A 72,089-nucleotide genomic window follows, 5' to 3' on the forward strand; every position below is an offset into this window, starting at 1 on the left:
ATTAATGTTATTGTTTATCCTTTTGTGTTCTCACTTGCAAGTGAGTTGGATTTAATTGGATTTTCACTTGCAAGTGAATTGGCAGGGCTGTGCACAGTCACCAGCCTCACTCTTTCCTCTCAAACCTTGTAGGTCCAGTGGCAAAATACAGATCAGGATGTTTGGAGATGCAGTGGGAGACTACACTGGGACATAAAATTGTTTTCAGGACTACTAATTAGCCATTTTAAATTTAGCTTGTCTTGGTATTATCTAATTAAGAAACTAGGTTTGGTCCATCTTCTTTCCAGTGGTCAACTTCTCTTATGCAGCAACCATTCATTGCCTCTCTAGAGACTCTGCAACCCCTACTTCACAGGCCTCTCGCTATCTTTGCAATTTTCAAAACTTATAAGAATAATAATATCTCTGGGTATGTCCAACTTGAAATACTTTTTAAGATCAGGAAAGAAAAAAAATGGCAGTCATGAGCCCCTGGTATAAGACCACAGAGTGAGCCCAGGTGTCAATGGAATTACCTTGATATCAAGATATTTACACCCTCATTGGCATCACATGATGCAATCTGGAGAGGACCCAATAAGAATTTATCTTCCTTTTTTAACAAAAGAAAAATAAGCAAAGTGAAATCATAGGGCGTCTAGGTGGTACAGTGGATTGAGCACTGACCCTGGAGTCAGGAGTACCTGAGTTCAAATCCATAATTACCTAGCTGTGTGACCTTGGACAAACCACTTAACCCCATTGCCTTGCAAAAAATAAAAAAAAAAGCAAAATCATGAGAGGCAAAAAAAAAAAAAAACCCAATTATTAGAACCTACTATATGCCAGCAAAACTAAAAATTTTTAAAAAAGTTCATTTACCTTTTAATGTTTCTTGTTATTCACATAAATAAAAAAGTTTACAAGGACTCAGGAATTAAGAAAGACTATTCTCTTTAATTGGGTCTAATCAATTTAATTTAATTAACTGGTCATATACTATTTATTCACAGTGATTCATTTTCTGTTTTTGCAGTTTTAATCATTTTAAAGTCTCTGTTGACAATATACACAAATTTTGGTCTGACTCTCCATATAAGCTTTTTTTCCTTGAACCTCTGGAGTTTCCTTTTGCTTACTTTTAAGAATCCTCCTCAGTCTTTGGACTTCTACACAGTGTTAGAAGATATGGGATCTGGTTCTCTACCCTTTATAAGCTCTCAGAAAAAGATGAACTGACCTCAATTGGTTTTCCATTTTCCTCTCCCTTCAGCCTAATGCTCGGTTCTTATCATTACCTCCATTCTCTCAACCCCTCCTTCACCCTTGCTCTTGTAAACCTAGTCAACTCTACAATTTCTTTTACTCAAATTCCTTGTGTCTTTATCTTTTTGCTTTGTATTCCTGGCACAATCCAATCATTTAACCCTCCCTACTCTTCGAATGGCAAAAATCATGAAATTGTTCTCATTGAATCTGCTACAAACATTTATCTCTAATGTCAACTGGGCCTTCACTGTAAGAAAGCAAACTTTCTTTATCAATTTGCTATCCCATTCAACAGCAGTTGTTTCACATTTTCTCACCTATTCCCCTGAGTCTTCCATGTACTATCCCTATCCCTTCCACATGCTATAGAAAATGACCAATAAGATAATTTCTGAAAAAAAAACTAGGAAATTTTAAGTGAACTGATACAAAGTAAAGTGAGCAGAATCAGGAGAACACTGTATACAGTAACAGCAATATTATGATAGTCAGTTGTGAAAAACTGATCAATATGATGATCCAAGACAATTCAAGGACTCATGATGAAAAAATATTTCCACTTTCTTTACTTTCTTGGGCTTTTTTTTGTAGTTGTTGCAACATGGCTAATATGGAAATATGTTTTATATGTCTTCACATGTATAATTGATGCTAAACTTGCCTTCTGAATGAGTAGGAAGGAGAGAGAGTATTGGGAATTCAAAATTTTAAAAATTAAAGTGAAAAAAGTAAAAAGTAAAAATTATTAGTCCCATATAGAAAGGTGAAGGTTGAACATTAAAAAATAAGCAACAATCAAAAAAAGGTTATTTTGTATCTGAAAACTATTTCTACCAACTGAAGACCAAATGAAGTCACAAAAAAAATAGTATCCCCTACAGGACTGAACCTCTAAGAAGGCAACGAAAAAGATCTAGAAATCCCTAGAAAAATACAAAAATTTCCCAGTTGAGCAATAATGAATGTTATCACTTATGTTTTTCATCTTCTCTGGTCAATCTTTTCCTGTTGTCTGGTTTTAAAAGAAATCTGAAAAGTTGAAGGTAAAGAGGAAGATTACCAAAGAAATAAGAATAACCATAACATACATTAAATTCCACCATATTTTCATCTACAGTCACTAGCATAAGAGCAAGATTATAAATTATAATTAAATTAGTTTAAAAATTCTAAATTTTTATTGGAGTGTAATAATATTGATATCTTTTGGTTTAAAATTTTATATCTATTATTCCATTTGGGCCTTATAACTCTATAAAGCAAGTACTACTATAATTATTATTCATTTCTATACAAATGAAGACACAGAATCAAAAAGTATAAGTAACTTATTACACATTTAGTAAATACCACAGCACTTTGTCCACCAGTCTGTTCTGTTTCTTAAGTCTGGCATTGTTTCTACTACACTATGCTATCGTTCCAACAGCTAGTAAAGTGTTATATATGTTAAATAATACTGTGTATAATATTATATATTATTTATAGCTGGCATTTGTTAAATATGTATTTAATGCACTAATTCACCAAGTACCCTCTAGGTATCCATCTTTATATTAAACACTGTGAGTGATAGCAAATAACAGTGATTTGCATACTGGGTTGACATAATAAGTTCATTTGGGAAAAGATATTTCTCAATAATAATCTTTATGATTATGATTCTTTTAGCTACCACTCAGAATTTTTCCATAAGAATTTGACCTGTTCCCACCATCCTCCCTCCAGGAAAATCAGTATTTATTTTCCATATAAGGAACCTTACTTCCACTGAAAGCTTTCAAAAATGAAAAATACTAGACAGGCTTTATTTAACCAACAAAAATATAGATTCATAACCAAGAATTTATTATATACCAGTCAATCAGTAAGCTTTTATCAAACACTTTCTATATTCCAGAATCTGTACTAATCACTAGGAATGCAGAAAATCCTAATAAAAATATTTGAGCAGAATTTGAAGTTTAAGCCAGGTAACTATTTACTTTTATGTTTTTCTTTTTTTTTAATGGTTTTTACTGCTTCCTCCTGCACAATTTTACAAACCTCTGTCCATAGTTCTTTACACACTCTACTAAATTTAATTATTTAAATCCATTCAACTCCACTTCATTTTCATAAGGGATGCTATTCAGGTCATATCTATAGATATACAACTTTCTTCAATTAACATCTGAATTTTGCAATAAGAAGCTCATCTGAGTCAAGTCAGTTCCAACTCTTATTCTAATGGACTCTGTAGTGCTTCTCCATCTTTGGCTTCAAAATATATAATCAATCTGATCTCTATATTGACGATCTGATAATGTCCATGTGTAGAGTCACTTTGGGAGTTGTTGAAAAATAGTGTTTGTTATGAGCAGCAAGTTTTCTTGACAAAACTCTAGTAGTCTCTGTCCTGCTTCAGCTGTGGCCAAAATTGCCTGTTATTCTAATTATCTTTTTTTTAAGGTTTTTCCAAGGCAAATGGGGTTTGCCCAAGGCCACACAGCTAGATAATTATTAAGTGTCTGAGGCTGGATTTGAATTCAGGTATACCTGACTCAAGGGCCAGTACTCTATCCACTGTGCCATCTAGCTGCCCCATTCTAATTATCTTTTGATTTCCTACTTTAACATTCCAATTCCCATGATGAATGTAATTTTTTTTCTGTTATTATTTCTAGAAGATGTTGTAGGTCTTCATAGAAAAGATCAACTTTGACCACTTCAATTTCAGTAGTGGGAACATAGACTGTTGTCATTGTGATGCTGAATAGTTTACCTTGTATTTTTTAAAGGCAATGGAGTTAAGTGGCTTGCCCAAGGCCACACAGTTAGGTAATTATTAAGTGTCTAAGGCTGAATTTGAACTTAAGTACTCCTGACTCCAGGGCCATGCTCCATGCCATCTAGCTACCCCACCTGTAGTTGTTTTAATTGAATTTCCTTTTAATATTTGCTCGTAAAATTTGTTATTTCTCTATACAAATGTTATTGATTTTGATAATATATTTCGTATTGTGTTACTTTACTGATGCTATTATCTCAATTAATTGGCTTGCTATTTTTTTAATCTTTCTAAATAAACCATCATGTCATTAGTAAAGAAATATCTTTGCCTTCTCTTTGACAACTCCACAAGTGGGAAGTATATAAGATTTAGAATCAGAAAATATGAGATTTTGTCTGGCATCAGACCTTGAAAATTCTTGTAACTAAGTCAATCACTTAATTATTCTAAACCTTCTTTCCCTTACTTCAAAAGAATTTTTTGTGAGGATATGCCTAAATATTTAACTTTGATTGATTTGACAAAAATTTAATTGATTTCATTCTATTATTGTTGCTGAATAGCAATGCAATAAGTTTTGGAGTGTGTTCAGATTTCATTACATCTTAAATAGATTGTCCAATTGTTTAGAAATTCTTTCCTTTTTTCCACTTTTTTTAAACTCTTTTCTTTTGAGGTTTAGTTCAGGCATAATAGCTAATATTAGCATTAATTAATATTAATATAATTAGTAACAATTTAGACCTAGTATTTATATACTTCTACTATGTTCAAGACATTGTGCTAAATATTTAACAAACTCTGAAGGGTAAATGCTGCTATTATCCCCATGTAACAATTTAGGAAACTGAGGCAACAGAGGTCATGATTTAGATCATGCAGTTAGTTAATGTATTTATCCATGTATTCAACACATTACATACCCACAGAGGAAGCCTAGATTTCTAAGGTTCTCTAAATACATAACATAATCTACAATTTATAATCATCTTTTTCTTTTTTTCCCTATACAAATTTCCTAAATTTTTTTCTCATCTTATTACTGGGGCTAGTATTTATAAAATTATATTAAATAGTAATCTTTAATCTATCCATGATATTATTGGGAATGTGTTTCTCCATTATGATAATGTTAATTCTTAGTTTTTAATACTATTTACCATTTTCAACTGAAAGAAAATTATTTTTTGTCAAATTTTTTCTTCACCTATTAATTGATATAATAATGTGATCCTGTTTATTGTAATATGTATTAGTATAGTTATAATTTTTATAATGTTGAATATTTTTGCATTCCTAATATAAACCCAATGATCATCAGGGGAAAGCTTTTCAATAGGTTTTTATTTTCTAATATTTTAGCATCACCATTCATTTGAGATTCTGGCATATATACCTATCATTTTCAGATGTGGTTTGGAAAAAAAATAAAACACAAGAGGCTATGCCCTATTTTTCAAGTAATTTCAAGAATTTTTGTTCTTTAAATGTATGATAGAATTCATTTATTAACTTAGCTCTGCCTGGGTTATTTTTTTCATTTTTAAGAGTTCATTTATGTTGTTCAAATTCTTATTTTGAAATGAGGTTATTTCTCTTTTTCTTTTTGTGATGTGTGTGTGTGTGTGTGTGTGTGTGTGTGTGTGTGTGTGTGTGTGTACTTGTTGTCTTCCCCATTAGGTCATAAGCTCCTTCAAGGCAGGGGCTGTCTTTTTTCCTCTTTTTGTATTCCCAGTTCTTAACACACAGCAGGCATTTAATAAATATTTATTGATTGATTAATTGGTTGATTCAGATAGCAGATTGGGGAGTGGGGAAAACAATTATCTCATTTGGTTGATTGCTTCTTGTCATTAGTTCTTGATGAGGGCCAAAATGACAATACGATGTTGGAGTCAAAGTACAATGTGTTCAACTGTGATAAGACCAACATGAACTCAGAATAGTTGGGCACAAATAGTCCACATAAACATTTGGAATGAAGCAATTCTGCTTCACTCATAGAGCAGAGCATCTTTTTTGATGCAAGCACATCTTGCTGTAGAGACCTTGCCAGTGTCTTCCATGTCAAGAATAATTCCAAGTTCTTCAGAAACATCTTGAGAGTGTCCTTGCACAGCTTCTTCTGAACTGTATGTAAGTGCTTGCTATGTTTGAGTTCTCTGTGAAATAGTATTTTAGACAAAGATACATTTGAAATTTGAAATTTTGATACCATTTTTATCATCATGGAAGGTGTCTGACAACATTGATGAAAACATCATTCTAAAAAACATGGGAGCAAAGTATTAAGATCTGCTTTAATCCATTGATGATTTAGAAATCATGAGAAATCATTGTCCATTATTCAGAATCTGTGCAAGCATACTGTCATAAAACTAATACTGATTAACTTCTCTCTGCACCCAAATTTTGCCATAATTTTCCACAAACTGTCTTGACTAATGATATCAAAAACTGTGGTCAGATCAAAAATGTTGTGTACAGCCTTCTGTTTTGCTCCTGACATTTCTTTTGGAGTTATCAGATGGAAGTCTCAGCAACTCAGAAAAATGACCCACATTACAATTTCAAAGGATTTATGATAAAAAAAATCTACTTCCAATTAGAGAACTCTAAGTACAATTTGAAACATATTTATTTATTTATTTTACTTTCTTTTCATTTATTTTTCTCTGTCTTGGTCTCAGTCTCTGTTTCTCTTATGAAACATGGTTAAAGCAGAAATATGTTTTGTATGACTTTATATGTATAATGATTTTTGTATTCTTTGCTTTCTTAGTGAAGGAAGTAGGAGGAGAAAATCTGGAGCTGAAAATAGAATAAAATTGAATTTTTTAAAATTATATAAATCTTAATATTCTTATTAGAAATAAAACCAGAAAACTAAGTGCAGCTAAATGGAAGTCTCCTTCAAAAGTACTTCTTTGATAAACAAATTAGCTTTTAGAAAAGGATATTTTAAATGTCCAAAAAGCAGTGATACTGAAAATTATGGAGGTTTGCTGACTTGATCCTTTGAAATTCACAAGATCATATGTGATGAACCTTTTCAACCTAAAATGGAAAAGATCAACTACAGAGTTAAAAAAGAGACCTCTATTTTTACAAGCCTCATGTTAGTTCCCCTTTATTATATTGCTAACTGTGCCAAGATCCAACCCTTGGGTCTTAACCATTTTCTGCTTCCATCCTTGCATGTACTGCTTCATGAAGGTGGAGACAAATCTAACTGTTCTTATTTGTCCACAAATTTATGTCACATTACTTTAATTGGGTCCTCACTGGTTCTTGTCTTTCATTATCAAAGAAGATCAAAAAGAAAGCTCACAAGGTGTCCAACTGTGTCTCATCAGACCAATATGAACTCAGAATGCTCTACCACAGATTAAGCACAAATGGTCCATGTGAACAACTGGGGTGTTTTCTCTAAACTTCTGTATCTCACATTCCCATTGAACTGCTTAAATTCTGCCTTTCTCAGAGAGCATAGCATTCTCTCTGTAGAGGGCATGCCATAGCAGTCCTGTGCCAGTGTCTCCCATGGTACACAATCAATTCCACAGAGAAACCTTCATAGTGTTTTAATATCACTTCTTCTGACCCCATTGTGAGCACTTGCCCTGTATGAGTTCTTCATCAAATAGTCTTTCTGGCGAGCATACATTTGGCTTTCTACCAACATAGCCAGCCCATCGTAGTTGTGCTTTCTGTAGAAATGTTTAATGCTTGGCAGTTTAGCTCAATATAGAACCTCAGTGTCTGGTATCTTCTCCTGCCAAGTGATCTTCAGAATCTTCCTAAGACAATTTAAATGGAAGCAATTCAATTTCCTGGCATGGCACAGGTAGACTATCCAAGTTTCACAGACATACAACAATGAAGTCAACACAATGGCTCTGTAGACCTTCAGTTTGTAGTCAGTCTAGTACTTCTCTCTCACACACTTTCTTCCGGAGTTTCCCAAATAACAAGCTAGCTCTGATATTGCGTGTGTCAACTTCATTTTTAATGTGCAACCTCCCTGGAAAGAACACTGCCAAGGTAAATGAACTTATCCACAGTATTCAAAACTTCTCTATTTGCTGTAATTAATAGATCCACATATCAATGGTGTGGTGCTGGCTAATGTAGCACCTGTGTTTTCTTGGTGTTAATTGTTAGGTCAAAATTAGCACAAGCAGGCAAGAATCAATCCATATTTGTTGCATCTCAGCTTCAGAGAAACAAAATCATCTGCAAGCAGAAAAACCATGCACTAACACTCCTACTTTGGTCTTGGCTTATACCTTTTTCAAGCTAAAGAATTAACCATCAGAGAGGTAGCTGACCTTGACAAGTATTTATCCTTAGTGAAGGCATTTGATAACATAGCTGAAAATATCAAGCATAGGAGCAAGGACAAATCCTTGTTTCACTCCATCAGAGACCAAGAAATCACTAGAGTTTTGTCCACTATCCAGAACCTGGGTATGCATGCCATCAAGAAACTAACATAAAACTCTGAGAAACTTGTCCGAGCAACTAAATTTTGACATAATTTTCCATAAGCTCTCATGAATGACAGTATTAAAGGCCTTGGTCAGATCTACAAACAGTATACTCAGACCTCTGTTCTGCTCCTTACATTTTTCCTGGAGTTTTCAGACAGCAAACACCATATCCACTGTTCTAAAGCCCTTTCTGAAACCACAATGGCTCTCAGGCAGGTGACCATCTTCCAGGTGAAGGATCAACCTTTTGAGAAGGACTCTGGCAAGAATCTTACCAGCAATGAGTAAAAGAGAAATACCCCTGATTGTCACAGGACAATTTATTCCCTTTACTTTTATAGAGATAGACAATGTAGGCATCCTTGAATTCTTGGAGAATAACCTCTTCGTGCCATATTACCTAGAAATTTTCAGTTAGCTTTCAGATGATCAATCAATCTCCCACCTTGTAAATCCCAGCTGGAATAGAATCAGCACCAGGTGCTTTGCTGCATGAAAGGAGTATGTTGGCATTCCAAACCTCTTCTTCAGTTTGGAACTTCATCTAGGGACTGATTGACTTCAGCTTGAGGAAACAATCAATGACTTCTGCATTAATTAATGACAGTCCTTTAAGAATATTATGGAAGTGTTCAGCCCATCTCTCTAGGATCATGTCCCTATCATGTGGCTCCATCAGCACTGAGTAGTTGAGATGCATCAAAGGTTTTTGACCCACAAATAACTTTCAGGGTGTCATAAAAGCACTTTGGATTTTTACTATCTGCATTAAATTGAATTTCATCTACCTTCTTACTGAGCAGAGTCCTGCATCTCTCTAAGCTTTGCTTGTACTTTACTTTTGAAGCAATTAAATGCTACCTTCTTAGAAATGGATGAGATCTTGTTTTTTCATTCAGCAGCTTCCATAATTTTCATTAAACCACTTTTGATATTGGTGAGTATTCTGACCCAGTGGAGCAAACACAATGCTGTATGCCAGAGCTCTGAAATCTGCTCACTCTTTTTCTGCTCCACTGTTGCCAATTGTGTGTTAGTTCAGTTTTCTTTCCAAGTTAACAACAAATGTCCCCTTTCAGAGAGGCTCTCTAATCTTTTTTTTTTTTTGAGGGTAAGAAAAGGCATAGATTTAATTCACAGGTTGCTTCAAAAATTCCCAGGTTACTGCATAAAGTTCACAAGTTACCACAAAAAGCTCACTGGTTAGATTCTTTAGCAAGGTAAAGAAGGTGAGTTTTTTTTTAGTAAGGCAATGGGGTTAAGTGACTTGTCCAAGGTCCCATGGGTAGGTAATTATTAAGTGTCTGAGGTCAGATTTGAACTCAGTATTCCTGACTCCAGGGCTGGTGCTCTATTCACTGCACCACCTAGCTGCCCCAGACAGTGAGTTCTTAAGAAAATAAATTTAAGTAAAAAAGAGACAGCTACAAGCTAGTCTGGGGAGAACAGCACAGACAGTTAAGAAGAGGGTGGAGGAAATGGGAAAGGGAACAGCCAAGAGACAGTGATTGAGCTTTGATTAACATGATCCAGATACATGAAGAAGAAGGTAGTTAAGTTTGGGGATACACTCCCCTGGAGCAGGCTGGCCTCCAAAAGAAAAGGAGCAAACTGTGGATACATAGTAAAGAAGTACATAGGGGAGTGAGAGGATATTTGGGGGAATCACACTCCCCCAGAACAGGCTGACCTCCCAAAGAAGTAAACTGAGTGAGCAAGTTTTTAAGGAGGAAAGGGGATGGGTGTAGCTCAAAGAAAAGAGATGGTAATTAGGTTATTTGTGCAAAAACTAAATCCTTTCAGGTTAAGGCAGAGATTCATTATTTAGTTGATAGAGACTTGTTTTGTACTTGGAGATTTGAATTTACAGGAGTCCTTGTCAGTTTGGGGCAAGGTCCTTTACAAAAAGTTCATTGGAGGTGGCTAGGTGGCATAGTGGATAAAGCACCAGCCCTGGAGTCAGGAGTACCTGGGTTCAAATCCAGTCTCAGACACTTAATAATTACCCAGCTGTGTAGCCTTGGGCAAGCCACTTAACCCAGTTTGCCTTGCAAAAACCTAAAAAAAAAAAAAGTTCATTGATCTCATCTGGTAGCTTGGACAATGACATGGTAATGGGGTCAGTGTTAATGAAATGTATATGGTCAGTGCAGAGGGAACAGATTAATTATAGAACAGATTTTTCTTAACATTTCCTCTGCTTTAATTTCTTCCAGGTACTCTTATATTTCTTGTGATCAGTATATTCTTTTCTCTGAGTCTCTATTTAGATTACTTGTAGTATTATTCTTTTTCTTCTGGGGTTAAAGCTTGGTTTCCTCTTAAGCCATAGTAGTTCTTCATTATGTTCCAGCATTTTCATCTGTTTGCTAATATTCTCAACCTCAATTTCTCTAATAGAACTTTGTTCTTTGGTTATTCTCTATTCCTCTCATTATCTTGTTTTGACAGGTTGACAGGTTATACTTGGTTCTGGATATTGTACCTTACACTAGGCTCATATTTTTCTAAAGGAATTTCTGGTTTTAGCTCTGCTTCTTGGTGACTCAACATTTAGTTCTTTCTTTGTCTCCTATATTCTAGAGTTAACTTCTTACTGGAAATCTGACAAGCTCTAATGACATATTGTTGATTGTACAGATAGTCTAGCCTCTTTTAAGATGCCAGCTATTTCTCTTTCCAGGTGATACCTGGACCCTTTTCTCCTCAGCTTCTACTCTAAGTTGTCAGGTCTGATCCTGTCTCCACTGAAGATACCTAGTGACAATTTCTGTGAGTTTGGCCTACCACATCTATGATACTCTGGGTTGGGAGCCAAACTGAATCCAGGATCCATCAGTCTGAGGAGCCTAGAAGATAAGAGTTCTGTCAACTTGCCTATGCTGCATCAGAACAAATCCAGATGGAAAATCTCTATCAGATATTTTGACCAGGCTATTTGTCCAATAGACATCTTAAAGTCCCATTAACCAGTCATTTTTTTCTGACACTTTGAGACCAAACAGTGTAACAAACTTTTACAAGACTTCTTCTTGAAGTCTTGGAAGACTAAGTTTTTTTCCAATTGCATAAGAGACAACCCAAAGGTCAATTTTCTTGATGATGGGGAAATTGGGGGTACCATCCCAAAGATGAGGGTTCTTTGTGCAAAACTTATGACTGACCCCAGAGGAGTAAAAGCTCAGATTTTTAAAATTCACAGGTCTGCAAATTTCACATTGATTTCAGAACATAAGCAGTTCACAGATTTAATTCTCCTAGAGAGACAAGTTATTTGAGGACATACCATATAACAGAGCTATAGACAACAATGTCTGAGGGAAAGAGAAAAGTAAAGGAATAGAAGACAGTCATAAGAAATGACTGGGCTCAGACCCTCAGGAATCTACTCTAGAGCTGGGCCCATATTGTTAGATATCTGCTGGGCAAGAAGTAGTCTGGGGAAAAAAAGTAGTCTCAGAGAGAGAGAGAGAGAGAGAGAGAGAGGAGAGAGAGAGAGAGAGAGAGAGAGAGTTTAGATCAACATAGGTCCACAGAAGAAACTTAGAGGAAAGAAGGGAGAAGAAATTGGATGGCAGGGAGCCAAAGAAAAAAAGAGAAGAAAAGCTGTGAGATCCAACCACATGGAGCTGGGGCTGATATTTTTCCAGAGTAATGAGTTTCTAGCTTAGATTGCTCAGATATTTAAAAGGGAATATCCCCTCGTCACTTCAAAGATAGGATGACTACCCCATCCTCATAATGAAACTAAGAAATTATTCCCCTGCCCCTTGCTTAAGGGTAAGAGAAGAACCCTCTCTCTTCTTCTAAGGGAATAATACTTTAAGGGAAAAAAAACCTCTCAAATCTCCATTCAGAAGAGTAAGCAATGTTAGTCCTTAGACTGCTTGATTGTTTCCTATTCTTGGCTAATGCCCAGAGATCCACTAGCAATACATTCCTCTATCTTCAAAAAAAAAAAAAAACCACTGGCTTTTTCCATCCTCACTATTGTCCCATACCTTTTTCAGCCTTTTATGGTTAAACTCTTTGAGAAAGCTTTGTATAATTGTCCCTCAACTTCCTCTCCTCTCTTCCTTTCTTCTTATATCTCTGTAATTTGATGAGATTTCTGACCTCATCATTCAAATAAATTTACTATCTTCAATGTTACCAATGATTTCTTAATTCCTAAATGAAATGAAATTTGTCAATTCTCATTCTTCCTGATCTTTCTGTAGCCTTTGACACTATTGATCACTCTTCTCCTTGATATTCTTCAGGCTAGATTTTCATGACACTAGTCTGTACTGGTTCTCCATCTACTTCTGATCCCTCTTTCTCAGTTTTCCTAGCTAGACTTTCACTGAGCATGTCCCAAAGATCTTTATATAAGAATCTCTTTTCTCCTATATTTAACTTGTTGATATCATCCACCTCCATGAATTCAATTATTTATTATATTTATATTTATATTATTTATTCAATTATTTATCTATCATCAACCTCTTTGCTGACCTCCACTATTCTAGCTCGAGCTCTCTATCAGATATTTTGACCAGGGTATTTGTCCAATAGACATCTTAAGCTCATTCAGAATTAAACTCAATATCTTTTCTGCTTATCTCCACACACTCCTTTCCAAAGTTCTCTATTTACTATCAAGGACACCATCATCATCATTCCATTTTCCAGACTTGCAACTAGGTGAAACCCTAAAATCCTATTACTTATTTTCTATATCTAATCCAAGGGCTATCAATTTTATCTTTGAAGCATCTCAAAAATTCTCCTTTTTCTCTGATACTGCCTCTATCCTGGTAGAGACTCATTTCTTCACATTTGAACTATTCCAACAACCTACTGGTAGGTTTTCCTGGAATGAGTCTCTCCCCATTCTAGTTCAAGTTCCATTCAGATACCAAAGTGATTTTCCTAAAGAACATGTCTGATCATGTTATATCCCTATCATCTTGAGGAACAAATATAAAGTTCTTGGTTTGGTGTTCAAATCCCTTTATAAATAAACCCCCCTTCTTCTTATACTTCCTCCTACACACAATCCAGTAACACTGATCTTCTTGATGTTTCTCAAATTAGAAACTCCATATCAGGGCCATGCATTTTTTTAACTGTCCCCTATTACCAAAATCTTTTCCATCTTCTTCTCTACTTCCAGGTTTTCTTGGTTTCCTTCAAATCTCAGAAAAATTCCATTATCAACAAAAAGTCTTTCCCAGTCTCTCAATTTCATTGCCTTGTCTCTGTTCATATTTCCTATGAATCCAATATAAAGCTTTTTTGTACATAGTTGCTTGCATGCTTTCTCTCCCATTAGACTGTGAGCTCAGCAAGAGTGGGGCCTGGTTTTTTTTAACTTTTATTTGCATTTCTATTGCAAAGAATCCCCAAGACAGTGACTGGAACATAGTTGAAGTTTAATACTTAATACTTATCAAATGACTCCTGTTACGTCTTTCTCAGAGCAACCCATGCTTTCAAAGTTTCCAATAACACCTTAACTACTAAGTACAAACAAAATATATGCTGGATAAATGAGAGATAATCAAGATATTGAGGGTACTAGTATTAAAGAGGATCAGAAAAGGTGAAGATGGGCTTTTAGTTAGTGCTTGAAGGAAGCCAGAGAAGTCACAGAGATGGAAGAAAAAAAATCTAGACATGAGAGACAGCCAGTGAAAATGCCTAGAAAAAGGAGGTGGAATATCTAGTGTAAGGAGCAGCAAAGAAGTCAGGGTCTTCAGATCACAGAGTACATAAAGTTAAAAAAAGGATCTGCACATTAGAAAAGTAGGAAGGGGCCTGATTGTACAGGACTTTTAAAGTCAGAGGATTTTTTTATTTTTTCCTAGCAGTTATAGAAAACTCTTTTTGAATTTAAACGTCCCCTTATTTTGATTCCATTCTATCTTTCCAGTTTGATTATATATTAATCCAACTAATTCATGTATCCTCTTTGCTATCTCCTTTACCTTTCGTTTCTTGTGTCTATGTCATCCCTGTGCCAAGAATGCTCTCCTTCCATTCAAGGGTCAGCTCAAGTGCCTCCTCCTTCCAGATATCATTCTCCCCAACAATAATGTGAATATTATCTTCTACTTATTTTATATAAATCCTGGCTAATATATAATTTCCAGTAGAATGCAAGTTCCTTACTCTTGTTTGTAAATCACCAGTGCTTTGTCAAAGTTCTAAGAACATCACATTAATTGCTTAATATATGCTTACTGTTTGATAATAAGAATTCTACATAAGAACATTAATTTCATATTTAGATGATTGATAAATGAAAAGGATAAAGTCAGGGAAGAATATATTACAATAATAGACAATGGAAAATAATGAGGATTTCCCTGAACCAGGGAGGTAATAATAGAAATAGAAAGGATGTAAAAGATAGTACAGAATCAAAATTTAAAAATTATCACAAGGTTACATGAGGGAGAGTAGTTGAGGCTGAGAGGAATAAAACATGATGTAAAGCCCTGTCAGATAGACTTAAAGAATAATGGTGTTGTTAGTCAAATCAGAGAAAGGAAGGGTAAAAGACTATGGAGGATTGGTAGGTAGGAATAGATCCAAGTTAAGAACATGTTGAGTTTGAAGCAAGAGTGGGGCAACTGGTAGGTGAAAAATTATAGGCAGTTAGAATTTAGGTTCCAGAGCACAGAAGTGATGGATGAAGATTTGGGAATAATCAGCACAAAGTTATGGATGAAGAGGCTGATGTTCACCAAGGGAGAGAATATAAAAAGAAAAAAAAAGACTGATGATCCAGTATTTTAAAGCATGGAAATAAGAAGAATTGGGGCTAATGAATATTAAAGAAAGGAAATAGGCTGTTTTTCTTCTGAGAAACCTTCAGATCATCTGAATTACTGAGTTCACTCTTCTGTAAGCTAAAGTTCAGGCTCTATCTTCAATATTGAGAAGGTATGAGTTCTTCCCTGTAGCACTTTTTAATACCATATTCTTGAGAGTTTTCAGCAAGAAATGATTTTCCTCTAGATCATGCATTTTTATAATAAAAATACAAATGAATAGGAATATGATAGATAGAATCAGTGCCAGACACTTGTCAATTAAGAGATCATCTGGTCAAATCCTCTTTTCCTGGGAAAGGATTCCTCTAACCCTTCAAGATATTCTAGTATCTATACCTATATCCTATTCGAATACTGTGCTACAACATGAAATTAGAAATGAAATAAAATGTGGACTAATCATACTATTCCCATTCCTCACATTCCTTTCTCCATTAAAAGAGAAACCCAATAAAGGAAGGTCTTTTACCCTAAATAAATGAATTATTAGGAAAAGGTATGGGTGACCAGTATGGAGAGTTAATTTGAATTACCTGAGTTATTGATTCAAATAGCCATCTCTGTTTGTTTCTGTTAACATATATATGGTCTCGGTATCAATATTACTAAGCTACAAATTTCTGGCAGTGTACTGATTTTTAAGCAATCCCTCATAGCCTCATCTGACACACCAATCTGTTCTGAAAAGTTTTCATACATAACTCTTACCAACTGCAGGGGGTCCATACTACTTTGCTCCTGTGAAATTATCTTCTCTAAATGGTCTCTAAATGAAAGTGTATTTATAACCCCAGAACTACTTAGGAACACTTCATTAGTCTTATAAGTTTGATTAAATATTTCCATATGTGTGCAACTGCAATGTGAGTTTGTATGTACAGTGATTTAACATTGCAAGAGAAGAAAAGACAGGACACAAAAATTATAAACTCTGGTAAATAATCCTAATGGGCAATAAATAGGGTAAAGACCATAGTAAAATAAAGAAAAGAAGAAATGTCTCCATTTTTTTAATGAATGAAATAATAGTTATGAGGAGTTATAATTTACCATGAATTTTCCCCTACATTATTAATAGTTAGGTGGGGGTGGTTGGGAGACAAGGGTATAATGATTTTTATTTGTGTAATATATAAGTCAAAATTGTATGCTCCACATAGAGGTGGATTATATTTAATTCTCCTACCCTGGACCACCATTTTTTCTTCAATAAAATTAACATATCTTTGGTACCCTAGCCATAGCAATTGTACAGGAATGTATCCTTCTTGTTTAGTCCTATGCAGCAAATTCCTTGTTTTTCTTTTATCAAAAGATAGAATTTGTTGACATAATGGACTTATTCTCCAAATGAGTCAAGGAAGATAGAAGTCATTTTACATTCCTCTACAAAGAGCAATAATAATAATAATAATAATAACAAAAAATTCAAAACTCTAAATTATGTCTATAATCTTTGAGTGGAAAAGAAAATATAAATGTTTTATAAAGATTTATTATAACTTGTTATAATAATATGAAACAACAAATGTAGGTAGACATTTCTTTATTTTGTTTTATTATAACATCAAATAAAGTTGTTAGTTACAGAAGAGATAGAACTAGAGCTAAACAAATAGCTTTAATCATTTTAATATCAGTTTTTCATTTTCCTACATGACTATAAATATCAAGAACTTGTGTACATGCACTTCATGTTTTTAATTCAGTTGTTTGAGGTTTTTTGCTGATTATCTTATTTGTTCATTTTTTAAAAACCTGATGACTGCATCCATAATCATTAATGGTGAGGATACTCTTAACACTAAGACTGGGACCCTGCCTTTTTCTTCTGGAATTTTCTGAATTGAGACTGTATTGTCACAGCTGCACGTTCTGTCTCTGGTGCATCCATGTCAATTTGAAATTCCTCTTGAACTTTCTTTTGTCCATCTGTTTCAAGAAAACAAACAAACAAGAACATAATTGCACTAAAAATAAGATGATGACATATCATGAAGTCAAGACTAATTTGAAAAGCAAATGAAATTCAGGAAATTGTTTTGCTCACAATCAGAAGACAGACTCTGTATTATTACTACAAAGGAGAGTTGATACACCCAGGGAGTCGTACTCAGATACATAATTATCACATTGAATATTTTCCTCTTTAAGTGATTTCAAGTATTTCTGTTTTTATAATGGTCTCTGAATGAAAGCATATTTATATTCCCAGAACTACTTAGGAACACTTCATTAGTCTTACAAGTTTGACTAAATGCTTTAATCAAGAAATCTTTATTTTTAAAATACCAAATATCAAGTTTTTAACAATCAAAATGCCTATTATTATTGAAAAATACTAGAAAGCATAGGAATAAATGGAACTTTTCTTAAAATGATAAGTAGTATCTATCAAAAAGCCTCAGCAAGCATTATATGTAATGGGGATAAGCTAGAAGCCTTCTCAGTAAGATCAGGAGTGAAATAATAATATCCATTATCAGCCCTATTATTCAATATTGTACTAGAAATGCTAGCTATAGCAATAAGACTAGACAAAGAAACTGAAAGAATTAGAATAAGCAATAAGGAAACAAAATGATCAGTCTTTGAAGACAATATGATGATATCCTTAAAGAATCCTAGGGAATCAACTGAAAAACTAATTGAAACAATTAACAACTTCATCAGTGTCACAGAATATAAATTATAAATTAAACCTAAATGAATCATCAACATTTTTATATATTACTAACAAAGTTTAGCATAAAGAGATAGAAAAAGAAATTCCATTTATAATAACTATAGACAATTTGAAAAACTTGGGAGTATTCTTGCCAAGGCAAACCTAGGAACTATCTGAACACAGTTGCAAAATGCTTTTTTTTTCATAAATAAAGTCAGATCTGAACAATTGGAAAAATATTAGTTACACATGGTTTGAGTTAATATAAGAAAAATAACAATACTAAAATTAATTTGTATATTGTGTCATGCCAATTAAACTACCAAAAAGTATTAGAAAGAACTAGAAAAAAATAATAAAATTCATCTGTTAAAACAAAAGGTCAAGGGGAAAAATGCAAAACAAGACAGCCTAGCAGTAACCAATTTCAAACTATATATTATAAAATAGAAATCATGAAAACAATTAGATACTGGCCAAGAAATAGAGTGGTGGATCAATGGAACAGATTAGTTACATAATGCACAATAGTAAATGACATTGTTATCTACTGTTTGATTAAACCCAAAGATCCAAACTTGGGGAAGAAGAATTTACTATTTGACAAAAATCCTGGAAAAATTTGAAAGGAGATTGACATAAATTATGAACCAATATCTCACAATGTATACCAAGATAAGGTCAAATGGGTACATGATTTAGTCACAAAAAGCAAATTACGGCAGCATGGAAATTTTACCTGTCACATGAATGGATAAAGGAAGAATTTATGACTAAACAAGATCATGGAAAGTAAAAAGGATAATTTCAATTAAAAGAATTTAAAAGTTTTTGCACAAGCAAAATCAATGCAACCAAAATTAGAAGGAAAATAAATAATGGGACGGGGATATTAAAAAAGTAAATTTCTCTGTTAAAGGCATCATTGTTCAACTATGTAGAAAATTGGTCAAAATTTATAAAATATGAGTCATTCTTCAATTGACAAATGGTCAAAGGATATGAATAGCAGTTTTCAGAAGAAGAAATCAGAGTTATCTCTATTCATTTAAAAATGCTCTAAATCATTAGTGACTAAAGAAATGAAAAGTAAAACAGCTCTGAGGTACCACCTCATACTTAGTTTGGCTAACATGACAGAAAAGGATAATGACAACTATTGAAAGGGATATGGAAAAATTTTGATATTAATACATTGTTGGTGGAGTTATAATCTACTCCAACCATTCTGGGGAACAATTTGAACTATGCCCAAAAGGCTGTAAAATTGCACATACCATTTGATCTAACAATACCACCAGTAGACCTATTTTCCAAAGAGATCAAAGAAAAAGGAAAGAAATCTTTCTGTACAAAAACAAATTGTATTAGCCCTTTTTGTAGTAGAAAAGGATTGGAAATTGAGAGTATGTCAACTGGGGAATGACTGATCAAGTTGTGTTGTAAGATAGTGGTAGAATACTTTTGTGCCCTAAGAAATGATAAGCAATATGGTTTCAGAAAAAACCTGGAAAGTCTTATATAAACTGACACAGAGTAGGATGAACAGAATCAGAAGAATAGTATATACAGTAACAGTCTTATTGTACAATGATCAAGTTGAAAGAGGACTGAAAGAATTCAGCAATGGATATCATTAGAAACTTGGAAGTATGAAGTTTCAGTAGAATGGTATTTTGGAAGCTAGATTGAAACAGACAGAAATGTATGGATATCAGGAAAATTGGGAGAAATTGAAATAAGAAGCTGTGACAACTTTTTCTAGGAATTTGGCCAGGAAAGACAAGATAGCTAAGATAATTGGAAGATTTGGTAGGGAACACTGAAGGTTTTATAAGAACAAAGGAGAACTGGATATATTTGTTGGTACCAAGGAAAGAATCAGTGAATAAGGAAGGGTTAAAGAGACAACAACTGATTTAAGGGGCAAGTTCCCAGAAATGATATTATTGAGTCAAGGGAGTGTCTTGGAAAACAGAGCAAAGTTGATCAAATAGCAGGAAGAAATAGAGGTAAACTCTTTCTATAAAGATTTAAAAGTGCCAGACCAAGTCCTGAGGAGGAAATTCAAAGAAAAAAAATGTCATTTTCCCCCCAATCAGATTAGTATAAGGAGATAAGCAGAGGTCTGAGGTCAGAAGCATACTTCATGAAGCATAGCAATCTGCAAGATCTGAAAAAAGGACTAATGCTGTATTTCAGGAAAAGGAGAAAGCCCAAATCCATAAAAGTAAGTCAAACTTTGGCAAAATCTTTCAAGGATGCTGGAAAGGCCAATTGTCAGCTCTTTTGATCAGTACACAGTTCCAAGTCCTAAGACCTAAAGAAGAATTTCAAGACAGAATTTCAGAGGTAAATCAAAAGGACAGCAATCAGATTTTGCCCCAGATCAGATCACTTTGGGAGCACTGAAAATTTTCAGATTTCCAGACTGAATTGTCCTTGAGATACTGAAATTATGCACAATTAACTTATCCCTAAGAAAACAGTATAAGAACCCAAGAGGACACAATCAATTCATGCATTCATTTCAAAGTGCACAGAGCCTGACATTAACATAAAGCCTGAAAGAATGAGCAAACAAAAAAAAAGAATTCTACCATAAAAAGCTAATATAGTGACAAGACACAATTCCAAAATAAGAGACTGCCTCCAAAATATCCACAAATAATCCTCAAAGAAAAGTTGAGGTACAAGTTTGTCTAGAATTCATGGAAGATGGGGCAGCTAGGTTGCTCAGTGGTTAAAGCACCAGCCCTGGAGTCAGGAGTACCTGGGTTCAAATCCAGTCTCAGACACTTAATAATTACCTAGCTGTGTGGCCTTGGGCAAGCCACTTAACCCCCTTTGCCTTGCAAAAACCTAAAAAAAACAAAAGTAGATGGAAAGTAAGTGAATTCATGGAAGAGACACAGAGTTTGTTTTAAGAGTTAGAATGAACTAAAGTTAAAATAATTAAAATGTTAAAAATTAATTATTAAAAAGAATTATTAAAAATTAAAATCAAATGGGTACATTGAGGGGAATGAGAATGATAAAAGGAACAACTGGAAAAAGAATACCTTGGAATAAGAGTTATAAAACACACACACACACACACACACACACACACACACACACACACACCCCAAAACAAATTAACCTTGAAAATTAGAATGAATCAAATAGAAATTAATGACTCATACAACAATAAATATTTAAATCATAATCAAAGTGCTGACAAAACAGAAAAAGTAAGGTATCATATTAAAAACAAATGACCTTTAAAAAAACAACAAAGAGAGAAAATTTAAGAATCATCAAAATTTAAGAATAATCTTTCAGACCATAACCAAAAAGAGAGAAAATGAAACACACTAGGGGGAGGGAGAGAGTAAGATGAGGAAAAGTCTCCTGAGACTGGAGGGCAAAAGTAGAAACAATGAGGAAGGAGTGGGAGGAATGAGCAATATTGGAACTTCTCTCTCATGTGAACCAGTCAAAGAATGGAAGAAATCTCATATACAAGTTAAGCATAAGAATATTATTTCACTCAACAGGGAAAAACTTCATATTCCAAAGAAACTCATAAGCCTCTTGTTTGATAATAAGACTATTTTACTGATTGGGAGGATACAGACTTTTCTTTTTTTTTTAATATTTATTTATTTTCTTTTTGTACAAATAATGTTTTTTATACATTAATAAAATATTCTTGTTTAAGAGTAAACAGAATACCCCACACACAAAATATAGACTCGTTTGAGTGATAAAATAAAGGGGAGAGAAAAAAAATAAAATTAAAAAAATAATAGTAATAATTGTAGGCATGGCCAGGTGGCGCAATGGATGGAGCCCCAGCCCTGGAGCCAGAACCACCCAAGTCCATATCCGGCCCCATACACCCAACAATCACCCAGCTGTGTGACATGCAAGCCACCCCAACCCCATTGCCCTGCAAAAACCAAAAGAAAAAAGAAAAAAAAGATCCAAAATAAAATAAAATAGTAATAATAGTAGGGGTGGCTGGGTGGCGGACAGAGCATTGGCGCTTGAGCCAGGAGCACCCGGGTCCAAATCTGGCCTCAGACACCCAAAGATCACCCTGCTATGCGCCTCCAGGCAGGCCACCCCACCCTATTTGCCCTGCACCTCCCCCAGAAAATAATAAAAAATGTGCTTCAGTCTTTGTTCCAACACCAACAACTCTGTCACAGGTGGATCACATTCTTTGTGGTAAGTCCATTGCAAAAGTTACTTCCATATTTTTCCAACGTTGCCATTGCTGATCACAACTCCCTCCTTTCGTATTTCTCCACTACCATGTACTATATTTTCTCTCTTCTTTCACTTTGACTCTGCTGTAGGGTAGCTGAGTGGTGCAGCAAACAGATCCCTGGTCCTTGGGCCAAGAGGACCCAAGCCCCTCTACCACCCCTTAGGCCCAGCATCCACCTGGCCCTATGGTCCCAGACAGGCCATCCAATCCCAGCCCCTTGCAAGAAATAAAAAGGAAAATGTGTTATATCTGACCACTCTCCCCCCCATGGTCCATCCTCTCCTCCATCACTCACATCCCCAGCTTCCTCTGTCCCCCCCCTTTTCTTCTTACTCCAGATGTCTAGATCCCATTAAATATATATGCTGTTTCCTCTCCCAGCCACCTCTGATCAGAGTGAAGATTCCCTCATTCCCCCTTGCCTTCCCCCCTTACATATCATTGCAATAGCTCCTTGTAATAAAGAAAAAACTTATATGAGATATCTTGGCCTAATTCCCCCCCTCTCCTTTTTCTTTCTCCCATTACATTTCCCTTTTTTTCTATTGACTCCATTTTTACACCATATTTTATCTTCAAATTCAGCTTTCTCCTGTGCTTCAACAATAAAAGCTCCCTCTACCTGCTCTATTAACTGAGAAGGTTCATATGAGTATTATCAGTGTCATTTTTCTATGCAGGAATACATGCAGTTCATCCTCATCAAGTCCCTCGTATTTTCCCCCTCTCCTTCAATCTCCATGCTTCACCTGAGTTCTGTATCTGTAGATCAAACCTTCTGTTCAGCTCTGGCCATTCCAACAGGAACATTTGAAATTCCCCTGGTTCATTGAAAGTCCATCTTTTTCCCTGGAAGAGGACATTCAGCCTTGCTGGGTAGTTCATTCTTGGTTGCATTCCAAACTCTTTTGCCTTCCGGTATATTATATTCCAAGCTCTACGAGCTTCCAGTGTAGTTGCTGCTAAGTCCTGTGTGATCCTGACTGCCGCTCCATGATATTTGAACTGTGTCCTTCTGGCTGCTTGTAATATTTTCTCTTTGACTTGGGAGTTCTGGAATTTGGCTATAATATTCCTAGGGGTTGGTTTTTTGGGATCTCTTTCTTGGGGGGATCGGTGGATTCTATCCATATCTATTTTGCCCTCTGCTTCTAGAATATCAGGGCAATTTTCCTGTAGTAATTCTTTGAAAATGATGTCAAGGCTCTTCTCCTGATCATGACTTTCAGGTATTCCAATAATTTTTAAATTATCTTTTCTAAGTCTGTTTTCCATATCAGTTGTTTTTTCAATGAGATGTTTCACATTTTCTTCTAATTTTTCATTTTTTTGGTTTTTGAAGTAATGAATCCTAGTTTCTCGTAAATTCATCAATCTCCCTGAGTTCTATTCTTTGTCTGAAGGATTTGTTTTCCTCAGAGAGTTTTCTTATCTCTTTTTCCATCTGGCCAATTTTGCTTTTTAAAGCATTCTTCTCCTCAATAACTTTTTGAACTGTTTTATCCATTTGACCTAAGCTGGTTTTTAGCATGCTATTTTCTTCAGCATTGTTTTGGATTTCCTTGACTAGGCTGCTGACTTCATTTTCATGTTTTTCCTGCATCTCTCTCCTTTCTTTTCCCAGTTTTTCCTCTAACTCCCTCATCTGATTTTCAAAGTCTTTTTTGAGCTCTGTCATAGCCTGAGCCCAATTTCTGTTTTTCTTGAAGTCTTTAGATGCAGGAGCTTGTGCTTCCTCATCTTCAGACTGTTTTGATCCTTCTTGGGCTCATATGCAAAATATTTCTCAATGGTCTTCCTCTTGTTTCTCTGCTTGCTCATTCTCCCAGCCTGAGCCTGGTTTTGAGGTGCTTCCTGAGCTTTTGTGACACTCCCACAAGGGTCTCAGTGTGTAAGGCTCTGTCCTCCCTCCTGGTCTGTGAATGACCATATATGCCCCCTTCTGCCTCGGGGCTGAGGTGGGGGAGACCCTGCTGTTCTATTGGGGGTGGGGCCTAGACTGCAATCAGGATCTGAATGTGGTCAGAGCCCCTGAGTCCTGTTCCTAGGGCAGAGGACAGAGCTCTGCAGTGTCTCTCTCTCTCTCTCCACTCCCCTCCTTAGGTTCAATGGGCTCATGCCCTGGAGGCTCCTGCTTACTGGCTCTGCCTGCTTCTGTTCCTGGATCTGACCACACTGCTCGCTGTGTGCCCTGAGGGCTGGGCTCCAAGTGCTTGCTCTGGCAGAGGTTCCCACCCTCCCCCCCATTCCCCCACTTTGTGCCTGGTGCTCCCTGGGGGCATAGTTCAGGAGACTCCCCCACTGCTGTGAGCCACAGCTCCCAGTGCTCTGGGGCTGCCTCCGAGAGGCTGAAGTCCTTGCACTCTGGCAGGCCACCCCTCTGGCGGGCCACCCCTCCAACCCAGGGAGCAGAGCCTTTCTGCTCTTTTCCAGGTTACCTTGAGTAGGAGAACTGCCTCATTGGGTCCCTCTGTGGGTTCTGTCTCTCAAAAGTTTAGTTAGAGTCCTTAGTTTCAAAGTTGTATGAGAGAGCTTCTAAGAGAGCATCCTCTCTTGTTGCCATCTTGGCTCTGCCTCCCAATATAGACTTTTCTTAGAAGACCTTGCATACTCAGGCATTATTTCATTTAGATAGGCATAGAAGGTCATTAAAAGTGTTTGTGATATTCTCACCATCTGGATGGTGAGGTAATATCGTATGAAAATATTTTCTTCTCTTTGTTACAGGGTAGATTTTTTCATGTAAAGATTGAAACTCTGAAGACCTTAACCAATTGGGTTGGAATAGAGGGGTATTGGGGGGAGAGAATCATGCTAGGTCATATAATCTTGATTGGTTTGAATGTAGGGAACAGCTCTTTGATCTTCACTACCTTTGTGAGACTTGGAGCATACCCTTCTCTGGAGAAAAGCCAAAATAAACTTTTTTTTCTTTTTTTGCTCAGAGGAATCTCTCAATATTTTTTTAAGTGGATTTTTATCCCACACAAGATGATGCCTTCTGAATAATCACTGTTAATCAAGAATCAGAAAAAAATTGCCTCTTAATGTTTCCTGACCCACTAGCAAGGACCTCCCCATCCCTGGGAACCCCATGGAAAGGGAATATAAAATCTTTACCTTATGAAAGGTGTTTAAGGGACAGCCCCTTTTCTTCACTGGGAGTTGGATACACTTTTCTCTATACTTGTTAGAAAACAAGCCACCTCAATAATATCACATTGCAGTTGGAAAACAGCTTCCTGAAGTAGCTCCACTTACCCTGAAAAAGTTTCCTCCCCCAACACAACCCATCTAAAGTCTATGATGCACCTTTCTGGTCTAGAATCAATTAAAAAGCCACATGAGCTTATGCCTCTGAAATATGGTGACTTCCTAATACCATACAAGTTGCTGTATACTAATGACTGTCTGATTGGACACATTTCTAAAAGGAAATCAGCAACCACCTCCAGAGAAGCCATATGCAACTGTTTCCTTGCTATATATCTTTATTGCATATTCTTGTGTTAGAATATTTTGTTAAACATTCAATGACTTATAAATTGCCTCACATTTCCCGACGTTGAACCTGAACAGAGAACACACTGGTTTTAGAGTTGCATCTATAACCTTTGGTAGACAACAATCAGGTCAAAATAATATATTTTCTTTTTTGAATCTTTATTTTGTTCTATTTTTTTGCAGTTGTAATTGTTTTTGTAGGTAAAATTGTTTTGTACATGCTGCATAACATTACACCCTCAAGACAACTCATAGGAGAAAAGGATAATCCCTCCATCTATTGCCTGTCTATACAAAAAACCTATATGGAACATCTATCTAATCAGAACCAATAGGTTCTGTCCCTTAAAATGTTTTCCAAGAAAACTTCTGAACTTCAAATATTGTCTTAGAAAGTCCTCTGAATGCTGCATTAAAGACAATAGGATAAAACCCTCATGGCTCATTTGAATAACAGGGAAGAGAATGAGTGAGAAGCTATTCAAACTTTGTATTCTTTAGTTGAGCTTGTCAAAAATCATCCTGACCTACAAAGTTTCCTTGTCTCTGCCACTACAATCCCTTGGCCTCATCTTCAACTTGCTTAGCTACCAATGCCTTCATGACTACTGTTGCCATGGCCTCCAAGGACACTGGGTTTAGCTGTCTAGATTTTCTTTGTCTCCATCAATCTCTGGTCTTCCATGAAGTCTAACATCTTCTTCTGAGTTGAAGTCCATAAAACTGAACCCTTTAAATAATCCTATCTCCCTTTCTGTGACTATTCTGGAACCAATAGAACTGTGAAAAGAATCTTTCAGTGTTTCTTCTGTCAGGCCTTCAGAAAGACTTTTGATGAATAAAGTTTTGTAGGACTGAATCTTTGGTGCTACATTAATTATTTAATATCCCTTTAACCTCATCACTCTGCCTTCAATTTCTATATTTTTACAAAACTTCAAAGCTTCATTTGCATCTTTTACAGAGGCAAATTAAATGAATGCAAATCCTGGCATTCATTGTTTGGGAGCAAGTTGATTGATTTTGCCTTCTCCAACACTTCCAGGAGACTCTTTGTGGCACTGTAGGCAAGATTATTCAGCAACAGTGTCTTTGAGTCTGCTATTTTGTTGCTATTCCTGTTCAGGATATATTTTTCCCAACTCTTGAATTCTCTTGTCCTTGACATTTCTCTCCTGTGTAGTCCAGAATGACTGCCCAACCATTAGGCTCAGTTCCTTTTTGCTTTTATGCTGTCTTAAATTGTTTGGCTTAAATTCAATGTAGGCAATTCCTTTTCATGTCTTATCTTTGGTGTGGATCAGTCTAAACTCAATATCACCTTCAAACACTTCCCTGATATCCTTCTAAGCTACTTTATAAGGAAGATTCTTGATGAAGACAATGTGAACTATCTCATTAGGAAAAAGTTAACTGGAAAAACAAAGAGATAATTTAAAAATTATTGAACTACCTGAGAGCTGTGACCTAAAAAAGAGCCTAGATATTCTGGAGGACAAAGGAACTAGAATTATTATCAATAATCATGTACTGAGGAAAACTGAGTCTAACTTTCAAGAGGGAAAATGGACATTCAATGAAATAGAGCTTTCTTGATGAAAAGACCAGCCTGAAAAGGAAATCTGCCTTTCAAATACAAGGCTCAATAGAAGCATGAAAAAGGGAAACAGAAAAGGGAAACCATTAGGGACTTAATATGGATAAACTTTTTATATTCCTATACAGAAAGATGATAGGGGTAACTCATAAGAATTTTGTCATTATTAGAGCAGTTAGAAGGAGTTTAAATTGCCAGATGGCACAGGTATGAGTTGAATATTAAAGGATAATAGCTTAAAAATAAAATTAAGGGGTGAGAAAGGAATATATTGGGAGAAAAGGGAGATTTAAAATGGGCATAAAAGAGCAAGAAGAAGCTTGTAGAGTGGAAGGGAAAAGTAGAACATGCAGAGCAATGAGTGAATTTTATTCTCATCAGAACTGACTCAAAGAAGGAATAAAATACACACTTAATTGGGTATAGAAATCTTTGTTAATCTACGGGAAATTTGAAGACAAAGAATAAGAGAAGGGGGAGTAGAGCCAGAAAGGAGGGCAGATTGGAGAAGGGGTTAGTCAGAATCAAAATATTTCTGAAGGACAGGGTAAAAGGAAAGAGAAAATAGAATAAATAGGGAGGTAAATAGGATGGAGAGAAATACAATTAGCAATGATAATTGTGAAAAATGTTGAAGCAAGTTCCTTTGATAAAGGCCTCATCTCTCAATTATATAGAGAAATGATTCAAATGTATAAGAATAAGAGCCATTTCTCAATTGATAAATGATCAAAAGATATAAACAGTTTTAAAATGAAGTAATCAGAATTAAGGCCAAATGACAAAAATATTCTAACACTATTGATTAGTGAAATGCAAATTAAAACAATTCTGAAGTACTACATCATACCTATTAGATTGACTAATAGGACAGAAAAGGAAAATGACAAATGTTGGATGGGATGTGGAAAAAGGAGACATTAATGTACTATTGGTGGAGTTTAAACTAATTCAGTCACTCTTGTAGAACAATTTGCAAATAAATAAGAATTAACAAAATGGAATAATAAAGAATTAAAAAACTGAATATACATTTTAAAAATTAGTCAACAAACCAAAATAAGCACAGAGATATGAAAAACTAGTTAGTCTGGCAGGGAAGCCTACAGAATTCCAAGGTACATGGGACTTGAACTCAACAGTTGTTTCAGATATGGAGTATAGGATTATGTTCTATATGAATTGAACTAAGCTATGAATACAATCCCCTTAACCTTCCCAAAGACTGAGCTGACTAGGTTGCAGGTGAATATCCCAATACTGTCAGTGGGTAGTAGAGCTATTGGCAGGCAATTCCAATGCCCTTAAGGGTACCAAAGAACACTGGGGAAGGGTGAAATATAATAAAAGTAATCTGCAGGCATTGGAGGCTAGTTAATACTCACAAATCATGATCCTCTTTGAGAATGAAGGATAAATAATAACCTGTGTCAGTAGTAGGAGCTGTCCCATTGCTGACCAGTTGGGCAATGCAACTCTTTCTCTGTTTCTTCCTTTTCTTTCTTTCTTTCCATTCTTATCTGCCGTTTCTCTGCCCAAGGAATGCAAATTTGATCGCTGAAACTTGGCAAGATATTTTGGGGATTCCCAGCCACAAATCACTCTGGCTCTCATTAATTGGCCAATAGTAGATCCCAAGCCAAACCTTATGTAGTCATTGTTTGAGCCTTTATTGGCTCTGAGTAAATTCAAATGGTAATTGTTTCTGTTTTGGCAAGAAACCTTGAGGGTCTTCCCTTCCCAGATTACAAAAAAATCTTGACTAGGTAAAAGAGGTCATTCTTTGCTTCATTTCTTTCTTACCTAGCCTAGTCACTGAATGAGCATTGCCTGTGATTTAAGTCATGCTAAAGATCTTAGCTTAAAAAGGTCAATGTCTCCCACTGCATCCAGGGTCATCTGATCTATATCTGGCCACTGAAGCCAGATGATTCCAGAGGAGAAAATGAACCTGGTGACTTTGCACAGCCTTCCCTCACTTAAATTAAGTTTACTTACATGTTATGACATCACCTCCCTGATGTCCTGATCCTTCTCAAGAACAAAGGACAAACAAGTCAGTACTACACAATAGAAAAGAATGGGATGATTTATACACACACACACACACACACACACACACACACACACACAATACTCAGAGAGAAGGGAAAGAAATTTATCAGAGTCCTAGAATAATAGATGGACATTTGAACTATGATTCAGAGATGCTCAGGTTGATTTTCTGCTTACTGGTTCTGTGATTTGGGAAGTGAAAACATTTCAATTCCCCAGGCACTAAAACTATAAGTTTCAGAGAAAATTCTAACCCCAAATCAACATATATCTTAATATATATATATATACAGAGAGAGAGAGAGAGATGTGTATACACATATAATGAACATATACATATAATCATAAATGTATTTTATTGTATCTATATACATATTTATTAAATTATATTGTATTTATACATACACATATATTTATATGTGTGTGTATATATATATAAACATTCTCAAATGCATAAAGGATTCTGTGCTTTTATCGGTTTAGAAAATTCCTTTTATGAAAAATCCTTAAAGCAATACAGATCACAACTCATCTGTGACATAATGAATTATTCATCATGTCCCTAAGACAAGTGTCATAGCCACACAGCTAATAAGGGTCAGAGACAAGATTTAGACCAATATCTTCCTATGTTCACAGTCTATCTAGTTCTCTATGCACTGCCTGTGTTTTTATATTGTCTTACCATTCTCACCAGTAGGTTTCTCCTTTTCATTGGTTGTCTCAGAGCCCTGTTGCTGCAGACATAAAAAGAACAGAAGAAATTGCCATCAGAAATATCTAAAATTGTTATGCATTATTATAAATATATATATATTTATTGCATCATAGGTTCTCAAGGGAAGAAATACAGGTTATTCATCGATATATGAAAAAATATGCCCCTAATCATTACTAATTTAAAAAATGAAAATAAAAGCAATTCTGAGATTCTACCTCACACCTATTTCCCTTAAAAAATGCTACCCTTCATCCTCACCATGATCTGCAAAACTAGACAACTCAGTTCTCTCCAAGGCTATTTCCCCTATATTTTACTCTCTCTCTTTTTTTGACTCTTTGGTGAACAAATTTAATTCATGTGATCTCCTCTCTTGAATTTTTAACTTCTTTATATTATTGATTACTCTCATTCAAGCCTCAGCCTTGACTTTCTTTCCCATCATTCACCACCTTTACTCCTAAACATGTGCTTGCTGAATGAATGTGGAGAAAAATTACATAACTGTTCTGATTGATTCTACCATAAATTTCTGTTACACAACCCCAACAGGACCCTCATAGCAGCTAGGCAATCCTACTATATCTCCTTTATCAGTTCATTATTTCACCATTCATAGTGGCTCTTCCAAAACCTTTCATCCTTTCTCAAACTTCCCGAGGTTCTCCTTTCCCTCACTCTATCAGCAGACATATTTACCTCATATTTTAACCAAAAAAGTTATAATGAACCCCCTTTCTCCCCTCTTCTACCACTCAGGTGCCTTTTGTCTGTTTTCTTCTTTACCCATCTCACAAGATAAAGTGACTTTACTCCTTCCAGAGTTAATCCTTCTACTTGTTCAATCAATCCCATCCCAGTCATCCTCTCTAATAGATTTCCCCCCTTTGTCATCTCCACTTTGTCATCTATTTTCAATCTCTCCCTAACTTTTGATATTATCAGTACCAGTTAGACAAACAGATCCTATATCAGGCATGTTATAATGACATTATATTCAAGCAATACTATTAACCCTTTAATAGTATTTGATTGGTTTGTACTTTAATGTTGATAGGTAGTTTTATTCTTTCCCTCAAACACCTTCCTCATGACTCTATTCTCTGTAACAGAATAAAAAGACTATAGTGATCTCACATCTTGTCATATTTACCTATGAGATAGTAAGAAGTTAAAAGGAAACTTAACTCATCATGATCCCCTTCGAAAATATGATTTGCCATTTCCTTCTCCAGTGGCAGAGGTTAAGTGACTTGCCCAAGGTCACACAACTAGGAATTTTCTGAGGGTAGGTTTGAATTGAGGTCTTCCTGACTCTAAATTCAGTATATTATCCACTTCTCACCTAGATGCCTTGAAAAATAGCAATGGAAATAATAAAAAGAAATACACTTTCATCTTAGAGAAAATAGGACTCTTTCATGTGATGAGAGGCATCCCAGATTATATTCTGTAATGTCCATATTACATTGTGAGGCAGAAACCTTCATCTTTAAGATAATGACTTCTTAAAGACTGCAAACCACCAGAAAAGTTATAAAGACACTCAATGGTACTAAGGTCTATTACTTCATGGTCAGGGAGGTAATTATAGTTTTAAATTATGGAACATTGTTTAGAAGAGACATTCAGGTAGTATAGTGGATAGAGCTCTGGGCTTGGAGTCAGAAAGAACTGAGTTCAAATCCAGTCTCAGTCATTTAGTAGCTGCATGACCCTAGGCAAATCACTTAAATTTTATTTGCCTCAGCTCCACATCTGTAAAATGGGGCACACTGGAGAAGGAAATGGTAAATAATTGCATTATTTTTGCCCAGAAAATCCCATTGACAACATCAATAGGGTCATATAGAGTTGGATACAACTTAAAGACTGAACAACCAATGAAAATTATTTAGAAACGGTTGAAATGTATGTTTTTTCCTGTATAAATGCATTTTATACAAACACAGAAGCACACATATGTATCTTTTACCAGTACAGTATAATAATTTGCATTATGGATATGTTTTACTGGTAAGATACAGCAGAGTAGCATGGAAATGGAAAGGACATAGGGCTGGGGAGGAAGAGATTGGTCCTATATAGTCTCAGTTTCAATGTGACTTTGAGCAATGTAGTCAACCTAAAATTAAAGAGTTGACCTAGATGATCTCTAAAGATAATTCTAGAGAGCTAACATTGTATGATTGTTCCTTAATCCGAGAGTTATAAAGATTGAAATTTTACATTTATATTTTGCTTCTCTGCCTCTCTAAACCTTTAGACTCTATAAAATTTGCAGAGACATGTGGATAGAATAATTCATGTTTATAACATTAGAAAGTTGAGTTTATTTCCCCCTAAATACCCATCCAACCAAACAAATATATAACCAAGTGTCCTGGAGTTAAAATAAACCAGAAAGAAGACCAATTATACAAACACAGAGACTGCTAAAATATTTGACTTTTTCCCTAAATATATACACACTGTATGGTGAAAAGAGGACTGACCTAAGAGCCAGGAAGATCTGGTTTATTAAAGTTTTACTTCTGACACATGCTGGCAGTAAGAACTTGGTCAAATAACTTTCAGTGCTCTAGGCAAGCTTCTAAGACTGTGAAGATGGCACCGGCATGGGTAAAGAGAATTTCCTTATACTATATACTAACAAAATCACATGTCCATTCCCTATTCCAATCTACTCTTAAATAATTTGAGGAAATACCAATTCATTGTGAAAAGTTGTAACTTAGAGTATGAATATATAATAGTTCTTATTAAGAATCATTCTTGGGGCGGCTAGGTGGCACAGTGGATAGAGCACCAGCCCTGGAATCAGGAGTACCTGAGTTCAAATCTGGGCTCAGACACTTAATAATTACCTAGCTGTGTGGCCTTGGGCAAGCCACTTAACCCCATTGCCTTGCAAAATCCTAAAAAAAAAAGAATCATTCTTACAATGATTCTAACTCTCAGACTTGCCATATAGATACCCTTCATATAGGTATGTATATAGACATATATATGTCTGTGTGTATGTAGGTATTAAAGTGAGTGCATGAATATATATGTATATGAATGCATGTATATGGTTTGTGTATATTATAATGTATGTATACATATATCAGTTGGTTGTTGCCTTTCATTCTTGAAGACCAAAATGGTATCACTTTGTGGGATAAGGCGCAATGTATCTGACTGTGGCTGATCAGTCAGTATGAGCTTGGAAGACTCTACCACAGGTTGGGCACAAATAGTCCACATGAAAATTTGAAGTAAGGATGTCTTTAATTTGCACATCTCACATTTCTTTTGAGCCACTGCAATTCTGCTTTTCTCACAGATATACCATTCTAGGCAAGATTTTGCCAGTGTCTCCCATGTCATAAAATTGATTGCAGACTTCTTCAGAGATACCCTAAGAGTGGCTTTGTATCATATCTTCCAGGTGAGCACTTGCCTTGTATAAGTTATCTGGCAATGTGTGTGTGTGTGTCAACTTCATCATCTATGTGTGTATTCCTAGAAAGTATACTGCCAAGGTAAGTGAACTTATCCAAAGCATTCAATAGTTTCCCACTTGTTGTAACTGATGGTTACTGGTAGAGAATGTGTTTTCTTAGTATTGATTGTTAGAACAAAATTAACAGAAATAGAAGAGAATGGATCCATACTTCATTGGATAGAAGTATCAAAGACTGCAATGAGTACACTATTTGCAAACAAAAAGTTTCACATCAATTCTCCCTTCACTTTAGTCTTGGTTTCCCTGTTCAATGTAAATAATTTGCTCTCAATACAGTAGTTCTCCTTCATGCTGTTTATGAGTGTATTGGTCCAGATGGATAAATGTAATACCTCATACCAAATTTCTGATAGCTGCCATTCCTTTTCTACTCAGTATTGCACAGTGGTGTGTTAGTTCAATTTTCCCTCCAAGTCAATAGCAAACTTTTCCAACTAGGAGAAGAGCTCTAATCTATTGATATTAAGTCTTCTGATAGAAGTCTTGCTTGAGACCACCTCTTTTGTTGAATGTGAATATTTAGCTTGGAGAGGATAAGGCTATGACCATCCCAGCACTTTGCAACATACATTAACTTTGTCACTCTCATATCATGTCTGTCTCTTCTTAAAATGACATAATCTATCACATACCAATATTTGCTGCAAGGGTACAATCACAAAGTTTTCTTGCATTTATGTAAATGGAAGACAGTGTTTGTGATGAGGACATGCAAGGCACAAGTTTTCATGTAGCTACTGCTGTTGATGTTTCTGACTTTTTTCTTCCCAAGTATTCTGTCCTGTCTGGCAATCTTTGCCTACTCTGGCATTAAAGTCACTAAGAATTATAAGCTTGTCCTCATTCAGCACATTGAGGATGAGGATCTCCAAGTCTTCATAAAATTTTTCTTTGACCCCATTAGGGTTCTTCATGGTGGAAGCATATGTACTGATAATGGTGGTGTGATGCTTTCCTGAAAATGGCAATCATGTTCTCATGGTCCTATTGTTCATTCCTTTTAGTAGACATATAAACTTGTAGACTAGATTGCAAAATCAATGGCACCTTCACTTGGCCACTCCTACAAAAATGTGTATTCATTTCCAACTTCAGTAAATTGACTTCATTTGCTAATTTTGGCTCACTTAGGGCTGCTACTTAGATATGATATCTGCTAAGTTATCTTACAAGAGTTGTTCATGTATCAGGTCTTTGGGATTTCATGTGGTTCATATGTATGCATACATTCCATGTGCCAATAATGAATGAAATCATCTTTGCAAAAGTTTTTGTACATTTTTTTCTGAATTTTGACTACTCTAGTTGATGTGGTAAGCAGACCAGGATTAGGTAGCAGACAATTTTGAGGACATCTTTTCTTGCTTCTTCCTCAGAAGGTGGGTAATATAATCCTTCAAAAAGGCTGCTCAGATATTCAGGAGGCTGCCAAATCCCACTGTTGCATCAGTTTGGAAAGAAGACAACCCTATGATTTGGATCACGTGTGGGGAAATGTGACTATAATTCCCAGTGTATTCATACCTGCTGCTACATCACTTGCCTGTCAACACAAGACCTTGGGATAGGTAAAACTGGTAAAATGGTATGAGCGATATCTTCTGATTCACACATAAATTGGACTTGAGGCAGTTGTGAAAGTCACTAGCCTCTCTCTCTCTTCCCCAAAGTCATCAAACCCCAGTGACAAGACAAAGTCAAGATGAGTGGTGATTGCTCAGGATGCAGTAGATGACCAACATTTTTGGACATCTTTGATGTTTAACCAAGCTCTAAGCCCTCCATTAGTACCTGCTTCAGCCACGTTAATAGCTGTTGGAACAAATTGTTCTCATCCACAAGTCTGTCTTAACATGCTTAGAATAGATACCTCCATAACTCATCAAAGGTTTTAAGAACCCCTGGATTACCCTCAGCTTGGTTTAGCATGTCTGCCAAAATGGTTTACCAGAGTGGAACCACAAGTATGAGTTGACTGAATCAGGTAATTACCAAAGGTAAAAAAACAGCTCTCACCCTAGAAGTAATAATCTTCCCTGAATATACATTACACCTCTCATATATATCTATAAATGCTAAAATACATATCTATACAAAATTTTATATACATATAAAATTTTGTTTTTAAAATATAGCTATACAAAAATATATTATTTGTTTATATATATAAATATGCACATTTTCATATTCTATTTCAGGTATGTGGAGCTAGATGTACCTGCAGCATGACCTGGCAAATCTGTGACTCAAGCATCTCTCTACTAAAAGTTACATATAAGGTGCTGACTTCCATTGGTAGAAGGAATTTCCTCACTGGTAAGAGTTACCTACACCAATGAAAGTACAGGTCTGAAATGTACATACACATGCTTATAGATGTAAAAACATATTTTGTGGAATCTAGAATTTTTTCATGTTCTCTAGCTTTGCTCAGATACAAAAGTCATTTAGGATAAAAGGTCAGATGTGCCCTAGAATAGCAGCTACTACAATTTAAAAAACAGGGTGTCAGGTAATAAGAACCACAAAATAAATAATTCCACTTGGGATAGGTATAATATACACTTTGAAACAATTAGAGCTTTCAAGAGTGATAAGACACAATAATAATAATTTTCCCACCTATTCTTCCTCCTTCCTTACATGCATTTCTATTTACCTGACTGGCAAAGAGTAAAGAAGGAGGTGGGATTCCTTTCAGAGTTTACTTTTAAATTCAGAAAACAAATAATAGTTGTAAGCATTTAAATGAGAAAAAATTAACCATGTTTGTACTTTGGACATAGTTTCTAACTGAACCATTATGAAAACATTAAGCAAACCTATTTATCATATCATAAATAATGTGGTAATCTACTAATTAATATTTTAAGTATTTATCACATAAACCTATTACTTATCTCTCAGAGTGAGCAAAGTCAACATGTAATGTCTCAAGATGGCAGCAACTGAGTCAGAAAGAGAAAGTGATTAAAACTCAGGATACTTCAATGTTTTAAAGCATATATTATGTAAACTTATTACTTTGGCATGAGGTATATACACCAGGGTGCAGGGAACAACAGAGGAGAGGGACACATGTGAAAAATATCCAAGAATAAAGTTGATAAGTTTTGACAAAAGATTGGATATTGGAAGAAGGTAAAGGAAAGTAAGGACTCAAAAAAAAAAAAAAACCCTAGCTTGTGATTCTGGGGAACTGGGATTATGGTGGTACATTTTAGTTCTCATCAATAATTGCCAGAGCTTTATAATATTTAAATTTTTAAAATTCTATTCAGGTTTTTCTCTTCTCTCCAATTTGTTATTTTTTCATTATATTTGCCTAGATTTGAAAGTGAGTGAAATTAGATCCCCAGCTATTACAGATTCTCAATCTATTTCTTCCAGAAGTTTGTCATATGATATATTAGTATTCATTCCTTGTAATTCATCAATTTAAGAAAAATGTAGTTTTCCTATTTATCTCTTTTAATCAAATCTGTTTGAAATCAGATAAATTAGATGCCCCTTCTTTATTTTTAGTTCATCTGAAATACACTAAAGGAGTGTCGATTTTTGCGTGTGTTTTTGTGAATGTTTGTTGCCTAATTCATATTAAGGTGAAGGTCACGTATAGCCTTCTTTCCTTTTCCCTTTCTATTTCTTGAGCAACACAGATATGTGAGAAAGTAAATTTCACCCTTACACCTCCCTTGTTCTTCCATAATAGGGTGTTCCTTTTTTTTCCTTTTTTGTTTTAATGTTATCAAAACAAAGCAAAATTTATTCATTGTCATCTGTCTTAATTACTCCTTTCTATTATATTTCAAGAAAATTAGTTTTCTGAGGTGGCACTTTCTTCTCACTATTTTAGTATATAAATATTTCTTTATAGCATATTGTTATAGTTCAGACATTTTTCCTCTGACTCTTTAGTACCTTCTTTGGGATTTTTTTGGTGGAGATAGTAGAGTGGTCTACCCTTTTCTTCTCCAGTTCACTTTCCAGTTTAAAAAATTGAGATAAACAAGTTTAAGTGATTTGCCCAGGTCTGCTAAGATCTGAGGTCAGATTTGAACTTAAAATGATGAAGCCCGCCAAAAAGCCTGGAATACTACCCACTGTGCCTTCTAGCTGGCCATTTTATAACCCCTTCAAATTGATCTATATTTCTCTTGACTCCTGTGTTTTCATTTCAAAACATATTCTGATCTTCATTAGAAACACTTGGAAATCCTCTAATTAAAACCCATTTTCTCTTTTAGGATTATACTTAGTTTTGCTAGATAAATTATTCTTGCTTATGAATTATACCTTTCATTTTGTCTTCTGGGTTTTCATATTTTGAACTCTTCTTTGCACATGTAAGAGTAGAAGGGGACGGGGAGGAGAAGCTTTGGTTACCTCCACTTCATCTCAATTTACTGAGTTACAGGATTTAATCACAGGTGATAAGATTTTAATGTGTAATCTTGATAGTAACACCTGGTTATTCCTTTAGGAAGTATGAAACCTCTTCTCTTGTTTCCCTTCTCACACTCCTCTCTTCTTCAATCTCTCTCCTCTACCCCCTCCCCTATCTCTGAAAAGGAGGAGCATTATTAGAGGCATAAAATTGGCCACAACCCAACCTTGCAGGATTATAAATAGCTAATAACTAGCTAAGAGCATGAGACTATTGATAGTTCAGGTGACCTAAGGCAAGACCAGTAAGTGGTTAGAAAAGAAAAAAATTCTTCACCTCTCAGTAGGAGGCGGGAAGAGCAGTTTTTTTTTTCTCCTTTCTCCCCATTGATCATGGTGTCTAGTAGGGAAAGCAAAGCCCTGTCTTACAGCTGGAATATCAGTCCAAGAAAAATTAAGACACAGTTAAGGGATAGGAATCACTAGAGAAGGAAATGGCAAACCACTCCAGTATCTTTGTCACAAGACCTAGAGTCTCATGGGATTGAAAAAAATGACCAAAAACATCAAGCACTCACTGAGATACAGAAAAGGCATCAAAAAGAAACAAAGAAGCAAGCCAGAAGTTACTTTGAGGAGCATGACCTCAGGCAACAGATAAAAGAGCAGACTTTGGGAGCCAATTTAGCATCCTATATAGCAAAGACAGTATGCCTAGTGTAAGAGGAGTCATAGTTCCAGGGTTATGGAAAAACCACCATGGTCACAAAGGAACAGGCGGGAACACATGTGCATACACACACACACACACACACACACACACACAGAGGTTAGAAGATCCCAATTCTAACATGAATTCCAAAGTCAAAAATTTGATGATCCCAATTCTAACATGAATTCCAAAGTCAAAAATTTGATTGAAAAAAATGAGCAAACAACACATCAGCAATAAATATATATATATATATATTTTTAAGGAGAGCAGTGTTAAAAAAAAAAGAAAGGGGATTCTTATAAGAAATAGGATGGAGGTAAATGCACAGATAGAAGTCATAAATGTGAGTGAAAATGGATGAACTCATTCATAAGATATGGAAGAGAATGAATTAAAAAAACAGAATTCAACAATATGTTGATTACAAGAGACACTTGAAACAGGAAGTAATACATAAGGGTAAAATAAGAGCAGAATCCATTATGCTTCAGCTAAAAAGATAAGAAAGATAAAAAAAGATAAGAAAAGCAATCATGATCTCAGATGAAGCAAAGGGACAATCAAGGTAATGACAATATAAAGATATATTCAACAAATGATATAGTAACTAAAATTTTTGAATGAAAGTTAAGGAATTACAGGAAGAAACTGATAGTAACACTATTAGTGGAGGTCTCATTTTATCCCTATCAGGCATAGATAAACCTAACAATAAGATAAAAAAAAGATATTAAAGAGATAAATAGAATTTGGGGAAAAATATGATAGACCTCTAGAGAATATTGAATGGGAAGAGAAAGTAATCTATGCCTTTTTCTCAAAAGTGCATAGCACCTTCACAAAAATTGACAATGTATTAGGGCGTAAAAACCTCACAATTACAGAAAAGTAGAGATATTCAATAAACCCTTTCCAGACTCTTTTGCAATAAAAATTAAATCCCATAAAAACCCTTGAAACATCATCTAAAAATTTATTTGAAATTAACCTACTCCTAAAGAATGTGTTTAAAGAAAAAAAATCATACAATCAGTCATTTAATTCAAGCTAATGGCATCAAGGGAGTTAGCTATATGGCACAGCAGATAGGATAGAGCACTGGCCCCAAAGGTCAGGAGGACATAAGATAAAGTTCAGCCTCAGACACTTACTGCCTGTGTGACCTTGGGTAAGTCACTTTACTCTGCCTTGCTACCAGAGCCATCTCCAGTCACTATCTGGACCCAGATAGTTCTAGAATGAAATTGCTGACTTCGCACAGGTCCCTCTCACTCAAATCCAATTCAATGCATGTCACAGCATCACCTCCCTGATGTCATGGTTGTTTTCAAGAACAAAGGACAAACATTACCATCAATACCAACAATGAGACAACATACTAAAATCTGTAGGATGCAAAGTAGTATTTCAGAGAAATTTTATATCTCTGAACACTTACAAAAGAGTAGATCAACAAATTAGGTGTAGATCTTAAAAATCTAGGGAAAATCAATTAAATATCAGAATAGAAATCCTAAAACTCAAAGGAGAGATTATTAAATTGAAAATAAAAAAACACTTAACTAATAAGCTATAATAGGAACTGGCTACAATGACAAAAAATAGATAAACTATTGACTAACTTGAATTTTTCAAAATAAAGAAGAAACCAAAAGAATAAAATTTAAAAATGAAAAGGTGTATACACTACCAATGAAGACAAAATCTAAGTAAGTTTTAGGAGCTATGTGGCACAATTATATTCCAATAAAACTGAAAATTTAAGTGAAATGAAAAAAAAATACTTACAAAACCAAGAATGACCCATATTAACTAAGAAATAGAATGCTTTAAATGCCCCAATCTTAAAAAAAATTGAACCTTAAATGAGCTCCCTAAGGAAAAAAATTCATCATCAGATGGATTTACAAGTGAATTCTAGGAAATATTTTTAAAAAATTAAATCCAATATTATAGAAACTCTTTGAAAAAACTGGTAAAGAATCCTTCATATGGGCAGCTAGGTGGTGTAGTGGATAAAGCACCGGCCCTGGAGTCAGGAGTACCTGGGCTCAAATCCGGTCTCAGACACTTAATAATTACCTAGCTGTGTGGCCTTGGGCAAGCCACTTAACCCTGTTTGCCTTGCAAAAACCTAAAAAAAAAAAATAGAGAAAGAAAACTATAGATCAGTCTGACTAATGAAAAGTGACACCAAAATCTTAAATAAAATTCTAGCAAGGAAATCACAGTAATAAATCAAGTGATCATACATTGTTTCCAAATTTGATTTATACCAAAAATACAGGGATAGTTCAATATTTAGAAAATTATAAGCATAATATATTTGTATATATTCTTAGAAAACCCTAGAGAGTCAACTAAAAAAACTAGACAAAACAAACAACCTTAACATTAATTCAAAATATTGAAAAAAATTGTAAAAGAGACTATAGTTAACATATTAGGAAGATTTTATATTATGACCTGATTGAACTTATACCAAGAATATCAATAATTAAGTCAAATCACCAAACAATTTTTAGGTGCCTACTTGTACCAAGAGCAATCACACATAAACAGGATTTCATATATATATGTGTGTGTGTGTGTGTGTGTGTGTGTGTGTGTGTGTGTGTATGTATATATACATATATACTATTTATAATGGAAATATTAAAATCATATGATTATATCAAAAGATTCAGAAAAGGTTTCAATAAAATGAAGTATACATTTGTATTACAAATAACAAAAATAGGAATAAATAGATTTTCCTTTGATTTCATAAATGTCAATTTTAAAATCAAGACCTAGCATTATTTGCAATAGAGAAATGCTAAAAGATTTCCAATAAAATGTGCAATAGGCATAGTAGCTATTACATGAAGATAAGATTAAGAAACTGAGGTGATAAATATAAACAAAGATAAAAGTATTGCTATTTATGAAAGATATAGAGAACCTCAGAGATACAATAACAGCAATAAAAATCTGAAAAACAATAACTTCATCAAAGTAGCAGGATATAAAATAAAATCACAAAATGATCAGCCTTCATATATATATATATATATATATATATATATATATACAGCAGAAAGAGAAAAGATACTCCCTTTATATTACATTATACAATGCATGGAATAGATCTGTAAGTAGAACAATAGATGGAATTATGTTAATACAGCTACAAATTTATCTTCATGGAAATAAAAGAAAACAAAGAATTCAAGAGATATGATTGTCTCATGACAGGGTTATGCTGATCTATTGCATACCATAAAATGTAATATAATAATGTGAGACAATAAAATATAATTAATTTATAATATAATAAATACTATATCATACATTATTGTATCACCTATATATAACTTTGTATAACTAGACAAAATAATAACAAAATTCATCTGGAGGAATGAAAAGTTGAGAATTTTAGGAAAATATGAAAAACAAGGAGAATAGATCTCAAACTTTATTCTAAAGCAGCAATTATCAAAAGAACATAGTACTGGTTATGAAACAGTAAAAGTGATCAATGAAACAGATTAAACAAACAAAACATAGCAGGGCTTCAAAAGTTAAATATTAGAATTTAAATTTTATTCAAGAGACAGACAGTAAGAATATCCTGGATTTTTCTATGTAGAAGCTATTTTAAGTCTTCTCATGCTTCTCAGCATTCATTGCCTATTCCATAGTCAGTTTAAGAATTCTCCAGTTGATTTTTCCAGTTCTTTACTATGATAAAAAGTGTTGAAAATACTTTGGGGTATATAGGGTATATTGGGTTTATTCTATTACTGACCTCTTAAGAATATATAAGTAGTTAAGCAGAATTTCTGGGTACACATTTTCACATATACACATAGTTATATACAGAATGTTCATTATTTTGCTCATATAATTCCAAATTTCTTTCTAGAATGGTTAGACCAATTCAATATTTCCACTGAAAATGCACCAATATTCCCTGAACAGAAAAATGTTTAAGCCTTTTCCAAACATTTTTGAAATTTTTCAAAAATGTTTCTACCTCAGAAATTTTCAGGCTACCTTTCTCCAACAACTTTCTCATCCTAAAAACTGTCATTACCTTTCTTCAACAACCTTTTCATTCCAGAAGATCCATCCATTCCTGAAGAATTTGCTCTCACTGAAATTCTATTCCACTTATTTAGTCCATTCATCAGGTCATTTCTTCAGGAATCTCATTTTAAGCATTCCCTGCCCCCAGACCAGCTATGTTAACTCCTTCATTCTACTCTAAGACTTTCTTCTTACTCTGGACTTCTTTTTCTTCCATGCCCTCATGTGAATACCCTATCAACTTGTTTTCATGTTTTCTACCCTTATTATAATACTCTTTGAAGGAGTATTATATAATATTCCCTTCATTTTGTAACCCCTATACTTTGCAAAGTGCTTGGCAAATAAAGGGTAATTAAAAAATGTTTGACTTCAAAAAGAAGTACAAATTTATTATGTGAAAAAAATTCCAAATCATCAAAAAAAAGAAATGGAAATTAGAATAGCTCTGAATTTCTACTTCACAATCATCAGATTGACAAAAATGAAAAAAGAAAAAAATGGGAAATGTTAGAAAGGCTATTGAAGGACAGATCCCCCTAAGCAATGCTGGATGGAGTTTATTATATCTAACAAGTGTTTTAAGGGCTTTGATTCTTCCTAGCCTGAAAGAACAAAACTTAGATCCTTTAGTGAAAGTCACAGTGGAAAAAAAAAAACTCTAGTTGATATAATCTAAAATAATCTAACACAGCCATCCAAAAGTAGAGGCAATTAGTTCCCTTTAAAGACTAGAGCAAAGGCTGAAGGACAAGACTTATTTAATCTGTTTTAGAGGGAGTTCTTATTCAAATATGGACCAGATTTTTTTAGGGATGGTAGAGATAACAGATTGTCTTGTACAAAGTAAGCAATTAATAAATGATTGTTTTCCAATGGATATTTACAAAATTTTACCTGAGGTGTAAGCATTATATACTCCCTCCAGTTACTTTTCAGCAGCTCTCAAGTATTCAAAAAAAACTATTTAATATTTGGTCAATTCTAAAAAAATGTATTATTTAAGTTCACAATAGAGATATACATTCTCCACTTTTACAACCCAACTTTTCAAATGCAATTTTTGTTGCTATTGGTACAATTTTAAAAAGAACCAACATTATAAAACTGTAGTGTTCCTTATACATACAGTACAATTACAGTTTATTTCAATACCTTTCACCATTCATTTTCTCAAAGGATGAGCTGAAGGTACTTCCACAGAGAATATGTATTTATGTCCTTATAAGACCATCCCCCCCCAAAAAAATACTGTGGTTCTTCTCTTCCCCCATCCCTCCTATTACTTCCAAGATAGTTCAACATTTTGAGCAGTTTCTGATCTTGTGCTTTTTCAGTTATGATAGGTTTTATTTTAAAACTAACTTCCAATGATCTGTATGATATCAAATCCCAGGCAATCTAACATTGTTGTCTTTATGCAAATTGATGTGGGTACACCTAACTGAAGTATTGATCCTTTCTACCGGTGTGTGCTGCATATTATAATAAGATCACATCTGAATTTTCAGTTCTCTTTTATTGAAAATTATTACTAATTATTTCATGGTTCATAAATTGTTCTGGAACCACCAGACTACTTTATTTGGTGACTTTTTTTTTAAAAAATTTGATGGAGTGTAGTGGTTTTGTGGGATTTTTTAAGTATGTCTCTAGTGAGAACCCTTTGCTCTGAGAAGACAAATCTTTGCTAATAGTGAACAAAGTAACAAAGTGGGATTTATTTAAACTGTTTTCTAGCAAACTAAAATCATTTTTTCAAAAATTTGTCATGTCATATATTTACTCAGACTGATAAACTTTGAGTGCAAAATTTTCATATATATATACATATATATATATACACATATATATCTTACAATATGGGGCAGCAATTTTACAAGACTTGGTGCATCTTAAAAAATGATTGTTAAATTATATTGAATTGTGTAGATGGCATGAGATTGCTTTCATTTGTAAGGTTCTAGTATTCTGTAAGATGTCAAGATCAAATGAGATATGGGCTCATATGCTTTGAAAATTGCTGTTTAAAGATAAAACATAATTAGCCATAACAAACATTATTTAGTAATTATGGATAATAAAATTAATAGATTTTTCATTGAGTACATAGAATGCAGTACAAAAAGGAAGCAGAATAATTAATTATAATTTTTATATTTTAATTAATCTTATATATATATTTTGATTATATTTGAGTTCATTTCTTACATTTTTCCAAGAATAACTGACATACTTTAACTCAAACATGGAAATTATACTCCCCCACAAGCTACCTCCACTCTCTCACATTGCTATATATTTGGACTTTACTGGCATAACTATCCTTAAACTTCTCCTTTCAATAACATGTCAACTCTAGATTTTATAGGGAAAAAAGAAAGAATTGTATTTTATAAAGTAACTCTGAAATTCAAGGATCGATCTTCTGTTTTTGGTTTCTTAAGCCCATTTTCATTAAAGTGCTTCAAAAAGTACAAGAATTAAAAAAACAGTAGTGGCATAATCAATCCATGGTCAATATATGAATCTATTCCTTCACTGTCAGTTCTAAGTCACTAAAAAAAGGATTTAAAATTTTGTTGAATTGCTGAAAATAAAATCCCTATTTAACTAAACTGCAGAAACAATTCCAAAAACATCTAGTTGTCTACATAAAGACATTGTCCTTCAACTTCATTAAATTTTTTAAACAGACTTAGGTTTGTCTTGATGGTCCTGACAGAAACTTAGAAATTATCCATTAAGGAAAGCTCCATACCTATATATTTATATTATCTGGTATTAAGGAAAATAAACTTCTGGGGGGAAGAGGGGAGGGAGGGAGAGTGAGAAGGACAGTTGGGCATCAAGAAGGGAGAGGATATAGAACTTTCTAAATTCTGAATTTTTATCTCCATTAAAAGATCTAGGGGGCATCTAGGTGGCGCAGTAGATAGAACACTGGCCTTGGAGTCAAGAGTACCTGAGTTCAAATCCGACTTCAGACACTTAATAAATTACCTAGTTGTGTGGCCTTAGGCAAGCCACTTAACCCTTTGCCTTGCAAAAAAAATAAAAAGGTCTAAAAATTATTTATTTTTTAAATAGTAGCTTAGTGGAATGTCTGCACATAAGCAATTAATGGAGATTTGCTATAATTAAACATTCATTGGGAAAAAGGATTGTGAATGTAAGAATAAATTAAGATCTGAAAATTTTGTTCTATGGACCATAAAATTCAAAGAGAATACAGGTCTAGGATTGGCATACTATAAAGAGGGGAATTTTTTGAGAAGAGAAAAATTGAATTGGGAGAAACAGGTATTTGTTGGAAATTACTAAGCTAATTCAATCAATAACAAATCAGTGAAGCATACATGATACTTTAAAGTAATTCCTTTAGAATTGTGAATGATGATTCTTTAAATGATGTGAAAATGACTCTCATATACAACTGAATTTGATATTTCAAATCTTGGAATCTGTATTGCTTGAAAAAAAAAAGAAAAACATTCATTTTTGTACCAGCTTGCTACTATACAAGTTTTGATTAAAAAGAACATAACAAAAGGTATATTTAGAGATTAATTTTTTTCTCCCAACTACTACTATTACTACACACATGCAGACACACACACACACACACACACACACACACACACACATCATAACAGTCCTTTTTTTTTGTCTAATACTATTTGCATTTTCATTCCTTAAGCATAGTTTTCTTTTGGACAGTATAATAATTCTACACATTTATTCATATCAGTGAAACATTCCCAAATAAGGATATAATTTCCACTTGTTTCTTGCTGACTTTCTTATATCCAGAGGAGACTGCTGTTTATTGTCATTTTTAAAGTATTCACAGAATAAAAATATGGCATAAATTTGATAGCAGTATAAAATGTATTGGAAAAAATCTTTTGCCATTATTTCAGATTTCTAGAGTCTGAGTTCTTTCAAAAATCACTTTAGACTCAAAAAAGTCAAGGATTATTGCCCCTCTTCAAGAAAAATTTAAAAGTTAAGCATTTAGTCATGATGATATCTTAAGTACAAACAGCTTCAATTCTCAAACTAAATAATCAAAGATGAATTTTTTTATCTATCATTCCTAGGCTCTATATATCTTCTTAAACAGTTATTTCATTGTTCTATTGATAATTGTTTCTTCTCCACATTTTTACTATCCCCACTATAAATAGAGGAATTACTTACCTCACTCATTGTAGCTTTAAATGTAAGGTCCTGAACTTCTTCTTCCTCAGAATAGAAGGAATTGTGTATGGTTTGTTGCAGTTCCTAGCTTTTGTCTTTTACAAGACTGCTGGCTTTTATATCACCAGTAAACCAATAAGATTCAATTACCTGCTGTAAATACTCAGCATATATTTGATAGCACAAGAGGCCACCTAGTGTACAAAGAGAAAAGATTAGCCAAAGTGGCTGACTAGACCTCACAGGAGGAAAAAGAAAAAGTAGGAAAATGGAAAGAGGGAATCACAAGTGCAAAAATAATGACATAATTTCACTAAAATATGTAATTTTAAAACATAGTAAATGCTTTTTGAAATGTTAGTCAATAAAAATATTTGTTTTTTTAAAAAAATATTAAATAATTATGCACTCTAATATTTTATTCTTTCAGGACAGAAATCCCTGTCTTTATTTTTTGTATGCCATAGTAGGTAAATTTATTAATACATTTAACAATAAGTAAATAAATGGTAGATACATGAATAAATCAATTTCTTTATTAATTGTTAGGAATGATGACTTCTCTTCTTATTTCACAACTTTTCCATAGAGATAAATTTTTCTCTTTCTCAGATTTCTAAATCTGTTAACTTGCCTTGACTACACAATTTCATCTCCTTGTTAAGGAGAAAACAGTAAACAATATAATACACTGACAGTTTGATTTTTTAAAACATAAAAATATTGTAGACTAGAACTGGAAGAGGATCAAATCTTGCCATTTCATTTTATAGATTTTCACTTTCATTTTCTCTTGCTTTCCCTCTTGCATGAAATTCTCTCCTTCCTCAACTCTGTTCCCTGGTTTCAGTCCTTCCTTCAAGTCCAAAGTAAAATTCAACCTTTTATAGGATGTTTTTCCTATTTATATTGTGTGTAAGTTGTTTATACAAGTTTTTTGCTTGTTGTCTCTGCCATCAAATTGTGAGCTTCCTGAGACTAGGAATTGTTGTTTGTCTTTCTTTGTGCTTTGGCATATAATGGTGCAAATTAAATGTGTTTTAACTTATAGATAAGAAAATAGGTACCGGGCAGAAGTAAGTAACCCTCCACTAGGGGCAGAGCTAGGACCAACTATCTGACAAGTTTGTAAGATAAAGACCTAAAAAAACTTTAGACATTATTTAGGATATCCTCTTTATTTTACAGACAAGAAAACTGAAACTCAGATAGTTTAAATAATACACAGGGAGTTAAACATCAGAGTCAGAATTCAAACTCAGACCTCTGCCTCCAAATCCTCAACTCTACACTATTTTTCTTTCTTGTTATAGAAAGAGAATACATAAAGGGAATATGTAATGGAAATAGCACAGGCTTTGGAGTCAAAATATCTTAGGTTGTCCTAACTTGAGATTAGCTTTATGGCGTTGGTTAAGCCACTTAATTTCCTTGGACCATATTTTTTTTCAATCTGAAAAAATAAGGAAGTTGGACAAGATGACTTCTGAGGTGCCTTTAAGTTCTAAATCTATGTTCCTCTTACTCAAAGAGACCTATGAATTTTTCCTTCTACAGAAGCATAGTGATAAACTTGCCCCATTGGGTGAAATGAAAACTGTCTTCAAATGCTTAAAAGACTGCTATGCAGAAGAAGAATGATTAAACTTCAGCCCAGATGACAAAAATCAGAGAGATTTTGGTTTGGTCTAGGATAATCTTCCTTAAACTTATTCTTCACAGGGGAGCTCCCAATTTAGAGTAATATTGAAAGTCAATGAAATTATAGCTCTCTGGAAGGAATATGGATGAATATAGCATTATTGGTTTAAATAAGCTCATTCAAACTTGTGAACCTTTCTGTAATAACCATAATTTTCTTAGGTTAAAATGAAATAACAAGTTAGTTTTATAAATGAAGTTTTATTCTCTAGGATCTTACCAGAACCCATGGGTGGATGGCATCCTTACAGAAATACCAACTCAGAGCTTATTGAATGAATAATATTTATAGAAATTTAACAAAGGATTGCAAAATTTTGGCGACCTATCACTCAGGTTACACATTTGTACATAAATGTGTCATTAATTACTTTATGATTCTCTACCCCATCCATAAAAACTGCCAAAGATCCAATTAGCCACAGGACTACTGTCTCCTGACTTGATATTTTGTTGTTAATAGATATGATATAGACATATAAAACACTGAGATTTCTATCTTTCCAAAATAACATAAGTGTAAGAATTTATTCAGTCTCTTATCTAGATAACCAGAGCAGTTTCCTGCCTTCTCAGGATGGTCTTTACTCTGATTGTTTACACAACTTGAAAGCCAACCTTACAGATGCAATTAGAGGGGAAATGGGCTGTTTCATATATTCAGAGCCTGCCCTCAGATTTATAACTAGAAAGACACAAACTTTGTGGAGGGCAGAGGCTACCATTCCAGATTTACAAATCTCATGTGAAAGGCTGATTAAAATAATTCTTGATCAGAAATATTTAATTCTATATTAAAAAGTATTAGACTTAGATACTGTATATAACAAGGACTTCTAATTATATCCTCAGGGTATCAGAGTTCCCAATTCATTGTGAAGCAGGACACAGAGAAAATGTTGTAATATTTTGAGGTTATTCTGTATTGAGGAGGGTGTTACTATCTCTATTTCCTAAGTCACATTGGACTTTTGGTCATACCCTTTGGGCAGGAGATAGTTTAGCACGTAGCATACCACTCATGTACAATGAAGTCCCCATTTCTTGTGAACTGCCCCTATGGCATACACATTGGAGAATATCTGAATTCAGGTGCTAAACCTCTCCTCAAGCACTACTCTTGTCCCATCCACTGGAAAGGTGTTTGGGTAGCTTTCCTATGAGCTCTTGTTCCTTCTTGCCTTCCCCCACCCCCTTCTAGACACAAACTCTGCTCTCTCTCTCTCTCTCTCTCTCTCTCTCTCTCTCTCTCTCTCTCTCTCTCTCTCTCCCCCCCCCCCAGCTTCACATAGTCTGGCCATGTGTTGGTACAATATGGCCCCAGAACTATATGACTAGATCTGTGTTGATCTAAGCTTCTCTTCTCTTTCTCTCTTCTCTTGTCTAAGCTTTTCTTCTCTTCTCTTTTCTCTCTTTTAACTTGACTATTCTTTCCAAGTCTTCAACTACCAATAACTACCTCAGCTCCATGTGACTGACTCTATGTTAATCTAAGTTTCTTTCCTTTCTTTTTCCCTTTAAGCTCCTTAGCCTTTTCTAACCTCAACTTCTGTCCATTAATAAGCAGTTCAATATCTTGCTAGTTTTCCAGAGAGTTTAACCTGTGAACTATTTGTTGTCACCTGTGAACTTTATGTAGTAACTTGTAAACTTTCTTTAATAACATGTGAACTTAACCCCAGGGTCAGATGGTTTGTGTGTTTTTCACTTAGACTGAACCAATCATTCATCATCAATTGTGTAACAGTAAGTAATCAGAGAAATGGAAAATCCCCAAAGGCATATTTTGTGTCTGAAAGGAGCATTTAACTCAAAAGGAGATTGGAGGAGATCAATTGTGCCCATTTAGTGAAGGTTTGTAATGATGATCCAAAAGATTCTCATTAAAGCTTCTTTAATGGAATCTTACTTAGTAAATAATTACCCAATTATATTACAAATATATGTTACCTCTGGGACATGTATGTTTGAAGCATTATAGATTTTTTTTTCTACAGAGAATCAGAATTGTCGTGATTTTTCACAAAACAATTTTGTGTTCCTGTAGCAAATATAACAAACTCTGGCTGCATCTAAGTACATATTCTTATAATTTATTGACCTTTCATTAAAATGATTCCAAATCACCAGAAGGGCTCAACATTCAAATATAAACCAATTCTCCACAGATGGACAGATTATACTCATTTGTCTTTTGAACACTAAGCCAGACTAGCATCCTTGTTCCCCTCTCTTATCCTATAATCATACATCATCTGTGTAATCACAAGATCAAAATATTACAAATGTTTGCATTCTTGCAGCACAACTGTCAGACTTTTTGAAGACCACAGTCATTGGGCTTGTGCATTACAAACTATCTTGATGGTTTGTCACAAATATTTTGTAGAAACAAACTTACATCTTCAAAATTGGCAAAATTTTGTTAGAACAAAATTATGTATTTCACAAAATTAGTAAAATAAAAAATTTATATGTATATAATAGCAAGTTTATGAAGTTTTTCCAGTTAACTTCTATTAATTCTTATAGAATGTTCCATATAAATATTCCCATTTGTTTTATAATGAAAATTTTATAATTTTATGTTTTTAGTTTTCATAATTAGAGGTACAATCACAGTTACATAATATATATTTTAATTTGGAGTTTTTAGGAGAGGCAAAAGTTATCACTATATAAATAAATATAAATATTTTGAACAATATATTAAATAGTTCTTGGGATTCACAAAGCATTTTATCATTGCTGAAAGGGGTTTGTGAAACAAGAAAATATGTGAATCCACTAAGGTAGATAATTAATCATTAAGGTCTCATTACTGAAATTCATTGGTTCAATTACCTTTCAAATTCCCCACTAAATGCTATGTCTTTTCCAAGATATAGTTTCATAACAAACCTCAAAAGAACCTACATGCAAATAATAAAAAGTTATATAATGATCTAAAAACTCATAAATCTACCATCCAACAAAGGTACAATCCAGTAACATAGACCTAGATAAAAGTGTTCATCAAATATTTATTGTCTTAACCTCACCACATATTTTCACTCTCTTGCAACCAAAGATTTGGATATCCTATCTCCCTTAAATCTTCCTTTATCTCCTGACTCTTCCTTCTACATTCCTGACCTTCTGACTTTATCTTTCCCTGACTGGCTTTGTAGCTTTTGAATATAAGACCATATTTGGAAATGGAAAACTTATGTTCCATTATAAGTCTCTTAACAAAAAAAATTAACATTATTTCCACAAAAAGGAAATAATACTGATATTATCTATCTTCCAAGATTAAAAGTAGAGTACTTAGGTCAAATGCAAATATGAGTGCCAAAAATAAGAAGAAATTGATGGAGATATATGTCCGCCAAAGAACAAAAACTCTCCACCATGAATAGGGCCGGATCTGAAAGGTTAGCTTCCATTCTATCCTAACAGAAGTCTCAATATGCAGCTACATGAAATGGGAGACTATGTGTGATGAGAGAAACAAAAATGAGAGGGAGAGATAACAGGTTAAGAACTCTAAACCTAGCCCTTCTACCACAAAACTTGCACGGAGGCAAAAGCTTCTGAGTTTATGTTCTCTATTTCTAGACAATTTTCCCCCTTTTCTTCCCCCATTTCTTCCACCCCCTCATTCAATAGCAACTCTTCATTCACTCCTTCTTACACTTCTCTTATCAAAGCTTCTCTTAATTTCTTTCTTCATTCTTACTGCCCCTAAATCCTCAATCCTTTCTCAATCATTTAGTTAGTATTTGGTCCAATTAAGCAAAGTTTGACCTATACCCTCAATTACTCCTTTCTCTCCTAAACCAGTTGCCCCCATTTCTCCTTTTCTCCTTGAAAATGAAGCTAGCAATCTATAAACCTTGACCAAAGCTATATTTATTTAGTTCCATCTCAGAGGAAGATAAGGAAGAAATAAATGCAGGTCAGAGACCTAGGCTTCTCCTTTTTGGATCCTAGACCCACATAGACAGCTTATTACCCATATGAACATTCATATCAGAGGTGGAGCTACAAATTGAATGAGTAGCATGTGTAACTTATGAAGGAAAATTAGTTTCATTTTTAATAGGCACAGTTAATGTTAGTATTTCTTTGGTGCCTACAGACTCAATCAGTGGAAAAATGTGGGACTTAGCCAAGGTCCCAAGACAGTATCACAGTCTCCCAAATGGGTCAGGATCATGGATGAATTCATCCTACAGATAGGCCAAGAGCATAAGGTCCCCAGAGGGCCATAATCATGGAGTCCAAATCTCTGACCTAGGTTAGGAATGTGTTGCCTAATGTTGTTGTAGATTATAGACAAAGAAAAGTCTAGATCAACAGCTCAGGTTCTCCAAATAAAAGTAAATTGGGACTCAACACTGAGCCCTACAAGCAAGCCCCATAGCATAGTGTTTGTCCTTCCACTCCCCTAGATGGACTAGGCAATCAACAGCATGGTAACAGAAGATGACAAGTCTTCCAGCTAGTTAATAGAGTAAACTTTTGTAAAGTTACAAAATATAAAATAAGCCCAATCATCAACATGTGTGTATTATCAACAAAATTCATCAGAAAGAAATAGAAAGAGAAATTCCATAATGGTAGACAAAATACAATACTTGGGAGTCTACCTACAAAGAAAACCCAGGAACTATAAAAACACAATTTTAAAACAATTCTCACATAATAAAGTTGGCTCTAAACAATTGGGAAACTAATAATTGCTCAAGGGGAGATTCAGCCAATATAAGAAAAATGACAATACTTAATCTACTTATTCAATGCCATCCCAAACTACCAAAAATTATTTTAAAGAGCTAGAAAAAAATAATAAAATTCATATGGAAGAAAAAAAGGTCAAGAATATCAAGGGAATTAATAGGAAAAATGTGAAGGCAACCTAATCTTGTCTATATTATAAAATTATAATCTTCAAAACAATCTGCTACTGGCTAAGAAATAAAGTGGTAGATAAGTGAAATACATCAGGTAAACAATATGCATTAATAAATGACCATAATAATCTACTGCTTTATAAACCCAAAGATCTGTGCTTTTGAGAAAAGAACTCATTGCTTGACAAAAATTACTGGGGAAAACTGTAAAACAATTTGGCAGAACTAGGTTATCGACCAATGTCTTAAACTGGATACTAAGATAAGGTCAAAATGTATGACTTAGACATAAAGAATGATACCATAAGAAAATTAGGGAAGTGTTGAATTTTTACCTGTCAGATCTATGACTAAAGGAAGAATTTATTATCAAAAAAGAGATAGCATTGTTAGATATAAAATGGATAATTTTAATTATATTAAAGTAAAATGTTTTTGTCAGACAAAACCAATGAAGTCAATATTAGAAAGAAAGCAGAAAGCTGGGGCGCAGAGATTTTTATAAGTGCCTCTGATAAAGGTTTCTTTTCTCAGATATCTAGAGAACTGGGTCAAATTTATAATAATGCAAGTCATTCCTCAATTGATATGATCAAAGAATATGAACAGACAGTTTTCAGATGAAGTCAAAATTATCTATAGTCATGTGAAGAAATGCTCTAAATCACTATTAATTAGAAAAATGCAAATCATATTGTCTAATATGGCAAAATTTTTAAATGATATATGTTGGAGGGATGTGGAAAAACAGGATTAATGCAGTGTTAATGGAGTTGTGAATTAATCCAACCATTCTGAAGAATAATTTGGAACTATGGCTATAAAACAGAACAAAGCCTTTGATCCAGCAATACCACTATTAGGTTTGATTATCAAAGAAATTTTTTTAAAGCTGTAGGGAGGAATAAGGGGAGTGAACAACCTATTCATACACAAATCTTTTTCTTTTTCTTTTAATTTAAGGCTATAGGGTTAAGTGACTTGCCCAAGGTCACACGGGCAATTATTAAGTGTCTGAATCAAATCTTTCAGATTTGAATTCAGGTACTCCTGTCTCCAGGGTTGGTGCTCTATAGACTGTGCCACCTAGCTGCCCCCATTCACAAATCTTTGTAGTAACTCTTTTTGTGGTGCCACAAATTGGAAATTTAGGAGATGTTCAATTGGAGAATGGTGAACAAGATGTAATATACAATTGTAATCATATTTTATGGTGCTGTAAGAAATTATGAGCAGGTTGATTTCAGAAAAATCTAAAAATATTCACATAAACCAATGTAAAGTGAAGTAAGTGGACCCAGGAAAACACTGAACATAGTAAAAGCAATATTGTATGATTATCGATTGCAAATGACTTAGCTATTCCCAGAAATACATTGATCCAAGACAATTCCAAAAGACTCATGATGAAAAATACTATCCATCTCCTGAGGAGAAAAAATGATGGACTCTGAATGTAGATTAAAGCATGCTATTTCTACACTTTATTTTTGCTGGGGTTGGGGGGAATCTGCATTTTATTTCACAATATGAATAAATGGAAGTTTTGCATGATTGCACATATATAACCCTGTAGTTTACTATCTCATGAAAGGTATAGGGGTAGAAAGGAGAGAAGAAATTTGGAAGTCAAATGCTTCAAAAATGAATGTTAAAAATTACGAATAAAATATTTTAAATGCCCTTACAGTTATTAAAAATTGAGAAAAATAACCATAACTTAGTCCTAAATTGTGATTAGTGAAATTGTATATTTGATGCAAAATTTCACAGGATTGGAATTTGATATTATTCTAAGTCATGATTTCAATTATGATGATCTAAATTGTTATAAAGTCAATAAGCCATCACTCAAGGAAAATGCTAAGAAATGCCTAAAGAGAATTCATTCTGAGGACTGCTAAAGGTAATTACCTGTGTTTGGAGGAAGTTGAGGGGGGCTGACTTTGCAAAGGCAAAGATAGAATCTTCTTGACTCAGTTTTTCCATTGTGCAATTTCCATTCTTATCAGGAAATTTTGCTATGTGGTTCATTCTGAGTCTGGCTATGACACCTTATTAATAACATGGTTATTAACTTATATTCTTGCCCAGAATCAAGCAGATCTAAGCAAGTTTTTCCCCTATTTATGGCTTATGTCAAGTCAGTCTGTGCCCCTAGGGGAAGTCTTGATAATGATAAAACTAAATGCTTCCTTTTTCTTTCTTTTGACATATGAATTATTATAATTACATGCAAGGAAATATTTCAATCTGAATTTCTAGTCAATTCTATAGCCCATATAGCTATTTAGATAGCTATGTGCTATCCCCTTGCTAATAGTTACTTATCTTCATATCTTTGTAAGAGGGGAATTTAAGATAAAAAATTTTAAGTTCCACTTAAATAGCCAACTTTGAGACAACATCTGGGTCAGACTTTTCTTTAATAGTTAAGATAGCCATATGCATACCTTTTTCTATCTATATATGATTGGTTTCCAATTGGTTGCTAATAAGATACACAATATGTTTTAGTAACAAATTTTCTAAAGGGGTTAAGAAGTTTTTTTTAAAGTAAAAACTGCTTAAAAGAACAAAAACTAAAAGGTCTGACCTGTTTTTATCGCATAAACTAGTTAATTGGAAATCCAAGTGAAGAAAATTACACTTAATTGTTTTGAGTATGGTGTAAATAAAATATTCAGCAGAAATACCTAAAAATCTCTGCAATTACCTGGGAACCAGAAAAGCAGAATTCTTCTGGTGCAGTTCTGAGAATAAGATCCTTTCAGCATATCTAAGGGAAGATGTTTCCAAGAACCAGAAGAGTACTTGGGACATCTGGAATTCAAGACACAAAGTGCTGATTAAAAGAACACTGGGACTAATGGGAAAATTGATGTAATGTTAATTGAATGGTCATTAATGTCAATAAGGTTTTATTCAAGTCTCTATTCTAAATGAGGTTTAATCTGAAACCTATTCCTATAGAGTTTTAGTAAAAATCAGTGTCTTTTTCAAACTAAAGTCATTATAGACATTTTAGTTTTTAAACATTGATCTTGTATCATGGTGTTGTATGTCTTTTCTAGTTTGATGTTTACTTCTTATATTTATATTAGCATTTCTTCCAGAGATAATGAAGCATATAAATGAAGCAATCTGGTTAAAACAGTTGCCTTCTCTCAGAGGAGAAAAGGAGAATACAAATAGAGTCGATCATTCATGGATCCTCCTCCTCCTCCCCCCTCTTCCCCCTCCTCTCCCTCTTTGCCCTTCCTCCTCCCCTTCTCCTCCTCCTCTGTACCAATCTATGTGTGAATTCTTATCATGCTCACAAAAAGTATGGTCAAAGGTGTCTGTGGTCTGCTTACTTCAATGGATAAGAGCAATCATTAGATCATATGCAGTATGACCACCATGATTCCAATCAACACAGAGGCTAGATTAACCTGCATCTGAATATGCATAATCCAAGGACTCTTCCCCCGATTTCAATATATAAATGGAAAGCTAATGAAGTAGAAAGAAATACACAGAGAAAAGATTATTTTTGGACATTTGGACAGAGTAGATCTCTCTTGATCTCTCTATCTATCTATCTATCTATCTACTCTCTGACTTGGTCTATTTTTCCCTGTCTTTATGTCTCTAACCCTGTCTCATTCTGCTTCTATCTCTGTCTCTCTTTGTCTTCCCCCACCTCTCCCTCTCTCCTTGGCCTTTAAGGAGGAATACCTATTGCAAGCTTCTGGTATGGAAGGAGGCAACAGCTTCAACTACCTCAGCTCCCCATGTATACATGAATTCAAGGCTACTCTATTCCTGGTTTTTTTTTTCTTTCTTTCTTGATCTTAGATAAATGAGGCATCTGGTGAGAGATTTATCAAAGCTATATCCAAGGTCCCAACAGAGTTCCAAAGTTCATGGAAGCAGTAGAAGAATCCATGGAGATAACCAAGCAGCTATCCTGAAGACTAAGAACTTGCTTGATCCACCCCACCAAGAATTCAGGTCTGTTGAGCAAAGAATGCATGTGTCCATTGGCTAAAATAAACCTAGAAGTGAACCTGATAGGTCTTCCTTGAAAGGAGATGACCATGAAATACTTCCTCCTCAGGTTGGGAGCATTTAGGGAAGATATTTTATAGAAACTATTTTAAAATTAAATCCACTCATCCCAGGAATTGAGTGGGTCTGTAGGGATAAAGGTGAAGCTTTGATTCAGGAGTTTATTGCTTTACATTGGTCTTTACTATAGTATTTCAAACATAAATTCCTTTATAAAAGTAATTGATATTAATTTATTAATAATGGAAAACTATTATAAGGCTAAACAATAGTTCTTAAATGAAAGAACACACTTCTAGGTGCTCATGGACTGTGTTAGAAGTGTTAGAAGTGTTTGCAAAATACTTCTTTTATTGTGCATTTGTGTGTGTGTGTGTGTGTGTGTGTGTGTGTGTGTGTCCATAAACTTCCAGTCTTATTTTGTTCTTGACGATTGTTGAACAGAACTAGTCAAAGAATAGGAAGAGAGACTGAATTCTAAAATTTCTTGGGACCATGAGAATGACAGTTGGGAAAATAACTGCAAATGACAGATTTCTAAATCTTTTTTGCTGCTAGTTTTATGTATTATTTATTGAACATTTTGACTAATATTTAATTTTGTAAGTCTAAAAGTGATTCTTGACCAACAATACAAAAACACTGACACTTTATTTTGAATGTTACCATATGCATGAAATTATAAAATTTGGGATAGGTTGAACTTTCAATATTAAATCACATCAAATTTTTGAGTCAAATCAAGCAGATTTGGCATTGGCAGCATAGCCAAACTTTCAGATGCCAGTCAAAAAAAATTGGCAATTTGAAATTAAAGTATGCCAAGGTTTTGATACACATTTCTTAAGATATTAAGGAACCAAATCTAAATACTAATGTGACGTATCCAGATTCTCAGATGTTTGTTGCATGAGTTTTGTCTAGTTGTTTGTGTGTGTGTGTGTGTGTGTGTATTTTTATTGCTTTTGTTGTCTTCCATAAATTTCTGGCACATTTGTTTTATGGGCAAAATCAATGATTTAGACTTTCATTAGCAACATTTTAGCAAGTTATATCTGCCAGCAATATTTTCAGTTCATAAATAAGAATTCAAAAATCAATGAGGAATGGATTTAAATTAGCTGAATATAAAAATTGAACTTCAAGTCACTGTATGTTTAATAATTACTTATTGTATTTCTTCATATGCTAGCACTGCATGTGCTAATATTCTGATGTTGTTAATAAAAAGCTAAATTGTAGAATCCTAAAAAAACAACAACACTGTACTGATTGGGCTTCAGAGATTAGTCTTTCCAGTTGACTTGTGGACTGCAGCTCAGGAGGATGAATTCTTTACAACAGACACTATTCCTATGGGACCTACAAAGGATAGCTGTAAACTAACTCACTCTACCTTTTTCTTTTTCTTGTTGTCTCTCCCTTTGACATTCAAAAAAAGAATACAAAAAAAAGGTTTAGGAAAGAATCTCACCCCTCAAGAAACAGAAAAAGATTACTTGTAGGAGAAATTCATGGGGTGTAACCCATGCTTAGAACTCAATAGGGTAGTTTTTGAACCTCCAGCTCTTTTTCCTTCTCTAACAAGTCAGAGGTAAAAGGGAAAAGATAAATAATCACTGCCTTGAGTGTTTTGCTCTATTTTGCCTGGCTAATCTTTAATCAGCTATAAGCATTGGGATAAGAAATAACTGTGTGATTTAAAGTAAGAACGTTGTCCCAGATTAAAAAAACAACCTGTGTAACTAAATTATTATGTGTTATCCCAGGTAAATTCCTGAGCTAGTTAGCCTTTAGAAGAACTAAATGATAAGGTAAGAAAGTCCTGTAAAGGAATGAACAAGTTTAGGAAGTCATAAACTGTAGGACTTATTGACTGGGAAAAATAATCTATGAATAACTTCTAGAGGACTTTGTTGCCCCATACCTGAATCAAGAAATTTATAAATAACTGTGAATTTTGTCTCTCCAGGTCTCAGACCATACTGGGTGGACTGTAGACCCCACCTTTGCTTCTCTTAATGAAGGTTGATCTATTTACCCAGAAAGGCTTCCCAGTTTATTTTAAATAGAGGCTATCTAGACCAAGAATGAACATTTCTAACTTTGAGGAAATGGGGAGAAAGGTTACCTCATGGGTTGTCTTGAGTTCAAGAATCAGACCTTAGCTTCCTAAAGAGAGATTTCCTTAACAGAACATTGTTTGAAAAAGACTTTTTCATAGAATATTGTTCTATGTCTAAAAGATTCAAACCACGGTATGAGAGATCAGGAGTTCTGGATCTTCCTAATACTATATTATGGCTTTTTACTGCTCAGATAGCAGAGGACTAAGGTAAATAGAGATTATTATGTTAAGCAGTTTCACCAAGTCATTTTCTGGCAGAAATTTAATGAGTTAATAGGCTATTCGAGTACTTTATCTTTCTTGCTTATAATCTTCTCCAAGAGGGAAACACTGAATAACTATGTGAGAATAGGAAAAATGCAAGAAAATGTAAGAAAAAACTAGACATGAGTCAAACTTGTGTTTTATTCAAGAGATTTTCTTGGAATTTTCATAGTGATAATATGTTCCAAAAAGACACATTGACCTTTCTGGGATCAGGCCTCTAGGATCTAACTCAGTCTTTGGGAAAGGGAAACTGCTAAACCACAATTAATACATATAGCAGGAATAATCAAAGGAAATTCCTGATCAGCTGGTCTGAGGCATTACCCTTGTGATGGAGGATGAATTTTGGTCTCATCCAGTAGGTTATATGTTCTAGTCTCTTGTTAAAGGTCATAGGCATCCAATCGCTCCTGATTGGGTTGCCCCTTCAGTGGGCAATGAACTGTAAAAAATCTTCACCTCTCTGTCTTTGATTCTTGCCTGGTTTAGAACAAAGTTGTGTCTTAGACTTCTAGCAAGGGAGGAAGAATTTTTCGGTCCTCCCTCTCCCCTTCCCTGACATGTCACCTGAATGACACACATGACAGAGAAATATGTACTTGACTAGATGAACCTGAGCCAGGACCTCAAGTCCCTAATGACTCCTTGGTTTTCTATTTCTTTCACTGAGTCTAGGTATTCAAATAACAATAAACAAACAAATAAACAAATAAATAAATAAATAGGTAACTAGATAAATGAATAGATAAATAAATAAAATGAATAAATGATAGATGTGGACATGGATATGAATATAGATATGGATATGGATATGGATATGGATATGGATATGGATATGGATATGGATATGGATATGGATGTGGATATGGATATGCATATGGATATGGATTTCCAGCAATCTTGGTAAGCTTGTGAACCCAAGAGGTTGAAAATTCCTAGCTGAGATGCTGATTTCCCAGTTAGAAAGATGCTATCACTGAAAAAGACTAGGAAAACCCAGACACTTTCTTGTTAGGAAATCTGGACTTATGAATTACTTGGACAACAACATATCCAAGGTAAATGTGAAATATTTGTTGAATAGGCCTAAAAATTATCATCACTTCCTTGGAAAGTAAAATAAGTGAGATTATTTTTTCAAGTTCTAAATATTTATTAATGCATACTTATGACTCTTCTGTTTTTGATACAGGAGAAAGATAAAGAGAATTATGAATGTAACAGAAAGAAAACTGGGTGGAGGTTTCCTACTTTTGAGATGTAAACTGACTAGAAGCAGAGAATTATGAATTTAACAGTTACTAGACTGAGTAGAAGTAGAAGAAAATGATAGTGGTAGTACTCCATAATTGAGGCATTAGTAGAACAAGAGCATTAAGGCACTGAAAAGTAGAAGATAGTATAAAGTTGAGTAGGTTCACTAAAGGAACAAGATTAGGAAGAGAAAAAGTATAGCCAGAGCAAGGTGATAGCTTGGGAATATTTCAAGGAATAAAGAAAATAGAGGTCATGGTGTGGATAAAAAATAGTCTTAATCATAGTTAGAAACAGGGAGATATGAAATGATGGTGGATTTTAAGCAGATAAAAATACTTCAGACATTCCAGAAAAGGAAAATAGTAGATGATGACAAGATTAAGGATGTGATCCATCTTATGCAGAGTGGAGAATAAGGTCCTAGGAATTGAGTTAAATTAAAGAGTTTTTGGAGCAATATCAATATTTATGTTAAAAGTATGGTATAGCAGTGAAGTGGAGAGAGAGAACTGGGCCTGGAATCAGAAAACATGAGAAATTGAAATGAGAAATATATCTAGTTAATACTGTTGGCATAAGTTCTTGGGCAATATTGGAGGAGGGGTGGGAGAACAAGAGAAAAATAATGATCGGGGCCGAGCCAAGATGGCGACATGAAGGGATCCAGTCTTAGGAGCTCTCTGATAAAAACTCATAAACTAAGGACTCTAACTAAACTTTTGAGAGTCAGAACCCACAAAGGGACACAGTGAGGCAGTTCTCCTACTCACTGAAGGAGAACAAATCCTTCAGACAAAGAATAGAATTCAGGGAGATTGATGAATTTACCAGAAATCAGGAATCAATACTTCAAAACCAAAAAAATGAAAAATTAGAAGAAAATGTGAAATATCTCATTGAAAAAACAACTGATATGGAAAACAGACTTAGGAAAGATAATTTGAAAATTATTGGAATACCTGAAAGTCATGATCAGGAAAAGAGCCTTGACATCATTTTCAAAGAATTACTACAGGAAAATTGCCCTGATATTCTAGAAGCAGAGGGCAAAATAGAAATGGAGAGAAAAATAATGATCCCAGGTCAAGATTCCCACAATGTAACCTGGACTCAAGTCTATGAGATAGATTTTATAAGAAAGGGCCTGAATTCATAGTGATTCAGCATCTAGAAATGTTGTTATGAGATTGCTTCATGCTTCTATCTCAGTAGAGAGCAAAATTCTTACTATGGACTGGATGGGGGTTTAAAGTGCTTCTCAAAAAGGAGGGATACAGAGAAACATAAGGAAGGGTTGATCATAGGTCAAGAAATAATAAAAAATAAATAATATAAAATCTGGCAAATGTATCTTTTTACAGAATAATTTTTTTTAAAATATAGAAATGGAAGTAAGGCTCAAGCATGATAGGACCTGCTCATATATTTTTTTCTCTCCACAGGTTTTTGCCTGAGCTCTTGCTCCTGGGATAAAACACTGTACACAGTCCATGTATCTCTCACCTTGTCCATTCAGAAGAAAATCATCTCTTATTTTTTCTTTTTTTGTTTTTTTGCAAGGAAATGGGATTAAGTGACTTGCCCAAGATCACAGAGCTAAGTAAGTATTATGTGTCTGAGGCTGGATTTGAACTCAGGTCTTCCTGATTCCAGGGCTTTATCCACTTTGCCACCTAGTTGCTCCCATTTCTTACTCTTTTTTTATTTTTTTTATATTTAAACAACTTTATTAACAGTCAAGCAGTGATTAACATTCACATCTATTATGTCACATCATACAAATGTAAATACAAAATTACTACAGTACAATATATATTCTCTGCATGATCCAAAATATTTGGTGGCCCCAAAAAACTTTCTTTAAAATTCAGCCATTTCTTACTCTTGCAAAAGGGAAATGCACATGTCCCCAGCACCAATTGTTTCTTGTATCTTGTGTCACAAAAACATCAACTTTCTTGTTTTCTTTTTTCTTTCTCCTTTAAATGTTCCACCTAACATATGGTAACAAATATGTAAAAACCCTTTCCTTCTCATTTCTTGAGGACTGATTTTACCTTAGAGTTCTTTCTTCCCAAAATAGGAAGAATAATAAATCTCAGAGTTTTGTGATCAATGAATCCCTTGCCAACAGTGACTATACTGTGTATCAGTATTTATTGGTAAATATTTTAGTATATCTTCATTTTATATGATGCATGCTTTTGGTTCTATATAGATAATTTCTTATGATATTTTTAAATAATATATGTCTATATTTTAAAAAGTTCTTAGAATGTCATATTTTCTCAAAAGAATCTACTATTATGGTTTGAATTTTTTTGTGATTATCTGATTTTTTTCCCCTAATGTTGAACTATCATTGAATCCATAATAAAAATCACCCTGAATGATTTCTTGGATGAATTTTTGTACTCTGTTGGAAAGGACTTTATTTAAATTTTTAAACTTATATTTATTAAATTATACTTGATTCTTCATTTCAAACTGTTGTGGTATAGTACATTTATGTCAATTTTAAAAACAATCTGTATAGTATCAATTTTTCTTTAGAATTTATGAAAATTAGGAAGTTTTTCTTTCATTTTGATAGTTCCTTTAAAATCATATTAAATTATATAAGATATTCATTTTATCTCTAGATATTTTATATTCTTTAATATATTCATCTATTTCTTTAATATTTTAATCTTGTTAGCATCTATTTTTTTAATTTTGTGGTGATTTTGCTGTGTTAAAATTCTATTTTACTGTTTTAATATTCTATCCTTTTGATTTTAATCAGATTGGCAAAAAGTTTATTAATTTTATTAGTCTTTTGACAAAAGGAGTTTCTAACTTTATCATATATATTTGTATGTGTTTCAAGTTTATAAATTTCTTCTCTAATTTTAAGTATAAATTCTTTTGAGCTTTGGATTTGAGCTTTCTAATTTTTATATGTACATTTAATTCTTTAATCCTTTTTTTCTACTATTTAATGTAGATTTGAAGGGATATAATTTTTCCTCTGAGTTTTATCTAATGCTATAAATTTAGGTATGTTGTTTCATCATTATCATTTTCTTTCACATAATTATTCATTAATATTATTTGGTTTGAGAGCACCCATTATTTAAGATTTCATTAGTTCTCCATGGGAACAAAGGGTAAGGTTCTATTTGTGTTCCCTGAATTGATGACTGTTTTTATTATATTACAATCAATAAAGGACAGTTTTTCATTTTCTGCTTTTTTATACTTATATGCAATATTTTTGTTCCCTAATGTTCAATTTTTGTTAATGTTTCATGTGGTACTTGGAAATATATGTTATTTTTAGGAGTTTTGATCAATCAGATTTTATATATCTCTCAGCACTAGTTTCTCTATCATCATGTTTTTTTCCTTTATTTTTCTCCTTTATTTTTTTCTAAAACTGAGAGGGAAATTAAAGTATCCTGCTATTTATGGCATTACTATACATTTTTATAATTTTCTTAATTTTCCCATTATGAGATTATGAGCTGATATTATTGCATTTAGATGTTATAGATCATTATAAATATAGGCTTGTTGTGGTTCCTTTCAGCATAATGAAATTTCCTTAATTATCCCTTTCTATGATGCCATTTTTTTTTGGTTTTGCTGTATCTGATGGCATGGTTTATTTTTTGCATTTTTTGATTCACCTGATTAATAGTAATTTTTATTTAAGTTTTTATTTTGCTAATGTTTTTGCTTTTTAGGTGGATTTCTTTTTTTTTTAGTCCAACTGCTCTTATTTTATTTTTTTAATTTATTTTTATTAAAGATATTATTTGAGTTTTACATTTTTCCCCCAATCTTACTTCCCTCCCCCTCCCCCCCCCCCCACAGAAAGCACTATGTCAGCCTTTACTTTGTTTCCATGTTGTACCTTGTTCCAAATTGGGTGTGATGAGAGAGAAATCGTATCCTTAAAATGAAGAGAAGTCTAAGAGGTAACAAGATCAGACAATAAGCTATCTGGGTTTTTTTTCTAAATTAAAGGGAATAGTCCTTGCACTTTGTTCAAACTCCACAGCTCCTTATCTGGATACAGATGGTACTCTCCTTTGCAGACAGCCCAAATTTGTTCCCAATTGTTGCACTGATGGAATGAGCAGGTCCTTCAAGGTTGAACATTACTCCCATGTTGCTGTTAGGGTGTACAGTGTTTTTCTGGTTCTGCTCATCTCACTCAGCATCAGTTCATGCAAATCCCTCCAGGTTTCCCTGAAATCCCTTCCCTCCTGGTTTCTAATAGAACAATAGTGTTCCATGACATACATATACCACAGTTTGCTAAGCCATTCCCCAATTGAAGGACATTTACTGGATTTCCAATTCTTTGCCACCACAAACAGGGCTGCTATAAATATTTTTGTACAAGTAATGTTTTTACCCTTTTTCCTCATCTCTTCAGGGTATAGACCAGGTAGTGGTATTGCTGGGTCAAAGGGTATGCACATTTTTGTTGCTCTTTGGGCATAGTTCCAAATAACTCTCCAGAAGGTTTGGATGAGTTCACAGCTCCACCAACAGTGTAATAGTGTCCCAGATTCCCCACATCCCTTCCAACAATGATCATTATCCTTCCTGGTCATACTGGCCAATCTGAGAGGTGTGAGGTGGTACGTCAGAGAAGCTTTAATTTGCATTTCTCTAATAATTAATGATTTAGAAGACTTTTTCATATGGCTATGGATTACTTTGATCTCCTCATCTGTAAATTGCCTTTGCATATCCTTTGACCATTTGTCAATTAGAGAATGTCTTTTTGTTTTAAAAATATATCTCAGTTCTCTGTATATTTTAGAAATGAGTCCTTTGTCAGAATCATTAGTTGAAAAGATTGTTTCCCAATTTACTACATTTCTTTTGATCTTGGCTACATAGGTTTTATCTGTGCAAAAGCTTTTTAATTTAATATAATCAAAATCATCTAATTGGTTTTAGGTGATATTCTCCAACTCTTCCTTAGTCATAAACTGTTCCCCTTTCCATAGATCTGACAGGTAGACTAGTCCTTGATCTTCTAATTTGCTTATAGTATTGTTTTTTATGTCTATGTCCTGTAACCATTTGGATCTTATCTTGGTAAAGGGTGTAAGGTGTTGGTCTAATCTAAGTTTCTTCCATACTAACTTCCAATTTTCCCAGAAATTTTTTATCAAAGAGGGAGTTTTTATCCCAATGGCCAGACTCTTTGGGTTTATCAAACAGCAGATTACAATAATCATCTCCCACTTTTACACCTAGTCTATTCCACTGGTCCACCACTCTATTTCTTAGCCAATACCAAACAGTTTTCATGACTGATGCTTTATAATATAATTTTAGATAGGGCAGGGATAAGCCACCTTCTTTTGCACTTTTTTTCATTAAGCTCCTGGCAATTTTTTACTTTTTATTTCTCCATATGAATTTACTTACAATTTTTTCTAACCCGTTAAAGTAATTTTTTGGAATTTTGATTGGTAGGGCACTAAACAGATAATTTAGTTTTGGTAGAATTGTCATTTTTATTATATTAGCTCTCCCTATCCATGAGCAGTTGATATTTGCCCAGTTATTTAAATCTAATTTAATTTGTGTGAGAAGTGTTTTATAATTGTTTTCAAAAAGATTCTGAGTCTGTCTTGGCAAATAGACTCCCAAATATTTTATATTGTCTGAGGTTACTTTGAATGGGATTTCTCTTTCTAGCTCTTCCTGCTGTTTCTTGCTAGACATATATAGAAAAGTTGAGGATTTATGAGGGTTTACTTTATAACCTGCAACTTTGCTAAAATTGCTAATTGTTTCCAGTAGTTTTTTAAGATGATTTCTTGGAATTTTCTAGGTAGAGCATCATGTCATCTGCAAAGAGTGAGAGTTTTGTCTCTTCCTTCCCAATTCTAATTCCTTTAATTTCTTTTTCTTCTCTAATTGCTGATGCTAACATTTCTAATATAATATTGAATAGTAGTGGTGATAATGGGAACCCTTGTTTCACCCCTGATCTTATTGGGAATGCCTCTAGCCTCTCCCCATTGAGTATAATGCTTGTTGATGGTTTCAGATAGATACTGCTAATTATTTTAAGGAACAGTCCATTTATTCCCACACTCTCTAGTGTTTTTAATAGGAATGGATGCTGTATTTTCTCAAAAGCTTTTTTCAGCATCTATTGATATGATCATATGATTTCTGATAGGTTTGTTGTTGATATAACTAAATATACTAACAGTTTTCCTAATATTGAACCAACCCTGCATTCCTGGAATAAATCCTACTTGATCATAATGTATTATCCTAGTGATGACTTGTTGTAATCGTTTTGCTAAGATTTTATTTAGGATTTTTGCATCTATATTCATCAGGGAGCTAGGTCTATAATTTTCTTTCTCTGTTGTTGTGTCATATGTGTTCCAGGCTAAGAGTTATGAAGGGTTAATACAGAAATAGTTATGTGCTTTAATGAGCAAGATGTACTTCAGAGCTTAGATAAGGGAGTAGCTGCATGTCTGAGCTAACAAGATGTATTCCCAGGCTCAGCACATTCTGAGATAATTACCTTCTGCACTCTGTTTATCAAATCACTATTTGGTTCTCAAAACAATCACCTAATACATACACAAGGTATGCATGTGAAAAAAATGCTTGCTAAAACGCTTATGTAATTGGTTACGTAAATGTAGAGTATAAAAGTATGTATTCTGTAATCAATAAACGAACCAGCTTATGCATGATATTGATGTCAGCCTGAGTTCCCTCCACCGGTCTCAACGATGTGATGGAAGTGAGTCAAATGGGGAGAAGACATCCCGGTATGAGTTGGTAGGGAAGTGCTGAACACCCCCTCGCTCAGCGCTAGAAGAAAAGCAGATTTAAGTGTCCATGACTGACCTGTGAGTCAGGGAATTTGGGATGGGAATGGCTGCATCAGCCATGGAGCGCATCGCACTCACTACCTTAGAGGATTTATCGAAAAAAATATGACCTGCCTGTTAAGAGATCAGAAATTTCCTGGGTATTTCACTGGGGAAGAGATAAGGGCATAATTAATAAGACTGAGGAATTCTTCTCCTTGGAAAAATGGGATAAGCTGGGAAAAGGCTTATGGGAAACAGTCCAAACTAAGAACAAGGAAGCCCAGAGACTGGCAGAACCGTATGGCACACTGTGCAAAAGTGTCTATGATGACATTGAAAGTTTGTGGGCTTGCCCCGCTGTGACTGATGCTGAAAGGACCGCTATTGGAGGAAGTTCGGATGTGCCTCCTCTAGCAGAAAAAGGGTTAATTAATCCCCACCCCCACCTGGCCAGGAAGAGGGTGGGCAGGCAGGCAGCCCCAGAGCCTTCCTGCTTCCTTTGTCTCTTGCTGGCTTTTCAGCTGGCTTTTCAGATTGCTGGCCCCAGGCCACCTGCACTCTGGGGCCTGGGTGGGGCGGACCAAGGGGAGGAAAGCCGATCCTGTTCTCCCCCTCCACCCTCAGGCAGTTGGGCGCCTGCCTCATATGGCCAGGGCCCTGCCACTCTAGCCCCACTCCGTTAGTCAGGCTGCCGCGCCTCTGCTCCCTCCCCCTGCTGCATCCTGCTCATCTCAGCCAAGGCTTTGGCGAAAACCTTCAACCTGCCCCTGACACAGATGAGAATGATTGTTGCCTCTTGCCCTGACTGCAGTACAACGACTCTCCTGCTTAATGAGGATTTGACTCGGCAGCCACCATGAATCATCCCTAGGCTGGCAGAGGAGGGAGGAGGATTTAACCCCCTCCCACCCTGCTTCATGTCTGCGTCTCATTCGCCTCGGTCTGCCTGGCACGACCACCACTGACAGGGCTCATCAGGATGTTAAGAACTACTTAGCCTTGTTTTTAAAAGAAAAAGGGGGAGGTTGGGGGATCACCACATACCATACTGAGCAAAGTGATTTATGTTTTGAACTGGCTTAACCCTAAGCACTCTATCTCAGATAACAAGCCCCTTTACTTTCACTTTTCAAAGAACGTGGCACACTTTGCCAATGTTGACATTTCTGTCTCTGTTTTTGATCCTAAGACTGTCCAATGGGACAATTCCTATCGGTTACTAACCTGGGGACGAGAGTATGCATGTGTTGTTTCAGGTTCATCGAAACCACAGTGGGTTCCTGCAAAGTGGGTGAAACCTCACCTGAAAAATGATACTTCTTCTGCTGGCACTTGCATCCTGCCCGCTATGGCTCTTGTGACTCATCTGATTCCTAAGTATCTACAGCATCAAATGTGTATCTCCCTGAAATCAGCTGGTGATCCCTTCAAGACATGCTTCATAGGGATCCCCCTGGACCCAGAGAACATCAAACAGAGACTGAAAGGGTCCTATGGACAGTTAAAGGAAATATGTAGGAGTTTTCAGCAGTATAGTTCTTGTGCATGTATGTGTGATAAGCAGCAAAAATTATACCTGGCCATCCCTGAAAAATAGTTGTGGATTAAGAGCTATATTAAAGGCTTTAAATAAACCAGCTACACAGGAACCACAGGAAATAAATCTCTTGTGTAGTGTTCCCCCTGGAATAAAAGAGAATATCACTCATCTCCCATATTGTAGTCTTGTGAGCTCCCCACAACTTTATAATGCTACAGGAGTTTTTATATTTGAAGGTTTAGAGTATTTTAAAGAAAACACGCCTTAGGATTCCCCTAAGTGGAAACGATTCACTAATGTATCAGGGCATTTTCATTATTGGAATTTATCAAAAACAGAATGGGGGCCCCTTGAGGTACAAATATTCTTGATATGTGAAGACAAGGCATGCAGTTCTATCCCATGGTGTCCTATAGGAGGACCTTGTTACCTAGGCCAATTAGCACTAGTGTCCACACCATACCTTAATTTCTCCAGAAGCCCTAGGAAAACAAGGAGCATTCCTCTGGCTTCCCACTGTAATAAAAATGTTAATTTTCTATCAGTATCAGAAACAGTAGCCACATCCCTTTTTCACACCAGGGGTAATGGCATCTATTAATTATAATACCATGAAAAAACTTGCATGTTGGGCAAAAGCTCAGGCTGACATTACGTCCATGACTTTAATGGATATAATTATGGATGTACAGAGCATTCGCAAGGCTACACTACAAAATAGAGCTGCAATAGATTTCTTGCTTTTATTACATAATCTTGGTTGTGAGGAATTTGAAGGCATGTGTTGCTTTAATATTTCAGATAATAGTGCTTCAGTCTATGCTAAAATCAAAAAATTACAAGAAAATCTTGATAAAATAACTGCACATGAAGATTTCTTTAAGGATTGGTTAAAATCTTTAGGATTACCTGCTTAGCTTTTGTCAATTGTAAAACCTATAATTGTAATTTGCTTAATACTTGTTATATTCTTGTTGTTTGGACCAAGCATCCTTTTGTGTTGTCAGAGATCTCTAGAAAACATGCTCTCCCAGGCCTTTAAACGAAAAGGGGGAGATGTTGTGCCATATGTGTTCCAGGCTAAGAGCTATGAAGGGTTAATACAGAAATAGTTATGTGCTTTAAGGAGTAAGATGTACTTCAGAGCTTAGATAAGGGAGTAGCTGCATGTCTGAGCTAACAAGATGTATTCCCAGGCTCAGATAGATAGCACATTCTAAGATAATTACCTTCTGCACTCTATTTATCAAATCACTGTTTGGTTCTCAAAACAATCTTCACTCTGTTTATCAAAACACTGTTTGGTTCTCAAAACAATCACCTAAGACATACACAAGGTATGCATGTGAAAAAAATGCTTCCTAAAACGCTTATGTAATTGGTTACGTAAATGTAGAGTATAAAAGTATGTATCCTGTAATCAATAAGTGAACCAGCTTATGCATGATATTGATGTCGGCCTGAGTTCCCTCCCAGACTCAACACTCTGTTTTAACTCTTCCTGGTTTAGGTAACAGTACCATATTGGTTTCATAGAAAGAGTTAGGCAGAGTTCCATCTTTCCCTATTTTTCCAAAGAGTTTATATAGGATTGGAACCAATTGTTCCTTAAATGTTTGGTAGAATTCACTTGTGAATCCATCAGGCCCTGGAGGTTTTTTTTTTAGGGAGTTCAGTAATGGCTTGTTGAATTTCTTTTTCTGAGATAGGGTTGTTTAGGTATTTAGTCTCTTCTTCATTTAACCTGGGCAACTTATATTTTTGTAAATATTCATCCATTTCACTTAGATTATCATATTTATTGGCATAGAGTTGGGCAAAATAATTTCGAACTATTACTTTAATTTCCTCCTCATTGGTGGTGAGTTTACCTTTTTCATTTATGATACTAGCTATTTGGTTTTCTTCTTTCTTTTTTTTAATCAAATTGACCAGAGGTTTATCAATTTTATTAGCTTTTTCATAATACCAACTTTTGGTTTTATTTATTAATTCAATAGTTTTTTTGCTTTCAATTTTATTAATTTCTCCTTTAATTTTTAGAATTTCTAATTTGGTACTTAATTTGGGATTTTTGATTTGCTCTTTCTCTAATTTTTTTAGTTGCATGTTTAGTTCATTGATTTCCTCTTTCTCTAATTTATTCATATAAGCAATTTAGAGCTATAATATATCCCCTGAGAGTTGTTTTGAATGAATCCCATAGGTTTCTGGTATGTTGTTTCATTATTATCATTATCTATGATAAAATGGTTAATTCTTTCTATAATTTGTTTTTTGGTCCACTCATTTTTTAAAATGAGGTTATTCAGTTTCCAATTTGTTCTAGGTCTATATCTCCTTGGCCCAGTATTGCAT

At 34.5% G+C, this 72,089-nt stretch overlaps 1 protein-coding gene across 1 annotated transcript; it reads right to left on the bottom strand.

The window, feature by feature from the left end:
* Positions 1 to 16,880: 16,880 nt before the first annotated feature.
* PCP4 (Purkinje cell protein 4) lies at positions 16,881 to 47,149 on the bottom strand. Its single transcript, XM_074232078.1, has 3 exons — positions 47,031 to 47,149; positions 30,109 to 30,160; positions 16,881 to 17,273 (listed from the first exon to the last, which is right to left on the bottom strand). The coding sequence occupies exons 1-3, from the start codon at positions 47,037 to 47,039 to the stop codon at positions 17,146 to 17,148; spliced, it is 189 nt and encodes a 62-aa protein (XP_074088179.1). The 5' UTR covers positions 47,040 to 47,149; the 3' UTR covers positions 16,881 to 17,145.
* Positions 47,150 to 72,089: the final 24,940 nt, after the last annotated feature.

This window comes from Macrotis lagotis, chromosome 1 (assembly GCF_037893015.1).
Source record: "Macrotis lagotis isolate mMagLag1 chromosome 1, bilby.v1.9.chrom.fasta, whole genome shotgun sequence".
Lineage (NCBI taxonomy): Eukaryota > Metazoa > Chordata > Mammalia > Peramelemorphia > Peramelidae > Macrotis > Macrotis lagotis.

Coding starts and splice junctions, on each gene's coding strand:
- PCP4 (XM_074232078.1), bottom strand. Junction 17,274..30,108: donor GAAACCTACTGGTGAGAATG/GTAAGACAATAT, acceptor TTCTTGAAACAG/ATGGACAAAAGAAAGTTCAA.